A 71,714-nucleotide genomic window follows, 5' to 3' on the forward strand; every position below is an offset into this window, starting at 1 on the left:
CAGCTAGTGTTGTAGTACTCCAGGTCAGTCTTGGTTTCGAAACCCGATCTTGAAACCACTTTTTGAAGGTCTCTGTCTCGTCTCGGAATCGAAAGCATTTTGACTTGGTCCTGTCTTGGTCTCAAACTGGGTAGACTCCGGATTTTAAATCAAGACCGGTCAAGACCAGCACTTTTATCCCACGGTTACGGCCGCAACCTTCCTGGTGATACAGTCTAAATGAGTGATAAGCCCCATGCACACAAGATGGTGATTTTCAGTGACATTTATGGTCATGGTCTTGTCTCGGTCTCCCCCTGCCTTGGCCTTGGTCTTGACTCTGTCTCAATCCCTAAATGTCTTGTCTTGGTCTCAAACTGCCTTGGCCTTGGTTAGTGGTGGGCGATATAACGATCTTAGATCGTGAAGGATTTTAACTTGCTGACGATCTGCCAAAGCAGAGAGATCATAGAACCGGGCTTATGTGTTTATTCTATCATGCTGCAGTTTATGCTCCGACACAGACGCGTCTCACCCCCTCCCCTTCTGCTCCGCAGTGGTGAAAAACGAACCTTAAAAGTAAAGTCCGCAAAAACAACTCCCTCTCGGTTATATGCAACTGTTCTGATATTTTTCCAAACCGACACGGCATGAGCAACAGTTAACTTGTCTGCATAGTGTGCACAGTTAAGATTAGCCTACATCTCAGATAGCGACACAGAGAGACGTTAACAGTCAGACAGACAGAGCAGAGCTCAGACAGTCAGGGGAGATATAACCCCGGTGTTTAAAATGTAGCTGTCGGTGTTTTCTGCTCTCTCTCAGTTTTTAAAAGTTATTATCAAGCTTCTCCACCCGAAGCTCACCTGTTGTGATAACTGAACCTATAGGGATTACACTAAACGACGTTACAAAGCAGCAGGCAGGTGAGAGTGAGTAACCATGGTGACTGTCTGTCTGTCAATCAACAATGTCCCGCCCCCTCTATGAATTAAACTCTTCTGTCAGTAAAACTTACTTTGATCATGTGTCACAGAATGAACACATTCTGTATTATATTTGATTATATATAAACTAAACTAAAGTTAGTCCAATGATGTCATAAAAAACAAAAACAAATGCTGCAGAGCCTGTATGAAGCTCCAGCTGGAGGAACTCTGCAGGGCTAAAATAGAACAGAAACACAAGAACTCAAAGTCTACATGTTTTTAAATGAATGCATCACTGCGTGAAAATGTTCCTGATGAACAAAAAGAGGACACATAACTAAATTATAATTTCGAAGTGGTGAGGAAAACCTTCAAATTGTTCATAAATATTGATCAAATTGAGGGAACGACATTTCTGATGCTAAAGATGTTCTGGGTGAGAGACCTCCAGACCTCCTACAAAGATGTTTTTAAAATAGATTAAACTTGTCAGCGCAGTTTTTGTGCATTTAAAAACATTATACAGGGAAATAAGTTTGGTTGAACTGGTCAGTAACTTACAAATTTGTCTGAAGAACAGTATGAAAAAAATCGTGATAAAAGCGTGATTGTGATTTTGCCAAAAAAAAGTTGAGATATGATATTTTTCCCATATCGCCCACCTCTAGCCTTAGTCTGGTCTCGATCTCTAAACACTCTGGTCTGGAGTATGTCTTGGTCTTGACTCTTTCTCGATCCCTAAATGTCTTGGTCTTGTCTCGGTCTCGTCCTTGGTCTTGGTCTCATCCTTGGTCTCGGTCTCGGTCTCGGTCTCGGTCTCGGTCTTGGTCTTGTCGCGGTCTCGATCCCTAAATGTCTTGGTCTTGTCTCGGTCTTTAAGCACTCTGGTCTCGGTTAGTGTGGTCTTGACTACAACACAAGCTCCAGCCAAAGTAAAATGAACATTTATTCAGGGTGAATTCAAATAATGGAGCAGGAAAGATGAAGGAGAGTTGGATGAAAGTGGTAATTATAACGTGAACCTTCATTTTCTTACCTTTCACATATCCATCCCATTTCTTCCGATACATCAGGTCCATGTAGACATCTGCGCACAGCTCTGGGGAGCAGGTGTTAAGCACACCAAAGACTTTGTACTCATAAAGTCCAGTTTCCTGAAACACAGCACATGAAAGTTTCCCCATTGAAAATGCAGGCCAACAACATACCGCACCCACAGTATGTGACTAATCCCAAACCACACAACTCTGATTAGAAGCGGCCTGTGGTTCATTCTTTCTCCCGCTGACGACCAAGGAAGAGTGTTGGATTTAAATCAAATGAAGAAAAACAGGTCTGAGGACTATTTCCTCACACTGGAATGCCATAAAACCTGACAAAGTGAACACCTACTCGCAGGTTTTGTTGGGAAATTTGCACATGTGCATAAAGACTTAATGTGTCCAATCACAATACTTCATGACATGACAAAGGTTTCTTAAACGACTTTCCTAAAGTAATTTAATGTTTGTAGATTCATCAAATTAAAAACCTTATTTAATAAAGAAGACACTGAGTTGTTGTTAAGAATCCAGATATGTCTCTGACTTAATTCCCCAAAAATATCTTCTATCATAAAAAAATCGTTTTATATTTCAATGACTACTTGTTCAATAACAGGCAAAAGTATGAAGCATGAAACCTTACACTTTCTGTGTAAAAATGAATTAATATCTGTTATCCTGATATGTCAGGGTTATGCCGAGTTGAAGACTGGCTCTGTCTGATTTTAAAAATGTGTTATATCGGTTTTTACAAGTGATTAAAAAGTGTCAAAATATGTGGCAAAGTTAAAATAACACATTTTTAAAAGGAGTTTGGTTGGACGCTTCAGTCAGTTTTCCGAGTGCAACAACTCTCCCTCAATTTCCGGGTATTTCTCATGTTGGCCCCTAGGACATAACTGCTAATGTTTTTGCTTACTATGCAAATCAGTGAATCACAACAAAGATTATTAGATTATTATTGTAAACAGCTGATGAACAGGTTCCGCACGGGACCCCCCCTGACGCCACAGACGCATTCATTCAGCAGCAGCCGTATTCCGTTTGTCAAATCAGCACTTTTGTTGTATTTCGCTACCTTGTCATAAAGCCGGTAGATTTTCACTCCCATGGTCTCCGTGAAAAGCTCCCATCCTCCCTCCAGCTGCGGCTCATCCAGCTCCCTCCACGCGCTCTGAAACTCCACATCTGTAAACTGCAGCGACATGACAGCTCTGCCGCACCAACCACACACACACACACACACACACACACACACACACACACACACACACACACACACACACACACACACACACACACACACACACACAACACTCAGGGTTTCCGGTCGTAACCTTCAGCATAAAAGATTGGACAATAGAGGAAATGTAATTATTATTTTAGTATTAGCTTGAGGATTAAGACAGAAAATAAACTTAAGAGGGTTAAGAGGACAACAAATAAATAAAGCATGTTTACATATATACATTTTTTTTATCTTAATTGTGTCTTAAATTTGTTTTGTTTTTTTAAAGTTGATGAGGCCTTCTTAAGTGCAATTTTTTGAGCACAACTGGGAAATATAAACAATTAGAAACAATAAGAAGAAAATGTAAAATAATAAAATATAATATGCTTATAAAAAAGTGTAATAATGTATATTAAATTACATTTTCTACAAATTAAAGGCAATTCAGAGTAGCAAACTGAAGTGCCATTTGAAATAATGTAATACATAAATAAATAGCTTATACCTTTTTATAATTTTATATAACCTGATATATATAATATAGCCTACCAAATATTTTTAGGCTATAACTATACAATAACATAGAAGGCATACTATATAGTAAAATATGGTATGATATAATACAATAGATTATTCAACTTATTTCTAAGTTATGCAAATAATTTACCACCAGTCGTTAAAAAAAATATATATATTGAAATCAAAATAGCCTTATTGCAGCAAAACTAGCTTTATTTTGAAATGTGCTTCCGGAAAAGGTATTTTGTCTTGTTGTTTCTGGCTTCACCTTGCAGTCATCGATACTTGAAATAGTTGTTCTCAATGGGGATGGCAGTCCGACCCGCAGTCCTGAACCTGAGCACTGAACAGGGGGACGGATGGGAGTCAGGTTCCAGTCCGGCACAGAGACGCAGTTTGTTCGGTCGAGCTGAACTCAGGAGAAGAAAACAACTTTCACTTCTCATCAAATGAATGTTTTGAATGTTTTTTACTCTGACTGAGACAAAGTTTCCCTGCAGCAGAGGAGCGACATGGAGACCTTCAGCTGTGAGGTAAAGAACTTCTTCTGCTTTCTTCTGTGTGGAGCTTCAGTCGAGCATGAACAAATAAGAGGCTCGGTATTAAAGGGACTCATCACTTTGTCCTGCTTTTTTAAATTCAGTTTACATGGAGGAGTGTGTTTACAAATAAAAACTAATTTTACAGTAACAGCAACCATAATTAAGCTACAACCCAAAATGTTCTCTACACACCTGTCCAAACAGTAAAACCCTTAATAAGTGGTCTTAGATTACACTTTCAAATACTTCAACTATCTTTTTATTTTGCTGTTTTACTTTTTTAAAACCCAGATGCCTCTCTTTCAAGACAAAAATTCCACTTATTTCTTCAGTTATTTTTTAATTAATAGCTTGTCAAAAATAACCAATAGAGGCTGAATACCATCATTTTAAACTTTGATATGGTGCCAGTTCAAATCGAACCATATAACTAAAAAAGGCAGATAGGTTACCTGTTTCGATATGACACCAGCAAACATCTGCAGCACCTGATATTGGGCACCAGCAAACATGTTTTTTAATTACTTGATTGCTAAAAATTGCAAGCAAACTCTTTCATTAGTAGCCTAGTTGTCAAATTATTTGAGAAGTTAGGTGGTGCCCTCTTTTTTGCTTGTGGCAAAAATATGACTGAAGAGTCGTTGGCACGTTTTTATCATTAAAACAATCGGCCGATATCATTTAATCCTTTTAAAAGATGTGGTTTCTAAAAAATATCAAAGTATATTGAAAACTGTTTACAACCATGAAGTTCTCACTCTCTCTGCTTTGACTTAACGTCCTTTTCTTTTACTCACAAACAGAAAACAATTTTCATATGCAAAGGTTACCATAGTAACCACAGGTATCTTCCAGATGTAAAGCTGAGGTTACCATAGCAACAACAAGCATCTTTTCCGAATGTAAAACTGAGGTTACCATAGTAACAACAAGCATCTTCCAAATCTAAAGCTGTCCCCTGAAAACACTGGTTCTCAAAGTGGATAGGGTTAGGGTTAAAGTTTTTTCCGGGGGGTCTTCAAGGGGGGTTCCCTGTAGTTTTTCATGATAATTCAACTCAAACAGACTAACCCAAAACATTTATAGTTTTATAAGCCCACCCTTTTGTAATAAAAGCAAAACAAATAAATAAAAAATAAATGTGTATTGATTTTGGAAAGTTTTTGAGAATATTTGTGAATCACTGAAAATGTAAACATAGACGATACGCGGAGTCTCCTCTGATTTTTTACTTTAACATTCTTAAAAAGCAAAAGAAAAGAGTAAACAGAAAGAGCGTAATCTCTGTTTGGATTGAAGGAAGTCTCCCTTGTTTCCCCTTCTTCAGCCACTTGCTGTCTAAATGAGTGGACTACTAACAATCAATGTTTGGTCTTTGTTATTCATTTTCCAAAAATAGTGGAAGTATAATTGTTCACTAACCAAAAAAGTTGGACCTAAAATGCATATTTTATTCAATCTGAATCTTAAAGAGGAAACATTTACAGTTCTTTATGACAAAAAAAAAGTATCAAACTCTCACAGTTGTTGAGCCTGCAGTTAATTGGTGAACTTCATTGTTGGGCAGAAATAAAAGTTGGGAGGGGGCTGATGAATGTTTTGTGATTGGAATCAGCGGATTAAACAACCAATCATGTGTTAGTTTTTAAGGGGGAGAATCTACACTCTGAAGTCTTTCCCAATATGCAGCGAGTACAACATAAGTCCTGGGGGAGGAAAAGTGAATACTTTCCTGTTTTTCAAACCCCTGACAGTGATTGAAAGTAGTTTATTTTTCTCCTCAGACTCCGTATCCCAGCTTTCCCCGCAGCAGACGTGACGGAGGGCGAAGAATGCGTGCTTGTGAAATTGCCGTTGATTTTGAGGCTCCTCGCGTTTCACGGAGCAGTTTGTAATGTCATATCCTGCGCTCTCCAGGGAATGTCTCAGCTCGTGCTGGGCCCGGCGCTCCTGCGTCATTCAGACGGCTCCTCCGATGGGGTCAGGAGGCGGCTGGGGTTGAGCCGAGCAGGGGTTACTTTAAAGCAAAAGCAGCGTGTGTTGCTCCAAGAGTGTTGTTGGAATTGTGAAATGTGGTGTTGATTTCTGACAAAAAGCATCTGCAGAGTCAGGCGTTTTCTCTCCTGGAGCGCTGAGTCAAGCTCCGGACCGCAGCTTTAACCCACAACTGCCTCAATTCTTTTTGTTAAACCTTGGCCGCAGTTGTTTTTCAAAGATGTTTTTTTGGGCTTCTTGCCTTTATTTGACAGGACAGTGGATAGAGAAGGAAATGGGAGAGAGTGAGGGATTGACATGCGGGGAAAGGAGCCACAGCTGGGACTTGAACCGCCATAGTTCAAGTCCCAGCTGAGGCCTGCTTGGAGGACTATAGCTCCCTGAAAAAACGACCTAACCACTAGGCCATCTGAGCACCAAACCTTGACCATACAACATTTTTGGGGGGCATTTTGTGCCTTTATATGAGAGATAGGAGAGTGGATAGAGTTGGAAATCAGGGAGAGAGAGAGTAGGGAATGACATGCGGGAAAGGAGCCACAGGTCGGATTTGAACCCCGGGCTGCCCGCTTGGAGGACTACAGCCTCTATACACGGGGCGCACACTCTAACCACTGCGCCACCAGCGCCCCAAACCTTGACTATACTTGTAAAGATTATTCAGCCTACTGTAAATGACTAATCAGTACAAAATGTCTTGGAGTTGCTCCAGCCGGTTCACAACAGGCTGCACTGGCTGCAACACAATCTTTCTGGGCAAATGAGTCCACTGAAAGTTCTTGTTGATTCCACTGACAGGCTCAGGTTGGTATTGAAACTTTCTGACAACATTACAGTCATGACTGCTACAAAATTAGACATTACTGTTTGAGGGTAAGCTGTTAACATCGCTTTCCTCAAAGCCACCTGACTCCATTGAAAAATAACAGAAATTTCATCTCATTGAAAGAAGTTGTTGCTTGTCTACCTTTGTTTCAATAAGTGAACTTTCTTAAAGGCTTTATATGTGATTTTTCACACTTAAATATAATATAAATCAAGTATATCCTCTGAAAATAACTCTGAGTCATGACTGTCTACAATGGGTGTAACACCCGAGTCCCACTGTCTGTGATGTTTTCAGAGTCCTATCTTCACTTTGTTTACATCGCCCGGACGGCCGGCTGACTCCTCCCCTCACGTATAAAAGTTGTTTAATTGAGGGACTAGAGAAAAGAAGAATAACATACTGTACTCACTGCTTAACTGTGTTTCTAGATCACGCTCATTTCAGGTAAATTTACATGCAGTGTGAAGATACCAGCATAATAAAGATCGCTAGCATTAGCATGCTAACACAACAATGCAGCGCAAGTTGTTTTGGTTTCATGCTGGTGCTCAAGGGCGACATCTGCTGGATCAAAAAAATGACATATAAAGCCTATAAGCTGTTTTCATATGTCTCCTGACCGGGACAGCCTGCCCCTGAAATTTTCCAAGTTGTTCTTCACACCCTAACCCTAACTGTGAGGTGCATGTGTGAACAACCAGATCAGGAGGATTTTAGGGACAGTCCTCTTGGAAGTCTCTAAACATTTTCAGGAGAGCATATATGAAAACTGCTTTAGACTAGAGTGTAAGAATGTCCCTTCAATAAATGCTTTTCTGTCTTCACAGCAGACAGGAACACCTTAGCGAGAACAGGTGAAAACAACAAACGAGGACCCGTCTGCGGTTGGTCGACAGAAGGCTTCTCAACCCTGCGATGCCAGAAGAAGCTAACAAGGACGCCATGAGAACGCCAGCGACCCTAGAGAAGACCAACAACAACGAGTCTCCCGTAGCCCCCCGGAACGTGACCATTGTGAACATCCCCCTGGTCAATGAGGTCGAGCTGACCGCGGCCACAGGCGGGGCGGAGCTTTCCTGCTATCGCTGCACCGTCCCATTCGGCGTGGTGGTGCTCATCGCCGGCATCGTGGTCACCGCCGTGGCGTACAGCTTCAACTCGCACGGGTCCACCATCTCTTACTTCGGGCTGGTGCTCCTGTCGGCCGGACTGGTGCTACTGGCTTCCAGCGTCGTCTGCTGGAAGATCAGAATGGAGCGGAAGAAGGAGCGCCGACGGGAGAGCCAAACCGCTCTGGTGGCAAACCACAGGAGTATTTTCGCTTGAACTTGAACTTGAACACATCAGCAGGTTTTCTGTTTTGGAAAAAAAAAGGCCTGATTTTGTATTTTTTTTTAGATTAATTTGGAGAACCAGCTGTGGACAGATGTTGGATTTTTTTTTTTTTTAAAGCTGCAAAATCCCAAAGCCTGGAACTCGGAGCTTTGAAGACATTTTAAGGGGTTTATTTGTCAAACAGACATCGAGCATCTGGCGGGCCGGGAACGCAGCCAGGAGGAATGTATCACAATTAAGATGAATAACCACTGAAGCGACAGAGAGGAAGTCTCTCATTAATCTGCTGTTGTTTACAGCAGCTTTGATTGTAATGGGAGGGATGGTGGTTTAAGAATCCAGGACAATGATTCATGCCTTTTTCCTTCGCTTCAACTCAGACGTAGCTCTGTTCATAAAGTGTAATCTCACAGGGAATTATTATGACCTGCCTTAACTGGAAATACGGTACTAATGTGGCCTGTGTTCAAAACCTGCCGATGTATTGTGTCAGATTGAGGGGACACAGGATAGTATACTTCATCCTACAGCACTTTGATTCTACATTATCATCCTAATCAGTCGTTAACGACCTATATTCACAAAATTAAATAAGTAATATATCAAGGATTGTACTATTTTTTGCTAGTTTTGGCATATTTTAAACATCTTAACACTAATCTTTTTATCAGGCTATAACATTATGTCCATACTGTAAAAAATATATTGTAAAAAAATGTAGTATTCTTTGTTTTTTTTGTTATTGCTTGCATGTATCAACTGTTACCAGGACGTCATGAGGTTCAATAAACTCATTGATACACATGTAATACTTCTTAGAGCCCAATGATGACCAATTGTTGGAAGGTTTCTGTCAGTGTTTACAGCCTACAGGATGAGGTTAGCCTAGCTTAGCATTAATGATAAAAAGACATAATACACTTGTTGAAGGGTGACTGTAAGAACACACTTAAGGTCATCGTACAAATACAACGATGGTAAAACAGCATGCTATCAAGACCTCATTAAAAGAATATGGCTGCAAACAAGAAACAGCTAGCACAAAGCTCCACTTGAAAATGTAAAAAAATCTGTTCTAAGACAAAGTGTTGGTTTCCCAAGCTATACTCAATGTAACTCCAGATGTGCCATCAGTCAAGTCAGAACTTTATTGAGCTGATGTTTTAATGTCAAGACCTGGAATTACTTGACTTTGCCGGGTTTTTTTTTTTCAGAATTAACTTCAACATAACAATTTAAGTAAGATAAATATATATTTTTTTCAAATCTATATCTTCTGAGTTTTCCATCAGTGAATGAAATTAGTAATAATAACAATAACTATTTGTATAGAACTTTTAAAAACAGACCACGACAACAAATCAACCCACTGATGAGACACCCAACCAACAACAACAGAAAACCCCAACCGTAAAGAAACCCAAATCAAAAACTAACATCCAAACCAGAACCCAAACATCATCAGAATTAAGGCAACGTGATAACTCTTAAGACAGGCAAAACAGAAACCAGTTTTTTTTTTACAATTCCCCCTGATAAAAGTCATGAGAAGTTACTGGATTGAATTCTAAGAAAAGAACATGAAGACATTTTTACGTCTAAAAATTGAACCAATTGCAAATGTTTAACAACGCTTAATGCAAGTCAGAAGATCATGTTTTTTTCCGTCTTGTAGTTTGGCTGAATTGACGCTTTTACCATCTATTTCCAGTTGGTTCATTTTCCTAATCTGTTGTTATTTTTTTACCCTTTTTGGCCGTACCTCATCATGTTTGTATAGTGTTTAGTCTAAACCATTATCAGCTCGTTCCTCTGCCAGGTCATCCGCATAATTCAACATTTTAGGATATAAATTCTCTGTGGTAAAAGGAAGTTGAACTCTCCTGTTTGACCCTGTTGGGTTTTAAAATAGTCTGGACGTGGAAGTGTATTTATAGGCAGCATTTGCGTTGCTATGTGACACCAGACACTACAACTAAATGGTTTTCTTTTGCGTCAGAGGAGAACCTCCAACACACTTTTGGGAGATCACCACCGACACACGGCATCAGCTACAGGCCGAGATCAGATCAGGAGCACTTTTTATGGGATATGTGACACCGCGAGGCGTCTCCTGCCTGCCGTCTCGGGTTAGAGGGAGGCAGACTGAAGCTGGAAAAACGGGTGACTTGATATGAAGTTTGACAGGTGTTCTCCGCCAGCGTCTTTAGCCTCTTTACACACTGCGAGGGCTGCGTGCGTCACTTTGTGCTTCACGTGGTTGTCATTCCACGCTGAGCCACGCTGCCGGGTGAGTTTATCAATAAACAAGAAGGATGCATATCCATAACAGGTACTGAACTAAAGTACAACAACTCGAGTCACATTTAAACTGTTAAGTAGTCTTACAATATCAACAGTCAAAGCTGTGATGGGATTATTGTTGGGTCAGTCCAGTTTGATGGATTTGCAGATCAGATAAGGACCAAGGGGATTGAGACAAGGAATGAAGTAAGGAAAGCTTTGACAGAAGGAGGGAATAAAGAGAAAATAATAAGGGGCCAGAGGAAAGGGAGGAAGAACAATGGTAATATAGTAAGGAGAGTGAAGAAACAAATCCAAACTTTAACAGAGGAGCAAGGGAGAAGAAAGAAGAAACAAAGATGGTGGTTTAAGAAGGACAAAAGAGAAATAATACAGAAAGCAAAAACAAAAAAAGGAGCACGGTAAAGACCAGAAGAAATAAGCAAACAAAGATGGATATCTGGAAATGATTGTTGAAAAAAGAAAGAAAGGAAGCATGGAATCAAATCTATAACGAGGAGACAAAAAGAACATGTGAATGTAAAAATGGTGTCCAGAAGGAAAGAACACCACCTATCAAATCATAGAAAAGAAATAAAAACATGAAAATTGGGAAAACAAAGAGAACATGGATGATGAATGAGGGAAAGCAAAGATGGCCCATCAGAAAAGGACCGCGGGGGGTAAGATAAGGGAGAAGACTAGTGAAGTTATAACAGCTGGTCGTATAGGATGAAGACAGAAATTCAAAGCTCTTTTACACAGCAGGTCACACCAACACATTCACACCCTGATGGTTGAAGTTTCTCTGGAAAGTGACCATCAGAAGTAACTAATCCCATTCACACACATTCATATGCCGACAACGAAGCAGCAGGAACCACATGGGCCTAAGTGTCCTCCTTCCCCAAGGACACATCGGACATGTGGCTGCAGGAGCCGGGGATTGAACCCCCGACGTTCCTGTTGAGAGACGACCGACTCTAACTGAACCACACCCACCCCAAGTACGGTATATCAGAAAGATGCCAAGGCTTTTTAGGTCGAGTAGTGTCACTTATATCTGAACCAGTTCTCTTGCCTGATTCGATTTTGTAACACCTGTTGGTTTGCCGTTTGCAAAACGAGGGGCATCCAAAACGGCCGTATGGGGGTGTCTTAAAACCGCCTCCCTTCTCTGGTCAAAACTAAAACAATCCAACTTAGAACATAGCATGTTTCCGTTGGCTTTAGTTAGTAGATGCCTTAAATTTTGCTCCTTTAAGTACAAAGGGAAAGCTTAACAATGCCGCTGTTCTTTTTCAAATTTAACACAATTAAAGATAACAAGCTCAGCATTACAGGGAACCAGGTCCTGTCAGTTCCGTCTAATGAGACAGCTGTGAGGACGGAGCGTAAACAGGCTGAAACAGAGCTGACCTGACAGCTTCTGACCAGCTGACTGGATTAAAAATGACATTTTCTTCAATGAACTGGAACTATAGTGAGAAACTATTTGTTCCCCCCCCTAAAAGGTTTGTTTTGTTAAACCGGGCTCAGGTTGCCTGATTGTGAACATTATTCTGCCCTGTCGCTGGAGGAGGAACAAATATTGTGTCGACAAGATCCGTTCCAACAAAAGGCCAAAGCGTGAGGTCAGGCGAGGTATTCTCAGAGGGAAGACAAACATTTTGAGGATATCAGGAGATGGAGATGGGAAATGAAAACTAACACTCAGGAGATTTTTGGCAAAGCTTTTCAGCAGACTGTGTTGCCAGTTATTCATATGAAAAATGTATTTAGCTAAAGAATAAAACAAAGAGTTGTGTTTTGTAAGTGTTCTATTTTTAATTCATTTTGTGTTTCACTGCAATTGATATCATAAAAGTATATCCACATTGGCACTTTAAACTATATACATACTGTATGTAAGAAGGCTAACATGCTAATTGCTAAAAAAAAAAATAGCAATAGTCAGAAACACTTTGTGCAGCAGATCTGTTTTATACTCTATATTGGAACTATATGTTAAAATGTTGCAACAGTTGGAGAGCAGATATTTCACCATTTTATTCACCGCTACACCACGTCTGAATCCTCGTTTCTCCAGTTTGAAGTTTGTGGTCAGCGACAGAAGAGGAAAAGGACGTCAGAAAAAATAAGGAAAGTTAACACCCAGCTGTCAGTTCCATCAAACTAGAATGATTACGTCCATATGTGCGTGGAGAAATCAGGACCAGTTGTTTGACTTTTTTTTTTCAGGCAGTTTGTTTGTCCTTTTTCCAGGACTGTGATTGGTCTTGACTCTTCTGACGCACGCCTGTTGCAAAAGTCGAGAAGGTTGCATACATTGTCAATGCGTCAGCCTAGTTTTCGTAATCCTCTCCATTTGTTAGAGCAAGAGGCGCTTAAAGATGGATGAAATGCATCTGATTATATCAGCAAAAGTATTTTTTAACAGGAAAAAAAAATACAAATCAGGATGATATTAAAAAAGGAGAATCTGCTTCGTTTTGTGTTGTTTTATTTGCTCTGTCTTTGATTTTTGTCTTTGTCCCTTGATTGATAACAAAAAAACATCTGGAAAAAGTATGTTACTGTGTCATGCAGCCGCCATATTTGACGATCAGACGGTTGAAAATGGGTCACTTTAAGCTGCAGAGGATAATGACTCAGCAACCTTAAGAGGAGCAACCCGAGTTTTAATCTGACGACTGTGTGACCTCTTGATTAACAAACATCTCAAAACAAGGATGTTTGGAGAAAGGTCAACACTTCTGATCAACAGTCATTCCTGCAAAACAGTTTTGGGTATTAAAGTGGTGAAAAATATTAAAAACCAAGTCTAATTTTATTTTTAAACATTTCACTTCAAAAACATATGGTTATTGGAAACGGTGTTTAGCCAAGAAGAAGGAAAAAAAATGTATTTTTTGTTGTTTATGCTGGTGTAAGTTACAAAAAAACGATCACACACAAATAATCGGTTGTGCCAAGCATTGAATTGGGCCATGCCCCCCACCGGCCATGCCCCCCACCCCCACCCCCCTCCTTTGGGGATCTTTGGGGAGCAAATCGGAAACATGCTATGTTGAATTTCCAGTTTCTCTGTCAACAATGCAGCATCCAGTATGTCCTCCTTTTAACTAGATTCTGGTTTTCAATGGTTTGTTTTTGTTTTGACAAGAGAAGGTAAGGCACCCTCAAACAGTCGTTTTGGACGCCCCTCAGTTTGCCAGACAAACTGCAAACCAACAGGTGTAGCAGTGATGGAAGCGGGCAAGCAAACTTGTTCAGATAGAGCTGGTTCTATACCTGACCTAAAAAGCCTCTGCATGTTTCTAATAAGCTCCACGAGCAGAAACGTGCTCAAACTAGGATCAATATTGGAGATGCTTTTGAAAAATGGAGAGAGGTTAGAACACAGAAAGGTTTACAGACCCATGCAGAGCTGGATAAACACTGAAGCTTCAGTGTCCAAGACTTGGCAACCAGCGTGCACATCGACTGTAATTGAAATTTTACTTCAATAAAAGTATAGTTCTTTTATAGATAATAAAAGAGAGTGAGTTGAAGGATTAGGGTTGATTAGATAATTAATACGTCTGTAGAGCACCTCCAGTTCTGTGATTAAAAAGTGAGATTTGTTGGCTTTCAGTATCCCATTTCATGTTTCAAGGGCAGCTTTTGCAATCATCGACTGTTTTTCTGACGTCTGTAAATTGAGTAAATAATTTGAGAGGCTCGGGGAGGAAATGAGAAGGTGTGTCTGACATACCCGCAGAGGTCATTTAACAAACACAATGATGTCATGGGAAGTGGATTCTTCACAGCACTTGGTTTCCTTTCCATTCGAACAGCTGAGTGGAGCGACTCTGTGAAGCAGTAAAAACCTCGGGCAAACCTTTTGGCGCATTGGTTTTTGTGCCCTGATGTGCAATAAAGCTTTGTGACCTGAAGCATGTATGAGTAAAAGTTGCTGCTCAATAGTGCCAACACCCAAAATCTGATAGAGAACGTCATGCAACCATCACACATCTGTTTCCAACAAAGTTTGAGTTACAGTGAGACGCTTTGCCTTCCTAATTGAAATGAGGTCTCTCCCTGAACATCAAATCAAATCAGTGTTCAATAGTGTTTTATTTAAGGCAGACTTTGTGGCTCTGTTTACACCAACATGCATCCAGGGTGATCTTATCACACAGCACAGGATCCTAGAACAGCGGTTCCCAACCTGTTTTTGCTTGAAGCCCCTCCTTACTTCTATCTAATAAAAGCTGGGCCCCACTTGGACCCAACATAAATAAAAGTGACGCATTGCTTTACAAAAAAACGAACGTACATTTTGAATAGAGGAAAGTATGCCACCGCAACCCGACCTTGAATAAAGGGAAGAAAATGGATAGATGATGGATGCTGGACGGATTTGAATAGTTTTCATCGATAAAATTCTCTTAACCTCAGCCATCGTATCAAACAGTACCAAGATGATCTCACTGGCTAGTGCCGTAAAGTTGTACATACTTCTTGCGCCTGCAGTGGCGGTTCTAAACCATTTTTACTGTGGGGGCCAAACTGGGGCCAGTAGTTTTGTCAGAGGGGAACATTAAACCCAGGTGAAAAATAGACAAAGATGATCGCTTTAAAATATATATATATTATGCCAAATAATAGCGCACATTATAAAATACCATGATTTATATAACAGTACACAACAGTAACAGTATTTAATACTAGATTGTGATACCGGTTGTTGAGTCAAATACTAGGGGGGGTTCTTCCTTTTGGAGGGGTGGCCACAGGGGGGACCAAGCTCAGTGTTACAGGGGCACTGGCTCCTGTTGGCCCCTGCCTACACTGCCGTGAACCGCTGCAAAAGATATATATCGCTACATGCAGGTGACTGGAGCAATCTGTGGATATGAAAGAGATGCTGTTCTCACTTTTGAAAGTTGTTGTTCTATTAGCTCGACATTGAAACCACTACTCTAATGTGGTAGGAAAAGGTATTGTTGCTTTAAGACTTTTATGCATCTGAAGTGCAGATCAGAGCTTCAACATGTGACTTCTTTCTTGTTTTCTTTCACAATTAAGGGAAAACATCTGCCGGATTTATTGAAAACACTCTTTAGGATGTTCATATTTTGCACCTTCTCTGGTCCCCTTTTAAACGTCAGAGCTGTGGCTCAATGCAGCAACAGTTCACCACACTAGAACCTCCATCAACAAGGGAACCAGAGCTCACTCTCTCCCCCCCCCCCCCCCCTTCTCTTTACTCTCCTGAGTCGCAGTGTGTCTGCAGCCATGTGGGGGTTGGGAGTGTAGTGATGGGAGCTGTGGATTTATCAGCTGTGGACATTCCTCTGCACGCTGCCTGGGAAGAAGTGAACAAGCTGCCTGTGATGACGTACACGAGACAATGGCGAGGAGGAGGTTTAACAGCTCCCTGCTGGTATAGATGTTGGGTGTGAATGTGAAACGCTTTTCAGACACTTGGGCTGAAACGCAGCTGGAGGACACACAAAACGTCTGTCGTCAATCACGCCGATTTACGTCCCCGTAGAGAGGACGATCATTTGCGCTGAATTATAATCCTTAGTATGTGTTTACTTTGGAAACTTTGCACATGTTCTTGTTCAGTGTAAAAAAAAATATAAACCCTGGTTCAAAATCTCAAGCTTTGCATGTTTCCCTGATTGTTAAAGCTCTGTCCTGCAATCATTTATTTCTCATTCATTTTCCTGTAAGCCGGGGTTGCAACATCTGTTCATAGACGCATCAGGATGAGTGTATTTCTGTGCTTTTGTGAATGAAAAACTTCCGTCGTTTCCACAAGTGTTACAGAGGTGACGTCAACGGCAGCTGCAGCGTCAGTTATGGTAATGCAAACAACATGTGCATGATGTTTGCTAATCTATCAGTCTGAGAAAGTTATTTATTGGTCGTGATGTGTTACAATCATGATGTCTGCAAAATCCGAAAGGTTACTGATAGTGTTAAAATTGAGAAAGTGCAACACCTTACACAGAAATCCAGCAGAAATCCAGAATATATTATCTGTAAATGTCTCTCTGAGTCATGACTGTCTACGCTGGCTGTGTTGTTGTCAGAGTCATGTTTCCATGGAATAGTTGTAAACTATTGGGCCTTGGGTATAAAGCTGTTTCAGCCATCTATACTGGATCAAAAAGTCGCACATTCATCCTTTAATGACCTTTTAGGGGCATCATTTATGAGTTATGATGCTGTTTCAACATCAAAGTTATAATAAAAAATGATTTTTATTATCTATAAGATGAGATCATGAGAACAAAAAAGAGAAAGGAGTAACTTTGTGTAGAAGAAGAAGAAAACGACAGAAGAAGAACAAAGGGGAGAGGGAATTGAAGAGGAGTTAAAAGACGTAGAGGAACAGAAAAAAGAAGATAAAAAAAGTAAAATAAAAAGATGTGGAGGTAAAAAAAAAAAAAGATGTGTTAGAAGAAGAAAAACGGAGAAGGGCGTGGCCTCAGCTGTCAGACAGCAGCGGGTGATGGACAGGCTCGAGGGTCTCCCAGATCTGATAAAGAGAGCCCTTTCCTTCCTGAATGTCGCGGACTGTTTGTGTTTGAACGTCTCTTCTTCTGGGTGTGGGAACCGGCTCCTCCCAGAGTTCAGTGTTTCCTCTCCACGAGGACCCAAAGCGGCCTGCAGTCTGTCACTCAACCTCCGGCTGAACCACCAAACACAGTACAGGCCCATAAAGACCCAATACAGTACTCATGAGCCTCTGGTTGTTATGTAGGAAAATAGGTTTGCTGCTTGGTTATTCTTCAAATAATACAGATTATCACTTAAGTTTGATATATATTTTGAAGAACGGCATTTTAATGAAAATGAATTGTCAGATTCTTGCATTTCATTCTCTTGCCTGCGGGCTCAGAGTCAAAGCGTCCATCAGCGGAGCAGCAGCAGGAGCTAAGCTGTCTCCTGCTTGTGTAACAAGCACCTCGTCTCTGACCTCAGCGAACATCTCTGAAGACAGCAGAGGACTATAGGAGACGAAGAGGATCCCGTTCTCCTCATCTCCTCCCTCCTCACCAGAGCCCTCTGACCTACAAACCCGTTCAGATTGAACTTAATATTCCCCTCCGGGCCCAGCGAGGGAGACGGGATCTGCTCCAGTCTGAGTCAACAATGAATGAAACCAGAATCATTTTGCGGTGTAACCGTGACTAAGGACTTATTCAGAGTTTTTGGTTAGATTCCATATTTTCACAACTTTATTCCCCACAGATACTATTCTGCTAAAATAAATACTCTCATGGACTCTCTTAGCTTTGTTTCTCTCTCTCTCTCTCTCTTTCTTCACCACCAGACTGATAATTCCCATTTTTTTCCACTTCAGGGACTCTCATTGACCAACTTTGGTTATCACAGGATAAATGGATGCAACACTTAATGGCGCAACACGATGGTGTCAGATGGGGCCCTCTTAGGGGGGGTGTTCTAGTGTCAAGCAAAAATGTGCACATTTTGAGCGATACTGCTGTGGTTTAAAGTTTTGTCAGCCCTCAGGGGGCCCCCCCCTACTGGCCAAGGGGCCCCCGAGCAGTTGCCTGCCTCACCTGTTGACAAGCAGCGCCTCTGCTTCTGACAAAAATGAGTTGCGGGTTGACTTGGGGCAGTGAGGAGGTCAAATGCCTCATTGACATACGAGCAGAGGAGCAGATTTGTCAAATGTTGGACACCGATCACCAAAATACAAAAAGTTTTCAGACGTGTGAGTCAGCACATGAACGAGGGGGCTTTCAATGAGCAGTGTCACACAAAGGCCAAGAAGCTCTGACAGCAATTTGTATATATTTTTTAATTGTGTGTGTCATTGGTAAGCTTTAGGCATACAAAGAGAAAATGTCACTCAACGTTACTCTCTATTGGAAGTTTTTCATTCATCACAATTTTTATTCTACTGTATATAAAAATGTAAGACATGTTTTTTGTCTGTTTAACTGTGTGTGAGCAGAGATGAGGACAGGATGTGTCTCATCTTTGCAGGGAGGGACGTCAAGCCTCACTGTGTGAAAATGAACGAACAACCTGTTGCAGCTTCACGCCTGAAAAACAGATGAAGAATATAAAAACATCCTGACAGACTTCTGGATGATTAAGCAACACTTCCTCCTCCTCCTCCATCGCTCCTCCTGTCTGTCTTCAGGTCCCTGCAAGGCGCTCGGGACTGCCTGGCACCATGAGTCTGGCGCTCGGAGAGATCCATTTCTCAGATAGGAGCAGGAGAAACTCCACCCAAGAGGCCTGGTATACACAAAGACAAACACACACAGACAAACCTATTACATCCTCTGAGCTAATCGTTCCCCGAGTCTGCACAAAACACAAACATCCCCCCCCAGGACAGAAACGCCACTCTTCCTCTGGCTCACTGCAGTTTTTAGAGCTCTAAATCTGACAGTCCAGGTACACACTGTCTGCACCAGAGCCACTTTGAAGTCTCACAAGAGACACACATTATTAATCCTGTCATTCTTGTGCATGTACACAAAGCTACCTAAGAGCTGGTATGTACATGTTTCTGACAATGAAACAACTTTTAAAAACACATTTTTTATCGTAATGCCTTTGCATAATCCCAGTTTCATCCATGATGTTTTATTTGTTTTACTGTTCACTCTCAGATGTTTCTCTTTTCTCTGTTAATTGGATGATTGCTGCACTGTTGTTTTATGTTTCATGCTTTTTTAATAGGATTTTATTGTTGTGTATTTGACTGTTGGGATATTTTTCTTTTTTCTGTAAAGCACTTTGTGACGTTGGTTTTGATAAGTGCTTTATAAATAAACTTTATTATTATATTATTATTATTATTATTACTATAAAGATATGTACGAGAAAGACACAAAAATTAAATAAAGACTCCTCGTCAGCTCTCAGATTCCATTTTCTATTTCTTTGCACAATGTAAAACTCCAAAATGACCTTTAAACCATTAAGGTCCAAAATTGAAATATTATCATGAAACTTTCCTGATTATTTGTTTGTATTGGAAGCTGTTTGGCTCGGACATTTATCACAAATATAGACAACACATTCTGCTAATATGTTTTGAATATTTCAAGCCAAATTCACAAAATTTCTAGATGTTCATTATATCAAAATTCAGATTGCAGAGACACCTCATTTTATGTCCATAATGTTTTTTATTCTGTTTTTGCATGTAGTGAAAGTTAAAAAAAAGGACATACTTTATATTTGCGTTTATACGTGACTCAAACAATACAAATTTATGCAAAAAATAACAATTTTGAGAAACTATTCCAGCTGATTTTAGCGCTCCCCCTCTGACCACAGGGCAACTGACCCAGTTGTCCCCCCTGCTGGCCGGAGAGGGCCAGATGTTCATCTCTGCTCTCTTACTGGCTAACATTGTTTTGTGGTTACTGCGCACATGTTTCTGTGCTCTACAGCATGTTACAGTTTAAGCCTGAATCTGAATCTGGAAATGTCACATATCCTCATTTATGGATCTGAGACAATAACCGACTGATGGCGGATAATCCAGATTTCTGTTCTGTAAATCCGTTTTTTAAGATCCCCGTTTGACACGACAGGCGATCAATCATCACGAGCGATCACTGACATGTGCCGAGGAAACATTCAGAGTGATGCACTCATCCAGATGTTTGAGTCCTGGGATCAGGGGTGGTGCTCACAGGTTGTTGTTGTTATCTGACAGATGATTCATCAGAGGTCAAAGGTCACTGTATGTTGAGCCTGTTGGAGCGGTTCTCATCCTGAGGCTACAGGAGCTGAGTGGGGGGGGGGTCAGGCAGGATCGGGGTCAAGCCTTTTCTCTATAACATCAGTTTCCTGAACACACACACACACACACACACACACACACACACACACACACACACACACACACATACACACAGGGATTACAGTCTTAGCATGGAGAGACGAGTGAGGTCATTCTGTACATCTGCACACGAGGCAGGAAACATCAGGACTGATAAAGCTTGATGAGCAGGAACAGATTTCTGCTGTTATGTTGCACAAACACAAAAACAGTTGCGCATAACGGTAGCTTAGCAGCCAATACATCAGTCAGTGTTGGAGTTTTTTTATGCCAGGGGGGGAAGCAGCTCTTTTTGCAACGTGCATTCTTCCAGGTCAGAGTCCTGTATCGCCGACCTGATGGCTGACCTGAAGAGGGGAGCCCAAACAAGCTGCAAGATAATTAAAAAAAGAAGCTGCAGAAGTACAAAACACGATAAAAATTAAAAATTAAAAAAATGCTGCAAATACAGAAACAACAAACCCAGAAAGCAAGAGAAAAAAACACTGCATTACCAGATATACAACAGAGGTCCTCCAGCCCTACAGGGGGCGCTAAGTGGATCTTGATTTTGGTGATACAGTTAATGGAGACGATAATTAACAGATGAGATTTGGTCCGATGAACGGAGGAGTTTTTCAGCCTGTCTAGAGGAGCATGTTTCAATTGTTTTGTATTTTATTTATTTTTTTATTATTTAACTGGAAGACTAAAAGAGACTCATGGCCCTTGTTGGCCACCATGTTGTACATGTATGAATCACACATATGATTTAATATCTGCACTTTTTTGGGTATGTTGTCGTACTCCTGCATTTCCAAAGTCTTATACTTTAATTGATCTGTTATATAATTTCTGATATTACACTTTTTTATAATTATATATTTTTTTCCATTCATTGGCATTGGAGCCAAACTTCCACTTCCTGTCTTTTACTCTTCTGCCCTCACATCTGGTGTATACGGACTTCATGATTAGATTACTCTGCAAAATTGACTCAGACTCAGAGTGCAGGATGCAATAGGATGCTTTATATGCCTGCTTCAAAAGAAGACAGTTCCTTTTCTATTCCATGTCAGACTGTCCACATGAATTATTGCTCCATTCCTGCTCTGTGTACATCTCCTCCTCCCTCTCTCCTGTGTTTGTCTGGGTCAGAGTTCAACCTCCAGTCCTGCTTCTTCTTATTCCTCTCCCGCTGCAAACATTGCTAAGTGCTGCCCTCTGCTGTCTCAAAAAACTTCACCACAAGAGAAGCTTCTTATGACCTGTTGAAACATCTGAAACTAGATCTTAAATCATCACTTTTTTCCCCCTCACACACATTTTTTATTTTATTTTTTTGCAAACCCAAACTATCATGCTCCTTCATGTGCACATTGACATGCATCGGCGCAGATTACACACCCGAGGAGTTTGCTGCTGATCACTGTGATAATCCTGTCTCTGATTCCCCGGTGACTGAGGTTCACAGAGGAGTGACACACACACAGGAAGATGGCCGCTGTAATCTGCACATATTGCAAAACAAAAATCCCAGAGGAGGTCACAGATTTAAGGGATTTTTTTAACCTGTTTTTGTAGTTTATTAAACCTTGTGCACGCATGTTAACATTTTTTTCTGAGTGGCTTTTTTAGCCGTACTGCCTGGCCTCTATTAGGCCAGATGGCTTCCTTCGTCAATCCCCACTCACAATCAAGATTAAGATTACACCACATACACACATACAAACACACATGCAGAAACACATGCGCTCAAATACATCACATACACAGTAATTAATGTTCACTTGCTTGCAGATGATATAACACAGAATCTGTTCGGTCAGTTGCAACCGAAGCTTAAGTTATTAAAGAGAGCCATTGATCGCAGAAACCCAAGGTTGGAGGAGTGGCATGGATTAAAGTATTTTTATACCACAAAGCCACGTATCCACGGCGCTCATCTGAAAGCGAGAGGTGAGAGGCAGAGAGGGTGTAAGGAGGGGGGGGGAGGATAGAGAGAGAGAGAGAGAGAGAGAGAGGGAGAAAGCTGCTGTCACCAGGCTGGTTCTCACTTCTTAGCAGCCGTCCATATAGCTTCAACTCTTCCATTCCCTCGGAGGTCCTTCTGCTTCTTCTTCTTCGAGGCCTCGGGGCCGCCCAGCATGTAGGAGGCAACCATGGGCTTTCTGGAAAACTACCAGGAGATCGACCCCGTCACCTTGAACCTTTGCATCCTCATCGCCAGCTACGTTATCTTGCTCCTGGTCTTCCTGATATCGTGTATCATGTACGACTGCCGGGGCAAAGATCCCACGAAGGAGTACGCCCCCGACCCGCAGCCGACTCAGTCTCCCATCAGGCTGGTGGTGATGCAGAGCTCGCCGGCTCCGGTGGCACGGTGGGACGGGGCCAACATGATCACGACCTACCATGAGCCAACACTCTCGGACTTCAGAGAGAAGAAAAGCACGATGGTCTAATTAAGACTCATTGACTCACTTTTTGTAAATATCTAAATCTTGTTTTGTACTTTTTGCATTTCTTTATTATTATTTTTTTGTCCTTCTGGAACAATGCTTGGATTTGACCTACACAAAACCAGACTCGCACGGTAAGTCTTGTCTTAAAGGTTAGTTCTGGATATTTTAAACCAGAATACTTAAGGGATTCAATTACTGATAGGTAAAACAAAAATGTCTGAAATTGCTGCAGGAGATTACAGAAACTGTTTGAATGCAATTGCCCCAAAGACTTACAAAGTATGTCCACTGAAAGTTGCTGCTTTTCCCACAAACAGGCTTAAGATGGATTGTTATCTGACAACAGAATAGAAAGGATCCCTACATAGGTTAATCTCTTTTTATAAAGAGTAAAACAACAGAAAAAAGGACATGAGAGTTTTTTCAAAGCCACCAAACTCCAAGGACAAAATCACTGACTTACCTCATTGAACTTGGGAGCTGCCATTCTCCTGCTGCCAGATCAGCTCGTTTTCTAGGTTGTGATGTCATTAACAAACAATGTGTTGGATCAAAGCTCGTCATTCCAATCAACAAATTAGGTCAAGGGACACTGACAAAGTCAACGATCATTGCAGAGGTTAGACTAGAAGCTTCAAGATCAAATTATCGTTTTTGTAAATGGAGATTGGTGGTTTAGAAGGGAATGATGTTTCAGCTGTTTCTTGTTGAAAAAAGGATCTCACCTTGGCATACCTTGATCATATCTTTGTAAGGATTGGCAATAGGCAATTTCATGTTGGAATAAAAATCTCAGCCTACTTAATGTCAAAAACAACAACTTTTTAGTGGACGTACTTTGATCTACCACACCAGGCCATAGTTTGCATCTCTAGCTGAAGACCTACTCATGCAATTCCAAACTTTTTGACCCAGGAAACTAATATAAATGTAGGCCCCATGGTACATGAATTCCCCTTTAAGTGCTGTGCATATGCAGGTGAAATCCGTCTTTATCTCGAGGATCTCAAGCCAAAGCCTGCCAAAGTCAGCCATGGAGGGGAAACGTCAGGACTGATAAAGCACAGGGACTAAAGAGGCCATTTCTGTTGTGTTGTGCTGTGAGACTGAGTGTGGGGAAGGTTTTAGGATTAAGGTTAGGTTCAGGGAAACACACAGAGGAGAGGCAGAAACTTGGTTAAAGTCTTAACATCTGTACTTCTTCCATTTTAGAATGATATCAAGTGTCAAGAAACTCGCTCGCCCTCACGTTAATGTCTCTGGACTTTGTTGCTCTTCTCCAATATAAAGATAACACCATAACCTCTACCTTAACTACTCCACCAAATCAAAGCTTGATAGCTCTCATTTGGCTGCCGTTCAAGGATTAGGTTTCAACATTTGGTTAAGTCTGGTCGGACAGTCACCTCTTACATAACCCGAGGAACCCTGTTGAGCATGGATGTAGTTTTTTTCTGAAGCTGCAGACCGCATGGGTTAAAGCTCCTGACTTGAATGTCTTCCATCTTATTTTGAGACGTACATGTCTTTAATCACTTCACCTACTCCGACAGGGAGAAAGTTAACCCTTCGACTTTTACTTGATTGTCTCCAAGGGGAAATTGGTTTTGCAGCCAGGTGACAACAGGAAACCAAGAATGTATAAAAACGTCCATGAAACCATAATTTAAACCACAATAAAACTCATCAGTCATCAGGGTCATCATTGGGGTTTTGGTCGTCTGATGGACTGAGTTGGACTTTGTTGTTGGGCTTTGCTTTTGGTGATCTGGATCTCCTACCTGAGGACAGAAGCTCAAACTCACCAAGTACAGTAGGGTATGGTGAGGACACTGTAAGATGACACAAGTCTTAGCTGCAGCTCTATTACTGAAGGTGAGCGACAGATCAGCTAATTTAATCCCAATGATCTTAAATTCAACTTTAATGATGTGTCGAATCCTATTGTTGTCTCCTATTGGTAGACAACCAAAGCCAAAAGGTAAGGACAGACTGCACACACCAAACCAGTTTAGCATACGGAAGAAGATGCTTTCTTACAAACTGCTTCTGTGTTCTCACTGAATGTTAGCCTTTAGTACTTCCTTGGTCTCAATTTTGATTGGTGCATTTGACTTTCTTCTAAAAAAAATCTATGCACATGTCCTCGGTTTTACTGACATTTAAGTTGGAAAAGGAGTTATCACATCACTCAATAAAATCATCCACCACTGGTCCAGGTGCTCCCCCTTTAACAGACTATGATCTCTGGGATCTTCAGAGTATGTCTTCCTGGATGGAAACTTCTGCAGTCCATTCTTTCACAGAATATACAAAATAGGTGAGAGGACACATCCCAGTGAGGAACCAGTGGAGGAGAACAAAACGTCTGACACAGAGCTGTTTACTCTCACACATTGAGATCTGTCTACAATCCATCCAACAATGCCAGGACACATGTTAAAATAAGAGATCAGTTTGTGGGCTAAAATGTGGGACTGAATTGTGTTAAAAACAAAAGATGTGGATATCTCCCTGGCCCTTCGAGGTGGTTAAAAAGCATATTAGGAAGGGTTGACTCATCAACCTCTTTTAGCTCCTATAAGCAAACTGTAGAGGATGCCTCCACGGCCCAGAGTAGTTCTCTCTTGTTGAACTCTCCAAAGGTCCTCATTACCAGTGAGGTCAGGGCCACAAGCCCCAAATCCCTGATGCTCTTAGGTGGATTTGCTCCCAGGCACTGGGACAATTGATGACTTCTTCCGCAACGTAGGAACCTCTTACGAGCATTTAAATATGGAGTGGAAAATAGGAGACAATTGATCTGCACAGTGTTTGAGTAGATGTCAGGAAAGCTTTTACCTGATCCGGGACATTGGAAGTCTGTTCAAGCCCCAATGTACCATATCTGAGAGCAAACATATTGTTTGAACACAAGCAGGGCAAATTTAAGTGCAAGCATGGGAATATTTGGACGAGTGGGCAGCGTTTTGAGGGTATAAATTACTAAATCTGATGCCTCATTAAAGCCAGAAGACTTTTTGTTCAAGGTAGATTAACTAATACATAAAGGAAACAAAACTTCTGTCAGAGAAGTCTGTCACTCTGGGATCATACAATTGATTAGCATTTTTCTCATGACTTTTTTCTTTGTTTACGTTTGGATTAATGCTAATCTTGTTTTGTTTTTGTGTCTCTTTGGCTGGATTCATTGGTGATCGTCTTAGCCTACTTGCCTGTTGATCATAACTTCCTTCCAGGAACAAATCTATAAATACAACAATATATGTGAACTACAGGGAAAGGTCATTAGGTCAACTGAAGCGGTTCTTGGCTGTTAACAAAGACCATATACGTCTTAATACCTGATTACCTGAAACCTGTAGCATTCAGTCTCTGCTGCCAAAGCTCAACATAAATAGATCTGGTTCAGTAAACAAGAACTTGGATGAAACTCGTTATAATCCTACAGTTTCTGAGAAATGTGCAGTCAATAAATTAGGCTAGTGGTACCTCAATTGCTCAAATTAGCTCAAATTAGCTCAAATTAGCACAAATGGTGGTGAGTAGATTAATTTATCCAAACTACATCTCCTTTTAAGAGGCTAAAATTGTACCAAAGCACTTTGAGTGTATCTGCATCATGATACTATAGTGCTACCTCTTGTTTTTGTACCCTTTCTGCTTTTTTATTCATTGACAATTCCAGTAACTACTGACAAAATATGTAGTGTAACCTGAACGCTCAGCATCAGTAGCAGCCGTCTTGGTTGTTTATGAATATTCTCCAAAGGTAATGAAACTGGCCCAACAGACCATCTTGGTGTTTTGTACACAGTGATCACCAGTTGGGCTCGGGGCGGAAAACTATATGAAGTGCATTCTAGCGTGAAACAGTAAACCAATTACAGAGCCGTTTAACCCTGTGTCACGTGTGGACACAAAGCTCCTTTTATTCTAAGGACAAGTCCCCCCCCCCCATATGACCTTTACACTCAACCATTACATATTATTCAGACATACTCAATGTGTCTCCAATGTTTGGTGGTATTTACCCAAGGAGGATTGTGAAGTATAGTATTTATTTCAATTCTGTTAAATTTAAGGTCCACAGGTGACTGATCCTCGTGAGAATGAGTTTGAACCAAAGAACAAGAGCATGTCTGACCTCTGACCTCTGACATATCAGACTGAGGGGATACTAGTTTGAAAACGTTGTAATTTAATTGCACAGTGCTGAAATTTCAAGAGAGATAATTCCAAAGCTTCCTTGGAGGTTGGGCCCCAGTAGTCTAGTGGTCAGTTTACACGCCCTATTTATGAAGGTTCAGCTGTGAACCTTGTGTGTGAAAGAATGGCAATAAAGGCAGAATAGGTAGAATAACTTGAAAGACTCAAGTAACTTGCTAAGAACCAACAAAGTGTATGAAACAGTCCAGTTTATGCAATTTTCTTGGACGTGCGCACACTAGTCTTTTTTCTCCTCTTATACCAAGCACCTTGTGAACTCTCAAACTCGAGCCCTTCACATGTGAGATAAAGTTAGTGAGCGTAAAGTGTTTAGGCTTTACATTAAATGTCAGACACTCCTTCACAGACACGACATGAAAACATGTTGATCATACGGAGGTGAAAGATCAACATCAGAGCTTCAAATGTTACAAAGAGTTTAAAGTGATGTCATCATTTCGATCCTTTAACTCGTTCAATAAGAAAAAAAAATTTCAAGTCGGGAGTCGATAATTCCAAGTTGTTGTTTCCGACTTCCGATCTGGGTTAAAAATGGACAAACAGGTCATTCTGCTTACCTGTCACTGTGTGCACAACCATATTGCTGTGACGTCAATTCTACCCACTTGGTCTTGGATCTTGCCTTAGTTTGCGATTTGTAATTCCTACCTGAATGGCCGTTCCATTTCACTTTTCTGAGTCAGTGGTCGTTTTTTCCTGAGTTCTGTGTGGAATGGAATGCAGCATTATACCGGTTTAAAGGTTTGGGGCACCAAGGCAGTGAAATAACTTGATCTTATCAAAGAACATGCTGATAAAAGCTTTGCAGGCTTGAAATTGTACCAAATAAGAAATGCATTGCCCTCGTCATCATCGAAAAGTCTGAAACAGTCTGTAATTTCTGTGCCACTTGAGAGTTTTAGTTGCAGCTTGAAGACAAATAATTTCTCTCAATTGTTGAAAATGGTTTCTTAAAGAGACGGCGTTGGGGTGTAAAGTGATGCTTCTGCTTGCATGAGGTGAAAGTGAAGTTTAAAGACCAGAGAAACTCCATCCGCCCCCCCCCCCCCCCCCCCCCCCCCCCCCCCCCCCCCCAAACAGACAGACACAGACACAGACAAAGACACAGATAGTTTACAGCCAGGACAGAAAGATATCCTGAGCTGCTCTGACACAAGGCTGCCAACCTGCAGCTCTGTATCGCATTAAAAGTTTAAGCTATAGGCATCATGGGAGAACAGACACTCTAATCAGATACTGACTCTGGCATTCTCCTATTGTCTATATTGTCTGTTTTTAAATGCAACACATAGACAATGACTTTCACTCATTTTCTGGATTGATCCCATTCTCTGCTTGCACTCGTACAGACCTACACACCTTTATTAAATGTGCTTTACACTACTTTCTATACATTTCTAATACAAACAATAACTTTATTTGTAAGCAAGGTTCTGTATGTTAAGAGAAAGTGCCTGTGAAACATTTCAAAAAGGGTTCAGTGGGTTTCTTGTCGCCGTGGTTGTGTGCAGCACTAACGGGCAACTGCGTGAACTTCATTAAGCCCCATGATTGCACTTTGCTCTTACATAAGGGCTCTGTTATATCTGAGAGTCCCTGATCAAGTTACAGTGCCATTATGTAACTGAGTCGCTACGACACTGTGCAGTTCACCTTTTTGTCTTTGACACTTTGTCTCCTGCGACATCAATCTATTACCCTTTTACCAGATTTCTTTTTCCATGACACCTGCTGCAAGACATCTTGGTGTCTGCCTGCCTGTACTGCATAATATCTGAACTGTAAAACATGATGAAACCTGTTAAGTTGAGTCATAGTAAAGCTGTTGACACACTTACTGTGGTCTATATTGCATCCTCCATCGGGGACGCACTGCTTATATAACATGGGGCTTTAGCTGAACAATCTCTATGAACTATACATTTAGTCTGTGATCCTTATTCTGCATGTACATTATGTGTGACTGTTGTAGCTAAATGTTTTAAAATTGGCTTCAAAACATTAAAAATCTCTCTATCAGGTAACCATTTAAATATGAATCAGTTGTAAGCGATGGCTTTATTAGTAAGGAAAAAGTGTTTTTCCATATAAATTACGTAAAATTATAATTGAAAAAACAAGAAAAACAACCAAATGAAATATTTTTGTGATAATAATAATAATAATAATAATAATAACTTAGATTTATACAGCGCCTTTCACGAAACCCAAGGAAGCTGTACAAAAGTTGTTGTGTTTTTAAATCCAGATAACATAGGTAAACAGACCTAAATTAAATAATCAATACTCATAAATGTTCATAAAAATGTATTATTAATTCTTTTTTGTTCTTTCTGCTTTTAATTTTTGAGTTATGAAATTTGTCCCACCATAGGTAGGCAAGTAAAACATGCAAATCTTGCCCGATATTGACACTTTATGTGCACTGTGTGCATGTCTGTGTTACATGGAATATTACGGACTACATTTTTGTCAAAAGTGCAGCTCAGCTGATCTATTTTTTATTTTTTTAAATCTATTTTTTAGTACATTCTTAATTTTTCTTTTTTATTTAAATTGTACTGTGTTCACTTTTTGTTTGCAATCTTTGCTCTTTGCTGCTGTAACAATGTAAATTTCCCCGTTGTGGGATAAATAAAGGATTATCTTATCTTATCTTATTGCGTTCACAAAAAAAATAAAAACAGACATAAACAACTTTCCAAACACACACAAGCGTAAGATATTAATATATACTACATTATAGTAGAAAATAAATCAATTTCCAGGTATTTCTGTGTAACTTACTTCCATGTTTGTTTGTTCATTTGCGGCAACACCCTCAATCTTTGCACTTCCAGAACGTGAAGTAACGTCCCTCCACAAGATACCGCCCCCCTCAAACCTCATTGGTCAATGTATCACCTATCCTGCTCCTTATTGGCCGAGACTGCCGTCGCTCATTATCTTACCACTGTTTGGGCGGTGGGGCACAAACAGAAAAAAAAAATCACATTATTCGGTTCGACGTCTCAGCGGGGGAGCTCGCTCGTCACTAGCCGGCGGAGCTTGCTTGCTTGCGGGGGTCTTTTTTTGGGGGGGCGGGTGGGGTGGGGGTGTTGTTCTGCCTCTCGCTGTTGCTCATGGATCTTTTTTAATTTCCCGACGAGGCAGAAAGCCGGTGTTTGATACAGGATGGTACGAAGAAAGCGGCTAAAACAGTGCCTTTGTAGTGGGAGCGTTACTGCTGTCGGTGCCTTGTAGCTGCAGTATAAGTTAGCTAAAGGCTAGCTCATGCTAGGCCTTTTCTTTTTCTGACAGTTTATCGTTTTCTCTTTTGTAAAACGGGTTATTAGCATCTTTTGTGCTGATTTTTTTTTTTTTTACTTTGCTTCCTGCTGTGAAAATGGTTGAAATGAAGAGAGTCAACAGCTTCCAGAGGTGGGTGAAATCTGTCAAATATGGACAAATATTAACACTAATATCACTAATATAACTCTAAATTACATTAAAAAAAACCGACAGGCCAGCCAGGTGTGGGTCCTGCTTACATCACTCTTCATGTCTGTTTGTCTGTTAACAGAAACCTGTTTTCCTCTCAAGGTGTGGAGTCACTTTCTGTCCTGCTTTACCAAATCAACAAAGAAATGTACATTTTGTTTTGGCTGTGATTGTTTTATAACCTAAAAAATAATGTGAAGAAGACTCAGATGAATGTTTAACCAGTCTATAACACAAATTAAACTTTAATTCTTAGTTTGAATAACTTTAAATTGACTGTTTTTAGTGTCCCAATGCTTGCATGGCTCTTACATTTAATTGACTATTTTATGGTATCATAATATCAATTAGCTTTTAAGGCTTTGGCTGTCAGTTATAATTATGTATTTTAATGTATTTCAGGTGTATAGTGGTAAAAGTAATCTCTCCACACTGTGAAAGTAATGTAATAATAATAATAATAAACTTTATTTATGCGGCACTTTTCCTAACATGGTAACAAAGTGCCTCACGACAAATACAGAGAAATGAAAGAAGCAGATTAAAGACATTATGATAAAGGATTTAAAAGCTGAAGATAACATTTATTATTCAGGTCCCCCACTACAAGTCAAAGTCCTCCATTCAAAGTAAGCCTCATCAGACTAGATATCAGTTTGATCTGAATATATATTTGTGAGTGAGGTACAGTTAAACTCTTCTTCACACACGTAGATCATATACAAGAGGTTTGATGTAGCAAAGCCTGTCCACATGGAGTTGGTCATTTAGTTTTTAAATTATTATTTCATACTATTTTTACACCTTCAAGGAACAACCTGTTGATGCCTGAGCGTCTGTGTTCTGAATGAAGGGATGGAAACGAAACATTTCTGTATTTATCTGACCATTAATTTTTGTAATAATTGTTTCAGCGACCGATTATTTCTCCACAGATTAATCGATTATTACTAAAATGTCCCTAATTTTATCTCAGGTGTTTGGCTTATGCCTTTCACTTATAATATTAGGTAGGCAACACTCAGTGTGACTTTGACCCTTGGTGTTCTTTCTCATGTGTAAAAGTGATTCAATTGATCCGACAGAATTGTTGAAGGACAGGTTTATTTTCAGCTCTGAGTTTATTGCAAACTCATATTTGTATTTTAACTTTTATTTAACTGAAAGGTTTCTCACAGACAGAACATAAGGGTACAAAAATAGTTCTGGTATAGAGACGTACTTCACAACAAAACCTACCAAAAATGAAAAATGAAGACAGTAAATGAAGGATATTATGAAGACTATTTGAAAAAGAAGACAAGCCTGCACATTTACTTAGAGCCTGATGAAGTCATTTATATTGTATTAATTTACATTTCCACCATCTGGTCTTCATCAGGTCACAGCACGCCTGACAAAGAGACCAGAAAGGAGATGTTGTGATTTGATAAACTTCATACTGACTGAGTAAATGTGCTTATCTTCTTTTCCCTGCTGAGGTTTAATGATTGCCCTGCACCTACGTGATGTACGCTTAACCAACGTCCCCGTCCCCCCCTTTTTAAAAAGGTATTTCTTCATGTGTTGAGAGATGGTGAAGAATCCAGGTCAGTCGTGCCTTCTGGGTCATTCCAATGAAGCACAGGAAGTACGAGAACCTGTTCACCAGAGTCAGGGTTTAGTGTGAAAACAGACATGAAACAAATAACCACAACTTTTCAACTAAATTAAAAATCAGCAAATAATCTGTCAGGAAGTCAGTCGTTCTCAACATCTGCAAAAAGTCATAGATAGTAAGAGTTGCTCAGTTTCTATTGAAGGTAATGATGAGAGTGTGTTGGGATTTATTAAATCTGCCTCATGTCGGTTCATGATGTGACTTTATGCTACTAATCCCTCTTTTCATCTTCGTTCATACACACCGTCTTTCTTCCTTTCTGAACTTAGTGTTCATTTGTTTTGTCTTCAAGTTGTTGCATGTTTCAACACTTCTGTTTGATACCTTTTGGGTTACTTACCTGGCCTTTTGTATTTGTCACTCTTATCTTGAAGTTCTTGTTCCGACTGTCATGCATCAGGTTTGAGGCGTATTCCTCGTGCAGGGCACAGAGTTTTGCTCCTGTCACGCCACGGGCTCAATGTTGCAAAATATGCACGTTGTTAGTTTAAAAAATGTCATCCTGGATACTCTGCAAAAACAAAAACCTTGTCTGATTTGGATGCAATTACTTGAGCTGGTTTATTTTGTCTTTCATTCTGAGTATTTTTTCTGAGCGTTCATTTTAAAAAGGAGTCAACAGATATGATAGTTGTGTTTGTGAGAATCCGTTCTGATCTTAAATCAGACTGAATAGTTATTAAATTTCTCTCTCTGTGTGTTTGTGTGTTTCAGGTTCATGAACAGACGGGCGTCTGCTAACTGCCGCTACCAGCCCACCTGCTACGAGCACGCTGCAAACTGCTACACTCATGCGGTGAGTGGTTTGAATTCAGTTTTAATGCACATGACATGATCGCATTTATTTTGAATGGCTCTGTGGGTTCTTGTCCCTTGCAGCTCCTCATCGTGCCGGCCTTCGTGGGCATGGCGCTGCTGCATCGTCTGTCGGATAACGGCTGGGAGAAAATCACCGCCTGGGTGTACGGCATGGGCCTGTGTGCGCTCTTCCTCGTCTCCACTGTGTTTCATATCATCACCTGGAAGAAGAGCCACCTGAGGTGAGCACGACCAACCCTGGCTTTCTATCATTAAACTGAACTAGGCCAGGCCCGTTGGGGTCAGAGAAGTCTTTTTCAAGGGAGACCTGGTCGAGAATAGCAACAACATATACTCTTAAGAAAACATGTACAGCCGGTTGAGGAGACTTTAACTCCTACTAAATCAAGTACCCTAAAATCTGCTGTATTAGACGCACTTTTAATATTTATTTCTTCATCTTAAAAGTGCACTGCGCCTTATACACTGTAGTGACAAATATACCAGTATGAAATGCTGACAGACACGCTGTCATTACCACGAGAACCATTTATTGTGTATTGCAATCTGATCGCGAGCTGTGCTGGGATACGTAGTGACACAAACCGGACTGGCTGTGCTACTTTTTAACATCTTCAACATCTAGAGTTTTTTTTATGTTGCACGGAGCCGTAAGGTCCTCGTGCGTGGCTGCACTCTCTCGTGCACGCAGCAATTATGTGAATAAATAAAAACATTAAATAAAAACATGTCTGATATGTACTTGAGCGGCCGGCCCAGGTATCGTCTGTGTGTGGGGAAACGCTGCACAAACTGTGCAGCAACAATGAACACTGCAGCCGTCTGTAGCTTCTTGTTTAAAAGCAGAACATGAAAAACAACAACAGCGCAGAGATCTCTCTCTCCGCTGACGGGGAATGTTTTTGTCTCTTTCTGCATTCTTTCACTTCCCTCTGTGGTCTGTGTGACGTTCTGTTATTCTCTGTTTCTCACATTGCACTTCAGATAACCGGATACTTTACATGATTTCTCTCTGAATAAAGTAAATAAGTAGAAACTCTGAACATATATATATATTCAGTTAACAGTGTATGAGTTCCAATATTTAAAAAAACATTTTAATAGAATAAATATAATGCAGAGAATAAAACTTTAACGGTCATCATCATGAAGTGTGTTTATCGAAGTGCTATCTGCAGAAGAGAAAGTACATACAAATGTTTTTCCCCGTGACAAAATGCAGTTCATGCTTTGTAAACGTGTGACCCTGAGTAAGAACACATGACCTTGAATAACCTGCTCTCTGTTTGTTTCAGGTCTATGGAGCAGTGTTTCCACATGTGTGACAGAGTGGTCATCTACTTCTTCATCGCTGCCTCCTACACGCCTTGGTGAGTGTCACACAGCGGGGCGGAGTTTTCCTCCGAGCGGCTGCAGGAATGAATGAAGGGGTTAACGTTTTTTTCCCCGGCGTCGTCCTCAGGTTGAACCTGCGAGAGCTGGGCCCGCTGGCGGCACACATGCGCTGGTTTGTGTGGCTCATGGCCGCTGCTGGAACCGCCTACGTCTTCAACTATCATGAGAAGTGAGTTCAGACCACAGCCGGGTCAAACAGAGGTCATAATGTAACTGTGATACTGACGTCCTGCCAATATAACGACCAATCAATCAAACTTTATTTATACAACACCTTTCAGACAAACTCAGTTACATCTGAAATAGCTTTACATTTTGTTGATCACTTTTCTGCACTAAAATCTTTTAAACAAACATATTGACTTCCTGCTTTTCTAACACTGTCCCTCCACACACTGCCCTTTCCCTCGAGCAGCCCCGCCTGTCCTCAGGTCAGAGGTCAACTGACTTCAGAGACTCTATTTAAACCTCTCTGTGCTCGACAAGATGAATGAAAGTTTAAAAAATAATCCAGAGCTAGTTTGTGAAGGAGGAAGGACAGATTGGATTCATCTATATCAAAATGAATCGATAGTTTAGTACCAATAACGAGGTCCTTTGTTATTCTCCTTATCTTAAATGATCTCATGATTTGTGTCTCTAGTTTTTCTCTGGGGTCAGACATCAGTCTCCAGTGTTCTCACATGAGACCTCACCACTCTCCATGTTGTGTTTCTTTGTCTCCTCAGGTATAAACTAGTTGAGCTGGCCTTCTATTTGACCATGGGATTCTTCCCCGCTTCAGTCATGGCATCAATGGTAGTATTAATATTTACTCTGAATGTATTTACCCACGCGCTTCACTTTCATTTCCTCAATCATCACAGGTCAGAGGTCGCTTCCTCTCTTATGTGTCTCTTACTTTCTTTTTCTTGTAAACTGATTCAGGGAGTTTTTAGAGAAACCTTGAGTAGATCAAGTTTTAAGCCCAGCCCAAAATAACAAAAAAGAGAAAAAAGGCGACGACACAATGCAACATCATCAATCTCCTGTCATGAGGGAATTGGTAGCCTCCCATTCCTTAGTGTACGATTTCAGAGAGTCATGCGTACATTTTGCACACGGCACATTGTAGGAGTAAGTGAAATGCAAGGTTTTCTTAGTGCTGCATAAGTGCAAATATGTGTGTGAGATTTTGCAGGAATTGTCTCGCTTTATAAAACTAATTTAAGAAACAAAGCTTCAACACAGTGTCCTCACAGCGAGGAGGTTGCTGGTTTGAATCCCCGTCTGACAGGAGCCTCTCTGTGTGGAGTCTGCATGTTCTCCTGGTGCTCCGACTTCCTCCCACAGACATGCTCGTTAGGTCATTTGGGTGTGAATGTGAGTGTAGCTGCTTGTCTGTCTCTAAATGTCAGCCCTGTGATTGGCTGGTGAACAGTTCAGGGTGTATCCCGCCTCTCGCCCAAAAACAGCTGGGATCAGCCACTGCGACCCCGAATGGGAAAAGCTGTATAGATGATGGATGGATGGAAGCGTCAACATTTCAAATCTGTGTCTAATGTGTGCTGCCCTCTTGTGGTTTAAACTGATATTGCAGCCTGGCTCTCTTACTGTGTAAACAACAATACAGTCTTTTCTAAAATGTAAAATGTTTTTACTTGATATTTGACTCGACATCTCATCAGTAAAAAAACTGTTTTAAAAATAGAACACTTAAAAATATATATTTTTTTATTTTATACTTTTATTCCTCATTTAATCAGAGATCATTGTGTTTTGTGAGTTAGTGTCTTTTATTTTCTTTGCCAAACAGCACATTCACAAACTTCTTTCTTTTTCTGTGAGTGTGTTGAAATGTCTAAATGAGACTTCTGTTGTTTTAAAATGTCTAAACGAGACGCGCTCATCCGACTGAGTCACCGCTTCGATCAGCTGATTTGAGACATGAGGAGACTTGTTCACTCAACACTTCTCATCTTTTTTTTTTCTGCCTCTCAGAGCAACACTGACGGGCTCCAGGAGCTGGCCTGCGGTGGACTCATCTACTGCCTTGGCGTTTTCTTCTTCAAGAGCGACGGCGTCATCCCCTTCGCCCACGCCATCTGGCACGTGTTCGTGGCGCTGGCTGCCGCCGTGCACTACTACGCCATCTGGAAATACCTCTACAAGGCCCCCAGCGCCGACACCCTCCTCCAGTCGTGACGCACACCTGCACACAGACTCCCTCTCCGCCCGCTGACGCTGCAGCGCCAGCCGTAAAGTTTACCAAAACGACGACCAGGAAATGTTTACTGTTTTGTAACGGAGAGCAGATTAGTCTAACTTCTTTAAAAGCTCTTTTCTACGTCACAGCGAGGGAGGGAGGTTAGACTTTTTACACTGAGCCCTCTGGTGTATCAGGAGTATCTGAGAAATTTGATAACAGTCTTTTGTATCGCTTGAAGTACAACACATTCCATGTCGGGGTCGTTTGTGTGTGAAAACGTGGAGGTTGGTTCTTTTCAGGCGCTGATTCACTGGGGATTGAGGTGTTGGAACAGGAGCAGAGGTGGATATCAATGAAACACGTTTGTACAATTTTGGATACTTTGCTTTCAAAAAAATTAAACTTTGTCCCTTTAAAAAAAACTTTTTTTTAATTTCTAGTGAAAATAATAAACCAAAGATCCCACGAGCAGCTTCACGAGAAAGGCGTAAAAAAATGTGCTTCAAATGAGTTTTGATCTTCTCAAATTAGAAGTGAATTCTGAATCTTCTTCTTGTTTGGTGTCAAATTTAGTATTAAAAAAGTATTTCAGATTGATCCCCGGCCCTCTTTTATCGGTGTGATGCACTCAAAGCGTGTCAGAGAGGAAATGATGAAGAGGAATTCTCATGTTGAAAAGTCTTTGTTTCTTATTTGTTTCTCTTATTTTTATTTTTTACTGTGATTACATCTCAAACTCATCTCATTCACAACAACGCTGGTTTCTTTCTGTCTCTAATGCATGCTGGTTTTTCTGAATGCGGTCGAGTACAGAAGACGATCAGGGCCAGGCATGAGAAAAAAAAATGAAGGAGAGTAAGGCAGTTATTGAATGTAAATGTCAATGATACAAAGTCAAAGTTTAAATAAAAGTGCTGGACATGAGAGAAACTAAATTGGAGGACTTTTTTTTTTTGCAATTTGTAAATAAGGAAAACATTTTCAAAATGCAAAAAAAAAAGCTAATTTTGTATTAACAAAAAACGTAAAAAAAAAAAAAAGGAAGACATGTTTCAATATTAGTGTTGGACAAAGAAAAAGTAATTTCACTAATATATATTTTTTAATGTTTTGCGGAAGAAAAATCTACAAAAAAGATATCTCATTTTTTTCTCATGCATGGCACTTTCACTTCAAGCTTTTCCCGGATTTTATTTCCTTAATTCTTGACCCTGATACTCATCCAGAGTCCACAGTTTCAGCTTCCTTTGTAAGGATGTAGCACCCTCTGCTGGAGGGTTGCTGTAAATATTCACATTTCCAGATGTGTAAAGCTGATTTTTTTTTTTAACGAGCCGAAAGATTAGAGAAAGTCAGCTCAGGCGGATTAATGAACTTTTCCACTTTGTTAATACTGTGAACAGTGCAGACGATTGTGTGTGTGTGTGTGCATGACTTTTGATCTCTAGTCTACTCTCAAATTTCCATTCACACCACTATGACGAGCAATGTTTCCTGACGGCTCCTGACTCTCTCTCTTTGTGTCTGTCTTCTTAGCGGAGCTGAGTGGACGCTTATTTTCCTGAACCACTCTGTTTTGTAATGATTGTAAATATTCTGTTTGGTCGTTCTGTTGTTGTTTATGATCCTGGCCTTTGCAGGGGGAGAAAAGAAACTGCTTCTCGTTTGTCCCATTGGTTGTTAATGGTGCTGCATAACATGAATGCTCCTCCACTGTCATTCTGAATAACACCTTTCTAATGTGAAAATAAAAAGTGATAATTCCCCAAAACGGAGATCCTCTCTCAAGAGCATGTGTCGTTTTTTCATTGTTGTGTTTACTCTTATTAGGCAGCTCAATTTTCCTGACAGGACAAAAACAAAGAACCGTGCTTTGACTCGACCCCTGACCTTTACAAATGAGTTAAAAGAAAACCCTTTTTTGACAATACAACACCAAATTTCCACAAAAGATAGATTTATTTTACTTGTATTGTGTTTACACTATGGGGCCAAGGGGCTCTAAATCAATACAATAACAAAAGATGACGTCGAGGCTAGCGGGGAATCATGGGAGTTCTCTCTGCTGCTCGATCCCACTACAGCTGCTTTTCATGAATCCAGGCTTTGATTTAAATATAAAATCTCTGCTTTTGAAAACCTCTTTGCTTGATTTATCTACATTATTGTTTTCACATTCCTGATTTTATTCATCAAAAAGTGACGACCTCATCAGAAATATATTTAAATCTGTGCCTATATTTGAATATTACCCAGTATTTTACATATACCTTTTCAATGTAGACTTATTTTTGTTGATGACCAAAGCAGGTGGAGAAATCTTTATATTGTATAAATTCTTATTTGAAAAAAATAAGTAAATAAAACAATAAAAAAACCCTTCTTCATGGATGGGCAGAGAAAAACGACACGGCAGATAAGAATTGGGATTTTATTAGACACTACAAATTACAGAGAGACGGAGAGGCTGAGGGCTGAACAGCACAAATAATGTAATGTAATCCATTCCGTGACAAACAGGAAATACACCTTTCTGTTGTGTTTTCTTTTTTCTTTTTTTTTTTTTTTTTTACACTCTGAAACAGTCCGTTGGTGTTGCCATGAATACAATGGTTACAAGTCTGTTGCAATGTCCAAAATAAGAAATGAAAGGAGTCGTCCTTGTGTGTGTGTGTGTGTGTGTGTGTGTGTGTGTGTGTGTGTGTGTGTGTGTGTGTGTGTGTGTTGATTTTTGATGCACTAAGAAGCCCTTCAGTGCAGATCTGAAGCGAACTGATTGGAGATGAGAGGCTTACATTGCTGAGAGACTGGGGAACAGTCAGTGTATTCAAGGCACTGGAATAGACTCCGAATTATGGTTTACGTTTCCGGGTGAGGTAGTGAAATCACTCGACAGTGAGGTAATTTTGGGATACGCGTGGATTGATTATTGGCTTTTTCCTATAAACGTACAAGTTTCATAAAAACGATGCTCCGTACGGGCATCTCTCCAGTTTTCACTCTCTCCTCTACAAACCCTGTTCACACTCGAGCACATCTGTGCAGAAAGGATGCAGAGAGGAAACACCCTCTAAAGCGCAAAAAAACACAAATAAAAGATTAGGAAAGAACGGTTTTTAACATCACACATACAACTTTGGATCACGTAAATCAACGAGACCTGGACTGGGATCTGACTAACTCGTCTGTTTTGGCTGTTTTAATGGGCTGATCGTGGGTTTTTCCCTGATTTTTAGGTTTTTTTTCTTTTTTCTTTTTGTAGTTTTCTACCCAGTTTTAACCTCTATAGCTCCCTGAAAAGAAAAAAACACTAATGCCTTCAATTTAGAAGATCTCGACACAGATGTATGGAAGTCAAGAGCTGCCCATTTCAAGTAAACGATGTGTCAATGTTGAAAAAAGGTTGTAAAGTTAGCTTAAAATCGCAGCGTCACTGCAACAATGTCAAATGATATTTACTAAATTGCCTTTTTATTCTTGAGAAATAAACATTAACAATTATTTTTTCCGCTTTAGCTTAGCAAGTATGATGCTATTTTTTTTTTTATTTAGTTAGCTAATTTTTAAAAAGAAGTTAGCTCTTTTATAACCAATTGAAATATACCTCAATGAACCGACAAATTCACTGAGAGGAATGAGCTCCCATTGGTGGTTTTTATCTGTAAAACAGTGGGAGAAAAAAACTGCCTCGTGATTCAAAGGATCGGTATTGGACCATTTTTGCAAAGCGTTAGATGAAATAGATCAACACCATTGGTTTGGAATGTGTCCCATAACTAGAAAACAAACCCAAGGTTGAGAATTAAAAGTTTAGAGAGTTTTCTTGACGACAGTTATAAGAGAAAATAAACACCACTCAAGAACTGTTTTCTCAATGTGAAGCTACATGAAGCAGCAGGTTAGCCAAGTTATGCTAAGCTAAGCTAAACTGCTACAAGTAACTTCATTTTTAAAGAAAAAAAAACAAGACTGGTTTGAATTTTCTTACATCTGTCCGCAAAAACCAACATCCAAAACAGTCAAAATATTTTAAAACTTAACGATTTGATTTTTATTTTGGCAGCTCTTGACTTCCGTACATTATCGGAAACGTCAATATCAGCCCACAAAAACATGCATCTGTCACATCCGAGTCTTATCCTCTTTGACAAAAAGCTTTGCAGCATTCAGCTCTATACGACAACACCGCTAACATTCAGGGGGGGGGGGGTCGGTCGTAAGGTGTGTGTAGGGGGGGGGGGACTCCACAGTAAGCTTAAATTTTCAGAAAGATAAAAACAAAGCTTCCCAGTGTCCATCACTCAGGCTCAGGGAGACGCTACAACTGCATTTAAGGAACCGAATCACACACAGGGCGGCAGCAGCAGCAAGAGTAACCAGCTATAGATTTCCCTTCCTTCATCGTAACTTCATCCCAGAAAGAAACAAGACTTGAACAAGCTGCGCGGCTACAAAAAAAAAGCCTTCAAAATGTTTTGAATTTTAGACGCTCAAAGAAAAGAAAATTAACGAGATGAAAGTTTGATTTTCTAGTCTGTTTTTTTGGGGGGGGGGGGGAAAGGGGGGCGATAACGTTACATTCTCTCTATTGGACTTCTGCATTTTCAGCATCTGCTTCCTTTTAGAGTTCAATGGGGGTTTTCATGACATGGCAGAAGAATGATGAGAGCAGTGATCATGGTTATAATAGTAAGAATAATAATGCCCAGGAGGTTTGGGTGCTGCTGAATAGCCACAAATCTCTGTAAAACGACCACATGTTCCTAGCTAATATAGAATATCAAAATACCACTATATGCATTTGTCTTTGAGTTATATACTTGTATTCTTTAATAATATTCTGGATCTGTTGTGCCTTTAAAATACATAGTTCAGTAATGTATAGGAAAAATACTGTACAAAAACAACAACTTATAGAGTTGGTTTATATAAACATATCTCTTGTAACCAATATATCATCTCTGCGGTGAATCGTTTTGGTCTGCAGTAAACAAATTGATTGGGTTAACCACAGTATTGGACAACACCATCCAACTTTAGTTTTTTTTTTGTTGTGTCAACATCTTTTACATTCATACAGCCATCTTTCAAAGAAGAGGGCGGACATAGAGCTACGATGAGAGACTACAGACATCTGTATTGATTACTCCAAAATAAAAACACTCATTAAAATCATGCTAAAGTGAAACGGAAGCGAGAAAAAGAATTATCAACAACTTTTTGCAAAATAAAAAGAAGATTTAGCGAATAAAAGCGTTTTCGTTCTGTGAAAGAAAAAAATCATGCGTAAATCTGAAAACAAGGAGGAGCCTAAACGACAATGTCAAGAGTAGTATTAATGCTAACAATTATATCAACAGAATACACATATATATATATAAAAAAAACAAAAAACAATCTTCCATCTGAGAAATAAAAGGTAGATAAATATGAGGAAATTTTGAGTGAGGATCAGCGGATCAGATTGTGAGACACGCATTAGTGCAGAGGTTAACTAAGGGTTAACTTAGTCAACGAAGGTGAGATATAAAATGAGAGGGGGAGGCGGGGGACGGGGATCAGGAGGGGGTGAGAAACATGTAAGGTAGTCATGTTAGTTTACATCTGGACAAGGATTATTATTGCTCAGTGTCCGGGTGATGAAGGAAAAACAAACAAACAAAAAAAAAACAGCTAACAGTTCACCACGACTGCACACGATTAAAAAAAAAAAAGAGAAAAAAGAGACATCAGGATTTAACAGCTCAGTCTGGAGATGTGAAAGGAGGATTCATGTGGTGTGTTCAGAGCAAAATGAGCAAATGACACGGGTTGTAAGATCAGCATTGTAGATTCTGCTGACTTCCCGAGAACGATCGAACCAAACTTCATTTTAAAAAACGAGCGTTTAAAGTTATTTGACATAAACATGCAAACTAATCTGAGAGAGCATGATGTTCAGCTCGTTTCTAAATCTTCAACATGATGTGGGTATTTCGGCTTCCTTTGGACCGTTGTCAATAAATCCTGAAAACTGAGATTTCACACAGCTGCAGAACGCCACATTACAGCAGACCCTGCGGGATACACAGAAACTGCCGCTCACATCAGAGGTGGGCGGGGCCGTTCTGCAGCTGGACAGACAACGAGTATGCTCTGCGTCACTTTTTGGTCTGAACACTCCGTTAGAAACACTTTAAAAGGTGAGACAACTTAAAGTAAGACGTGGACATCAAGATAAGTGTTCAGAAAGAGTCAAACTAAAGAAGATGATTGGAGCAAAACAAAACTTCTGACAGGGATTTAAAAAAAAAAACAACAAGATTTGGGAGGTCAGAATCAGGCTCTCGGACACGTCACACAATAAAACACAGAAGAAGAAGAAGAAGAAGTAGAGAGACAGGAAACAAGTTTTCAGTCCTGATCTCACGTATAAAATCGGTATGAAAGTGAACAACAAACAGCATGGCATCGTTTCTCAAAAGTGGAAGGTAGAGCGGGCGGGCGGTGGGGGGGGGGACTCAGCTGGTGGGTTGGCTCATCTCCTCACAGTACATTAAAGTGGGAAGTATGCATGTGTAAATACATATATTTATCTATGTATATATATATTTATATTAAGTCGAACAATGTGTACAGAAAATGAAAGGAGGAACAGACAAATCGAAGCTTATGAGAGAAGTCAAAATGACAGTTATAATACCAGAATCATACAGATGTGTGGAGGCTGAAGGGGGGGAGGGGGGGGGGGGGGGGGGGGGGGGGGGGGAGGACGGGAGCAGTGCCACAAAAAGAGACACATTGTCCTTAAAACTCAAGGGATGACAGGTCGCAGGGGACAGAGTAGGTTGTGGGCTGGTGCATGGGTTTTTTTTTTTTTTTGTTGGGGGGGGGGGGAGAAAATGGGGAGCGGAGAGGGTGGGGGTGGGGGGCCTCACAGGGGCCCATGCCGGGCCTCGTATTTAGCCACAATGTTCTTGCAGCGGCCCAGCTCCTTCCTCATGTCCGCTACCTCCATGCGGAGTGCGGCGTTCTCCTTCTCCAGGAAGCCGGCGCGGATGGCGATCTGGTTCTCCTTCAGCCGCCGGGCGTCCCGTGACCTCTTGGCCGCCACATTGTTCTTTCTGCGCCGGGCCCAGTACCTGTCGTCCTGAAGGAGCAGAAAAATGGACAAGTTAACACAAAATACGATTTCTTTGTTTGACTTCTGTGAATCTGAAAAGCCTCATGATGGCGGGATCGAACTAGTCGAGGAAATGTAGAAACACGCAGACTCTTTATATCTGCATATTGTATCTTGTTACTTAAGACCCCGTGTCCACCTAGCCTGTTTTTTTCTGAGCACCTGCGTCTTTTTTCAATTGTTTTCAATGAGAAGAGTTTGCAGAGAACTTTTCAGAAAGGTGCTGTTGATATCACCGGCTCTCTTTTCCAAATATAAGATATTCCCCATATCTTTGCAGTCTTGTACTCCGACCTCTTTGCTCCGTGTCTGATCAGGAAATAAACCAACTCGGATAAAAAAGTAGAGGAGCAGTGTTGGTCATACAGCGACCGTTATCACCAAGGTTATTGAAAATGTTTAATTAAGACACAACAGCTGCGTCCTTGGTTTTAAATACAATATTTAATAACGTTTTCTTTCCCTCCAGATACTTCTCTTTATTTCTTTCTCCATTTCTCTGGACTATTTTTTACTTTTTAATAAGCTCGTCGTGTTTGACCATGCAGCTTTCAGTCCTCGGTCTTCCTCCCCTCGGGGTCTCAGACCTGCCTACATAACGACCGACCCCAAATATTTAAACCAAAACAGCAGATCTAATCTCATATCACCGGCTGAGGCACAGAGAGCGAGAGCGAGAGCGAGAGCGAGAGAGAGAGAGAGAGAGAGAGAGAGCGAGAGAGAGGTGGTCACCTTCAGGTCCTCGGGGATGAACACCTTGCGGGCCTTCTTGATCATCGGCTGCGGCTTCAGCTCCTCGGCGGAGAATTTGCGTTTCCTGGGGTCGAACATCTCCTGGCCGGGCACGCTGGACAGAGCCAGGTCTGCGGGGTCTGGGTCGTAGGTGATGGGAACCTGGATGGACTCTGGGTCGATGGGGCTGGGGGTGTCCCGAGATGCTATGAGAAGAAAGAAAAACACATTAGTTTCAAGCAGGAACAGAAAGATATGGTGTAAAGATGTGATGATTTATGAGAGAGGGGAGGCTCAGGAGGACGGGGAACCTAAAGCCCCTCCTCCTAGTTTGACTCTTATGAAAGTGGAGATCCATTATTGATTACGTAATGTCAGGATCTTTTCAGTAAAGCTCTTGCAGCCTGATAGGAGGGCACAGAAGGAGCCATCTGAGGAGAGGCTCTGAGTAGGAGGCTTCTCGGGCGCTGACTGCTCACATGTTTGTGTTCTGTCGCTGATCCATTAAGAAATGTCAAGCTGTGACATGAGACTGAGCGTGGGTGTGTAGATTTGAAGCAAGGTGACAAGTCTTCTGGAAGAAGAACTTCCGACCAGTAGGGGGTGCTGTTACACAAGTTTAAAAAAAAAAAAAATACAGCGGAACATGCCGAGGAGTCTTTTCATAACCTTCTTTATCATGTAAGGGCATTCAGGGATACTTAGAAAAAAAAGATGTTTTAGGGACCAACAGTTAGCCAGGTTATCTTTTTAGGCCAATCAAAGTCGGTCCATGCAAAGTGTTTTTTTTTGTGTCACTGACAGGCTCAGAAAGTCTCCTCCAGAGATGGACAATTTTTGCTCTAAAGTAAGATGCCTTTTCAAAGCAGAAACAGCCGTTACATAACTCTTTTCAAAGCTGCCAAACTCCATTGACCAAAAAAAAAAAAAAAGCTATTTTACCTCGCAGAACCGAGGAGCTGCTGGTTAACCTATGACTCAGCATGTCAGTTTGTGTGTGTTACTGTGTGACTTGGGTGTTTTAAAAGTCAAATCAGATCCAAACGAGTTACAGTGTAGCAGCAAAAAAAAAAAAAAACACACAAAGAGCCGAGGCGATGAGTGCTGCAAGCTTCAGTCGCTGTTTTTGTCAATGCAGTCTGGAGGCGTTGTGGAGAGCGGTGAAGCGGCTCTTCCTGGATTAAAAAAAACAACTTAGTCTTTACCAATAGAGGTCTATCTCTGTAGGAATCCAATCCTGTCATGTTGTCAGACACTAAAAACATGAATCTGAGTGTATCAGGGGCAAAAACAAGAACTTTTACTACATGTATATTGACCGTTCAGAATTATTTTGGAACTATCAAGGTTCCAAAATATGTTAAAAAGGATCTTTGTTGAAAAACACAATAATCAGCCCGTCCAGAAAAATAAACATCTTTTTAGTATGACCTCTTCCAGCCAGCAGGTGGAGCTATCAGCCAAGCTTTGCAACAGGCGGGGGACTTCATTTCACATTCAGCCTCATCTGAGACTCTGCAGCTATCAGCAGCTCCTGTCTGCTGATCTCAAACCACATTTTGTCTCGAGATGACCTGCATGCTTGCATGTCTGTACGCCTGTTGTGCACCCATTGAACTGAAGCTGCAGGAGCCGAGCACTGTAGGGTGAATCAGTTCATTAGTCGCTCCTAACAGATTTACTTCTACGTGATCTATTGCATTCACTTGTTTCCTCACACTAACCACACCTGCATTCCCCGATGCTCGACACTCGAAAGCTGAACCAGCAACGACTTGGCACACAACAGAGAGCTGAGAGTGCGGCGGGCTTTTTCATTAGCCGCTGATGTTCTGGCAGCTCGTACATCATGACCTACATTTCTGTACTCGCGAGTCTGACGTGACAGGCAGTCGATGCCGGCGACCTTCAGTTGCATCGTGAGCGTGCTCAGACTGATTTTCTGGAGGTTTGAGATCGTGACCAAAATCTGTGTACAAAACCAAAAAACAAAACAGGAAATGTGCATCAGCAGAAAGTGTAACACCCAGAGGAAGCAACGGGCTGCTTCACGACAACAAACATGAGAAACACAGCCGAGGCTGCTTCACAACAAGGGTAAAAACAGACTCCTCGTTTCAATCAAAAAAAAAAGTATGCAGAACTGTTAAGAAGGGCTCGTTAACGCCTCGTAAAGCGGAGCTGAACGTATAAAATCACCCTCAGACAGATGTTTCAGATACAGAACAAGCCTCCAGCAGATGTTGATGTTGCCGTTTGCTTCACAAAAACTGGGCGGGGAGAGGTGTGAAACGTTTTGACCCGATACCAAACACCCATTTTATTTTAAGAAACGTCGACATGTGTTCCGACAAAACAGACTTCCACTGAACGTGTTTCATTAAAGAACTTTTCCTTTTTGTTTAAATTAGAAGCCGAGAAGTGTCAGAGAGTTAGAGGGAGTTCATCTTTTATAATGTTGTTCTCTGCATAAGCTGTTTTTTTCTATCCCTGCATACCTGAAAAAAATACTTCACAGGCCGATATTGGCTCTTTAATGCTACATTTTTCAGATAAATGCCGAGCTGTAATTGATTTTTCCATAAACAGGTTTAAGCCAAAAACACGTCAAAAAGTGAGAAAAACTTTTAAAAGTTTCATTTTCTGACCTTAACAAGACTAAAAAACATGTGTTCTCTCGTCAAAGCTAACTGTTGCATTAATGCAAACAATCATTATTGCCTAGTTATCGCAAAATCTGTGCAGATTTTTTTTAATTGTTGCTACTTTGACCAGGTCACCAGTGAAAAACAAAGCTTTTATTTTGAAAGGGTCTTTTCTGGGGAAAATGAAGAAAAATAAACGTGACTGTGACACTCCCTGTTTTGGCTCTGGCAGATCTTATTTTATAATGTTTTGTGTTATTCTGATGATTGTTGGAAAAAGGGAATAAATAAAAAAATCCTTAATTTTTTTATGATCCATGAATCCCATTGTTTGTTTCCCCCACTACTAACGATATTTGTAGTCGTTTTTTTTCCTCTAAAATGTCATTAAATATCGGAAACTAATAGAAAGAGGGCGATGACCGGTTGCTCAATGAGCTCAAAGAAGATGAAAAAACAGGGGAACATGTGATAGTCACAAAAGTGGGGGGGGGGGGGGGGGGAGGAAGCCGGGCACTCCCAGCATGCCAAATGTAAAAATGAGGAAGGAAATACTTCAAAGGCCTTCATCATAATGAATCATTTAAAAAGGCAATATGTTTGGAGCATAGAGCCAATTTAGAGAGTGTAGAGGACGCCTAAGACTGTATTACTGTCATCAGTATCATATCCCTGTTTTAATGTCTGGTATTGTGACGACCCGAGTTCCATCTTTTTATAGAATTCAGCCTGCAATAATTTGTCATTTTTAACTTCAACAACTGAAAATGACAAAGAACAGCAGCACATCCTCACACCCAGAAAGCTGAAACCTGCAAAACAAATCACAGCCACCAATAAAAGCCCATCAAAATATTGGATTTTCTGTTTTCCAATGGATCCCTGATAATGCAGCGAGATTCTTTCCCAGCCCTGCACACAAGCTCTCTTCAAACAAAAGCTCTCAGATCTCATGATTCCACACGCCTGCACGCACGCACGCACGCCGTGACTGTAAAGCTAATCCATCCCTGCATAAGCTAAGATGCACACATTTACCTTAACCTCGCACCATTCAAAAGAGAGCACGGCCAGACAGAAAGCTCCTTACTGACTAAAACTAAACGCTGTCATAGACAATCCCTCAGGCCTGGACTCAAACCTGCAAATAGCCCGCCTTGCCCTAATCACCTCTACGGGCCGTTCTGTTCTCTGAATTAGCGTCGTGGTCACGGGCTAAAAGCAGACGCACACGCCCCGTTCATTGATCTGTAACGTCCACAAATAACAACTTTATTTATTTGAGTCCTTATTGTGAGGAAATAGTCGTTTAAGAGGAAATCTTAAAATGAACAAAGCAGGAAAAGTCAGACCCGAGATGTTGGAACAAACGCGATCAAACACCTGTTGCACCTGTTTTTAAATTTGAAGGGTTTATCTGGTGACTCACACACCTGGCTGCAGGTCACTGTCACGCTATCTGATCATATCAGAGTGTGTGAGTGTTATCGTGTAGCCGAGCAGCTGAACTCTGACCTGGGTGTAACAACAACAACAACAACAACGACGACGAGCTCTTCTTCATGTGAAAGGCCGAGCTCTCAGGCTGAAGGACAAACTGATTTATTTTTTTGTCGAATTATATTCAAAATGATTTCTCTGTTCTTACAAGACCGACTGCAACTAGTTCATATGACAACACGGTGACAAAAACACCAGAAGAAGACATCACGAGCACAAGATTCAACAGTGTGTGTATCAATCCGCAGCTGAAAATAGTCCCCGAACAAATTCATCTTTTCCCCCTTTTTTGATTCTTGTTTGTTAAAAACTATAAAAGCCCAAACGTTTGTGGAAATAACTGAGCACATTTTTTTTACCGTATCTTATTTTGAAAATCCTGTGCAAATGTACCTAAAATAAAGACCATTAACAGCCCGAGCACTCTTTCTTTTTGCAACAGAGGAATGATGTGTTTCTTCATCATCATCATCATCATCCTCATGTTTAAAAAATATGAAAAAAAAAAAAAAAAAACTAAAGTAACTAAAGTTACTCAGCACAACAATTGATTTATTGATGAAACCCCCCGCAGAACTGACTGCTGCTTCAGTGATTAACAAGTCAGGAGGACTTACTTCCTCCAGATCATGCAGGACATGCTGATCCTGTCCCCAAGGCGTCCCACATGACGAGACATGAGAGGACAGCTGAGCGCCAAAACTAGAGTGGCGGCTACTACAACAAAAAGGGAAAATTCAAATATTGAGTGTGTGTGATCGAGGAGGATTTCTACCTCTGATACTTTGAATGATTCCTAACATGTTAAAGCCATATTTAACTCCTTGAATGTGCTGATTAGCTTCCCACCGGGGGGGGGGGGGGGGGGGGGCCTCTTTTCCTTTACATACACGCTGGAATGCACCACAACAACACACCCTCTGACCCCCCCCCACCACCACCACCACATCTGACTTCCCCTTTGGACTCACACAAGGGTCCTTCTCCTGAACTACGCGGGGCCCTTAACGTCTGCAGGTGGAGAGAACGCAGACGCGTCCTGCTCGTTTGTTAGACTTGGTTGCCATAACAGCGTTATCGCTGCTGTGATGGTCGTTAGCAGCGGGGAGCACGCACAAAGGGGACTGCGGGTTGTTTTGGGTTTTTGTTGTTGGTGGAGCGGCTGGTTAGACGAGAGCGAGACTCGCCAAGCTGGAACAACACTGCCCCGCACGTGACAAAAGCACACCAGAGCACATGTGATCTCTACAGGGTACAGCCTGTGCCTTGGCTCCGAGTCCGGGGCTGTGTCGGAGCCAGGCTCGGACGGGGAGGGAGGGAGGGAGGGAGGGAGGGAGGAAGACCGGACGGAGGAGAAGAGAGTGCAGAGAGCGAGGAGGGAGGGGGTGAAAAAGGGAGAGTGAGGGGAGAGAGGAGTGTTCATGCCGTGACAAGCTCCTGTTTGCAGCTCAGCGCTGCACACGGCGCCTGCATGTGTCTGTCACATGGCCCCGGCACACTGCAGGAAACCCCAGCCGCGTTCACGTGAGAAGTAATGTGAAAGGCACAGACAAGAGAGACGGACCCAAACACAGAACACACACCCACACACACACGCACATACACGCACATACACACGCACACACACACACACACACACACCCAGGGCTGGAATAAAGTGTACCGTACAGACGCATCTGTTTATCTCTGACTGCGATGTTCTCTCATCGCAGCTTAAAGCCTCTCAGCCTCGTCTGCACATCCCTGACTTAGGCTGCAGGACGTTTCAAAGCGGACACAGGAGACCTTTTGTAAAAGATCGCGTTACATTCAGGGACATGTGGGATTTATTTACAGGCGAACACATGAAATAACGAGCAATTAAAACGTGATGCACTCATTTTCCTTTCCTTTCCTTTTTATAAAAAGTGCTTCCTGAGAATCTGCTCCAACATCAAAATGATTCAAAGTGAAGTTTAACAAACTCTCCGAGACGAGTTCTCTCCGTCTGTGTGGCTGATTGCTGTGTTTCTGACGAGGTGTTTATGGGTATATCGTTCTCTATTGTTTCACCATTTACAGACTAAACAGTTTCTAATTGAATCCAAAACAACGGCGGACGTTTTTGGCTCTCGGTAGAACTTTTCATTCCTGCAGGATGGAAAAAGGAAAAAAGAGACTAAAACAACGGTGTCAGCTCAGTGTGACTCTGCATACCTTTCTACTTCCTTAAACCGTTAATACGGCAGTGAGAAAATATTAACACACACACACACACACACACACACACACACACACACACACACACACACACACACACACACACACACACACACACACACACACACACACACACACACACACACACACACACACACACACACACACACACACACACACACACACACACACACACACACACACACACACACACACACACACACACACACACACACACACACGATGTAAGACCTGAATTTTAAATCACTACAATAAAGGAAATACTTTGAAACAGAAAGAAGTGCCCTGAAGTTTAGAGATAAAAACTAAAGCAGATCCCACTTTAATGATTGCATTTAAAAGTAAACATGTTATATCATATGTGTTTATGAAAGCACTGTGTCTTCTTCTGAAGTTTCAATATACTGCATTGCATAAAATATCACAATATATTTCACTTTGCTGTAAAGAAACCTCTGACTCCAGACTCCTGCACAAACACAGCCGGCTTTATTTGACGAGATTACCGAGGTGTGCGGCTCTTCTTTTGCTCCTCTTAACCTGTTCATGTTTTTTTTTTAATTCAGCCCCCACTGAGGGATGTGTGTGCGTCTTTTTTGGGGATTTTTCACAAGTGATTACTGTAAAAATCCAGAATATATATGAAGTCACACCAGTGTTTTATTTTGGGTTTTACAAATAGGTATAGGTAAGATTTAAAGTCACTTACTGATCGGTCTGAAAGTCTTGAGCTGAGAATGTTTTGAAGTGCACCAATGAGCTTTTCTTGATAGGTAACGTTTCTATTCATGAGGTTCATTACTGCTCTGATGTCGTTTCATGCTCATGTTTTTCACTCTGCCTGATTTGACCCGTTTGATTTTATGCTTTTACTCCCAAATTGCAGCTCTTTGAGATTTGACTCAAATTACAGATGGGGGGGAAAAAACTGATTTATGGAAAAGAATCGAGATTGTTATCTTCTGAGATTTTAAATAGATTCATAACTTCCAAAACTTGATATTTTTGTGCCAATGCTAGCTCTCTATTAACTCAGTAGAATACCAAATGGAGCAGCAAGAAATTCAGCCAGTCCCACAGATGACTGGAGTAGATCCTGAAGTTTGGACTTTGAATCATGAATCCAGAATCGCTTTGAATCGTGACCCCAAGAGTGGAAATCGAATCGACTGGTGAGACACACAGCCCTACTTCAAATGTAAAGTGTGTGATAAATAAAATGTCTTATTATAATTATTACAACCGGCAGTTACAGGAAAGAAGTTTAAACTTCTCTATATTGTATTTTGGAGGATAGAAACTCTTTGGAATTAAATCATTTGAAACTGAAAAAATGAATCCATTGAAAGTGAACAAATCATTTTCAGACTGACTCTTTGCAAGTTAATATTTTCTGTGTTTCTTTTTGTCCTTTTGAATGTGAAACGTGGAAGCCTTTGAAGGGCTGGTTTGACACAAGAAGCACTTGAATGATGATCGTTGATAATGTGATGAACTTTTCTCACTGTTGATTATACCTGGATTAAAAACAACCCGCAGTGGTTGGAAATAATTGTTTCTAGCAGCCTTGAAACTCTAGATTTTTAAATGTCTAGACCAAAAATCATCACCTGATATTCAAACATTTCAAATGATTCATTAAATTATTGATCTGATTTCTAAACCTCTCTTTATGTCTCTTTTTCAAATGTTAAATGACTTCATTTATTTAGGTTTTCTGACCCGGGCTGTCGGCTGGTTACCGATCACTGATATAATGAAGCTCTATAGTAAACAACAACAACAACAACAACAACAACAACACTGGCTGTCACGCGATGCCTTCACCACATCGCAGTGAGGTTTGTTTTTCAAACCTCATCAAGGTTTTTTTTTCTTCCTCACCTTCAAAACTGAAGAGACACAACACGCTGACAGGAAGTGTTATTGCGGTGGCGGCTCACCAGCTGCGGAGGTCAAACGCGTTACGCCGACATCTTGGCACAAACAGTTCCAACATTGCTCTTGACTTTTTGGTTTGACTTTTTTGGTACTTTCTGAGACGCCCTGGATGGTTTCAGCTTTAAACATTTTTAAAAAAAAAGAGCGCACAGGGCTGGACGAGTTTCATGACAAACAACCGAAATGAGGAGGGAAAATGTTGTTGATCCGTGTTTGTCTGTTTTAATGAAAGGGTGTCAGAGGCAGGAAACCTATCAGACCTTTGTATTCTGAATTTAGTCATTTGAGTATTTGGTCCATTAACACACTCTGTTAGAACTTCTCAGTGGAACAACATGTGCTGCTTTTTTATCAGGACCCACGTCTACAGCGTTTACAGGTAACACACACACATCCACACGCAATCAGTTTGGGATTCAAACACTTAGCGCGGGGTCGTGCCGGCTCTGTTTATGTTTACAGTGAAGGTCGGCACTTTTTTAAATGTTTCAAATAGCTCTGCCGTCTGCTGAATTGAAAACCCAAACAGAGTCTGGCAGCAGCTTAGCAAACTCCGTCACACAGTTTAACACTCCAGTCTAAATACCAACAGCCTACTTAATGTCCGCTTGTTATCATAACATGATTTTCAGCCTCTGATAAATCCACACACACGACTGCAGAAGTACTGAAATCACAGATTCAAAGAAAAGGACGGTGTGTGTGTGTGTGTGTGTGTGTGTGTCCTTTTCAGATTCATATCTCAGCTTTTTAATATTTCACTGAATCCATGTAGATACTTCTCGGTCTTAAGAGCCAAAAACATCTCAGGCAATGCGCTGAAATTCATCAAAAATTAATCTTATTAAGTCTACACTGCAGGACAAAGAGTAAACCAAGTTCAAGCTGGATATACTAATTTATGAATCACAAACGGAATTACACAAGCTGTTTTTATTTTATTTTATCACTAATCTGCCAAAAAGCTGCATGGGGGAACTTAAGGGAATGAAATTGAAAGCAACACTTGAGACTCTTACAGGAGAAAAATCAAAACTCTAATCCACCTTTGTAAGCACAGCACAAAGAAAGGGGGGGGGTTGAGTAAACATGAGTCATGGCTTTATAAATTAGACTGTTCTGCTTCTGTGGCCTGTTTGAGCTGTACTCTGGGAGTCTAAAGTCCGCTTCAGGGCTGTAAATCAGGGATCAAGTACGTCAGCGTGGCTCTTACCTGTCCTCAAAAGCTAAAGCAGCAGGATACTAAATGAGAAACACAGCAGCTTGTTCTCTATTATTAGTCAGACAAAGGGGAAGTGTGTGTGTGTGTGTTTGTGTGCGACAGGTGAGCTAAAGGCCGCAGAGCCCTCTTGAGCCTCCCCTGACATCAATGAGGTGTAAACAAGTGTGAATCCACGTGCGCAGGTGTGCACATCAGGCTCCGCTGCATGTGATTCCTACCTGCTGTGGTGGGGCTGTGAAGGCAGGGCTGAGGTGCCATGCCTGTGTGAACTGAGGTGGTGGCGCGACTGCTCAAGTCCACCACCGTGGGTGTGGTGGGGGTAGGCGGGGCGGGCGGTGGGGCCTGCGCCGCCGCCTGAGGCGCCTGTGGGGTTTGGTCTCTCTGGGCTGTGTTTGCAGGGATGCCGTTTTCCGACAGGAACTCCTCCAGGTCCATGTACTCCAGCTGGAAATTGTCCCCGTCGTAGGACAGGGTCTTGTCCCACAGGGTGGGCCCAAGGAAGGCCGACTGTGGGTGGTTGGCTGCCGTGCCCTCATCGTCCAGCTTCTTCTCTTTCTCCTTGTCCTTCCCTAATCCTGAAAATGTTTGCACACAGTTATTTCATTGTCTTACAGCAGAGGAAAAATCACGGGTCGCTGCATGGGGTATAAATAGACAGTTGCCCGGGGTTTATCTTAATGAGTCAGTTAATCAATTTCATCTAAGGAAAAAAAGTAAATGTAAGGCCAAAGGTACATTCAGAAGTTTGTTTCAGGGTTCCCTTTGAGGAGGATTCATGCTGACGAAAAAAAATCACTCAAAAGCAATCTCTTACAAATGATTAAAAAGCCTTTGAGGTCACAGCATGGTCATATCTGACCCTTAAAACAACCACTGGCATGTTTTAGCTTAATCATTTGAAGATAAAGGCATTTTGATGTATTTTTTTTTTAAATCTTCTTTTCAGTTTTTGCAGGAAAAGTTTTTAACACACAAGGTTCTGTTTTTTTCTCTGGAAACGAGCTCATAGTTTGAAAGGTTGACACAGGGACATGCCTTGACAAAGTCCATTAGTACAATGGTGGATAACTATTTTAAACCCTGGACAAAAACAACACAAAATATTTGTCAAACTTAAATGTGATTTTTTATTTTATTTTATTATCATTCGGGTGAGATGACCCCTAACAAAGAAGAACATCTTCATTTTTTCTATGATAGTTTAATTACCAACCAATACATTCAACTAAACAAACAGGGAGTAATGCAAACATACACAGTAGCTACAAAGCAGTAAATACGCCCTCTATCGACAGGTTGTGGTACCACTATTATAATCCCACTGAAGCCTTGAGGGTTTAAAGGTTATAAACTCACCTCCAAGCTAAAACAACGCAAGCATAACAATAAACAGTTCAGAATTGGGCAATACGTGAGACAATTATTACCCTGTAAGGCTAATTGGCATGTCAGCTGGAGCAGAAGTTCGAGTCAACCTGTCAGTCTACTAAAATAAGACCAAGACAACCATCGTTACATTTGAAGTATCTCAATAGAACGCTCAAATAATACGACTTCGTTATTATTAACGACAAAGATCGTAAAACATTAAGATGCGTGACTACGGAGGAACTGTGTCCTTCACTGTGTTTCATCTGTCAAAACCATGGATGTTTACTGGATGATAAAAAAGCCAGCGGAGAAATTCTTTACACAGGGGAGGCAAAAGCCGAGTCAGTGTACGTGCAAATTAAGATTTAACTTGTTTTTTTTTCTTTTAAACGTACCTTCATCGTGGTGGAAAGGCAGCTTCAGTGGATTTTCCAGCAGGGATTTCAGCACGCCATGGGTCGGCGGCAGGAAAGTTGGGTTTAGTGGAAGAGGTCTGGCCATTTTCTCCATACGTCTTGAAGGGCAACTGGAGAATAAAAACTCGCACAGACGAGACTCAATTTTCCCCCCCGGAAAAGGACGCGACCAAACTCGTTGACCGGCCCGCAGAGATCCTCGCACACGGTGTAAAAAAAGGACGCCGGGGCTCGGAGGGAGAAGACGGGAGACCGGGCAGCAGCAGGACAGTGAGCGGCTGGCTGTCTGTCGTCGAGGCTGACTGGCAAATAGCTCCCGGAGAAAGAGGAGGAGGGAGGGGGGAGCCGAGCTCTGACACTACACTTCTCCATCCATGTGCGGAGACCGGCGGAGACGGACGTCGGTGACGTCAAAGCCCCGAGAGGGCGGGAACACTTCTAACGTGGCGTTCACATACCGTTGGAAAATACACTTCTATAGCTTTGTACGAACGGCGATTTGAAGCATGCTGCCTTCAGGGGTAGTTGGACATTTTTGTTCTTCAAGTACTCAAGGCATCCAAATTAATATTTGAAAATGTGCTCCCTTTAGGATGTTTTACACAAAGTTTATCCTTAGATTTTTTTATTTTTTTTGCCGAAAAAACTCCTTAAATCGATCCTTTTCAGATCTTAGTTTCTCTTCATATTATGGCATCATTTTTACATCATTATATGTTAGCTTGTTTTAAATTAAATGAACCACAACAAACCAAGGGATGGGGGTCTGGGGAGGGTATAGTCCCAAGGGGCCCACAGTTCACGACGGCCCTTTGCCCTCTTAGCAGGTCAATACGCCAATGTTGTAAAGTAACTATAGGGCTGAATGTTTTTTGACTTACAGTAGCATTCATTCATTCATTCATTCAACAGACCTTACCCAGAAAAAGCAATTCTATAGTTGCTTTTTCAAATATGCATGGATAATTTATACAAACAAATCCCAGCCGAAATGTTTCAGAATATGTGAGAAGTACTTTTCACTGTAGATTTTGTGGTTTAACATCATGTTACAAATGACACACTGACTGAGCTTGCTCAGGGTGCATCAACAACTCCTACTAACTGTCAGCTCATGTTGTAGAGCCTTTCATGTTGAAGTTTTTCAGAGCCGTAACGCCAACAAACGCTGTGATGGACAGGCCTTGTAATGGCGATTTTCTCTGGAAAACGCTCTTAAATCACTTGTAATTGGACTTACCATGAGTGAATGGGAACTTTTTCAAGCCTTAATGTTTCCACACTTGGTTAACATCTTAGTTTCCAGCTTATAAAGATTTATGTACGGGGTGTCGGTGGGCAAGTGGGCAAATGGTTTGTGCCTGAGTCCCATGTACAGAGGCTTGAGTCCTCCAATGGGGCGGCGCCCAGGTTCGAATCTGACCTGTGGCTCCTTTCCTGCATGTAATTCCCCCACTCTCTCTCTCTCTCTCCTCAATTTCTGAATATATCCACTGTCATGTATGTCAAAAAATAAAGGCATAAAAAGCCCAAATATCACATTTTTAAAAGATGAATACATGGGTCAAGTTTTAATCCTCATGTCTGGTCAGAAATATTGCAACTTCAGCTGGAAATGAAAGGAACAAAACCAAAACCTCATTACATACTTAAAAAAAAAAAGTTATTTCAGAAGTTTTCACTGTGCATTTTGTAACAGGTTTGCTTCCATTGAAGCTAATTTGAATGAAAGATGTGTTTTCAAAGTCAAATCAGTGGCTTTCTCTTCATGAAAAGCAGTGTCATGCTGAGCCAGTGACACAGTTTAGATCCCTTACTGGTGCAGTTTTTTCTCTCTCTCAGATCACATATTGATAACCGAGCAAAAACGTCCACTTATCTCCAAAACTGCACACTTCACACATTGTTTAGGTCTTTATAACTGGCTTAAGAAAACAGCTTCTCTGGGCAGCTGCATTCAACTGTAAGTCTGGGCAATGAGGACGCAATCACTGTACAGTAGACTGACATGAATCTAAACTTGACCTACTTTCAGCCAATGGGTGTTGTCAGAGTGCAATTCAATCCGTGTAGGTCGTGGCAGAAAGGAAACTCATGCTTTCCAGTGTAGTAACAGCTGAGTCATATAGTTTCAAACCCTCGCTGCACTGCGCCTGTGTGTTTGTTTTTCATGATTAGCCAGACTGTGTCAACATACTGCTTATTTTCCACACACACACACACACACACACACACACACAAAAAAAATTCCCTCCCAAAACAGAGCTGGCAGGCTGGAAAAAAAAGTAATTGTAAGAGGAGATATATGACAAAGATCTCATGAAAGGAGGTGATTGTGCAGACGGGAACAGAGTGCGACCAATCCTTTTAACTGAGACCGTCTGCATGCCTATGAAATGTCATGCCAAATCTGAACTCAGATCTTATTTTTCATGCCATCAAAGTGAGTCTTCTTCTTCTTCTTTTTGCATCGGACGAGGCTTCAGTTCAAAGCCCTGCTGATTGAAAAACGTCTTCTTGTGGTTCTGAATCTCGGACAGGTCACACTCGGTTGCTGGTCTCTGAATTTAAATCTTTTAGCTTAATGAGACTCTGCAGGGGCTCCGCTTGGCGACCTGACGGATCATTCAGACCGTTTCCTAATAGGTTAAAGATGTTCTTTTACTCTGTGGTTACATTTCTTTGGTTAGTAAGATTTTACATGAAGCAAAAAACACACTTTTAAATAAACAAATTGCATGGAGCGTCCAGCCTGTGCTTATGTCCTGACCAGGATTTCATGCTTTTTTTTTGCCTTTATTGGACAGAACAGCCGAAGGGAGTCAGGGAGAAAGTGTGTGTGTGTGTGGGGGGATGACATGCAGCAAAGGGCAGAGGTCAGATTCGAACCCTTAGCCACTGCTATGAGGACTATAGTCTCTGTACACGGGGTGTGTGACATACCCACTAGGCTATCGGCTTTGCAAACATACACCCAATAGGCACTTCTCTACTTACACTTTCACAGTCAAACACCTATACTAGTGGGAGTGTCACCCACCTGGGGGAGGGGCATACTGCCCTTTGTGATGTCACAAAGGGAAAATCTCAAAATGTGTGCCTGTTTGAGCACACATTTTCTGAAAAGTGGAGCAGGAAAAAGATGGAGAGGATGGACTTTTCTTATAATTGGGGGGTTTGTAGACGGACTAGCGGCACATATTAGTGTTCTAAAAACACCATAAAGTGGATTTTGCATAATATGTGAGCAGGAGGCAGGAGAGGAAAGCTGCAAGAAGAGTTTTTATGTTGATCACTTAAATATTGTTCTCATCAATTTTGAAAACCTTGTCTCATGTTCATATCTTATGCGTCTTAATATTGTAAGATCACCAATTAAAAAACAACAAAGGGCAACAATTAAGTACTGTGCCCATGGATGAAGAAATTAACCCTCCCCCATTGAACTGCGCCAAAAAAAAACCTCCAGGTGTTTTCAGAAAACAAGTGTTCAAGTGTCCCTTACCCCTCAGGCTTTGTCTTTGCCTCATAGTTTTCATTTTAAACAACTCTGGCCTAGATCTTTTGGTCACTCTTAAACACTTTCTGGCCCTCATTCATACAAAGACAGATTACAGATCATTAGTTTAGCTTAAAGAGTAGGTCTTAAAAATAGGTCTCCATTAAAAATCTGTTTCACCTGAGCTGCCCCTGATCAGTTTTCCCGGAGCTAACCCCAAAACGATACGATGACGCAACCTTTCCAACCTTTGTTTGTCCTCAACTTTGGAGTCAAGTCACGTCCTTAAAACACGTAACCAAAACACACTTAACATTTGTAAATTTTTAAACAATCCACCTGAGACAAAAAAAAGAGATACTTTTATTCTGAGGCAACAGAAAGTGAAATGCTTTAGTGAGTGCTGAGCTCTGTAGTGACCTGTTTGGATGGGTCACCCAATCAGCTGCACCTAAATAATTACAACTCAAGGCGTTTTCTCCGCCTCTGTGAATTAAGTTTTTCCATGTAGTACGTGCAGGAATTGTAAGCTTTTTTAAACTGTGAGAAACTTTGTGCGATGAAAATTTGTGACGTATGAGCCGAACAAGATGTGTGTTGTATGAAAGCGGTCAGCTGAACAGGGCAGCATGCCTCCGAATCAATGCAGGCAAGTTAATCAAGGACACATAAAAAGACGATTCAAAAAGAGCCTCGTCCCTGTGAAAATGTGATTTCAGGCTGCGACAGAGAGCTACAAAGACGTGTGTGTGGAAGCAGAGGACATTACACAGTTTATAGGCCTGCTGCTCAGTGTCAGGGTCAGTCTTTTTATATTTGTTGTGCTGTAAAAGATGGAGAAGTATTTTTTCTATGTGGATAAACCCTTCACAAGTGAAATAAGCGGTTATAAAAGAGGCTGTCCTTACATGATAAATTACCCTCTGGTCTCTTGTTAATTTTTTTTATTTTTTTACTTCAGTGTCTGAGGAGGAAGGTTATGCAGAAAAGAATCTGATGCATTTTGACTTTTCCTGTTGGTTATGCATGATTTTTCTAAAAAAAGCATTAGCATGAGGACTTGATGGGAACACTATGAGGAGAATGAGGTGGCTGGTTTTTAAACTGGCAGAAAGGAGCAGGAAGATTTCTTTAGAGAAACAAAAAACACACATAGATGATGGATGATGCAACCCAAACATTGTTCCCATGATGAGTAAAAAACTAAACTAAATATAAAGGAGGGTGCTAACGATCAGATGAGACACACATTTACATATAGGAACATGGCAATCTAATATTGTAATGAAAAATGTTTACAACTGTGGCTTTAAGTTTACCCTATATGGATGGTGTCCATTTTTTTTTTTTTTAAACTAAGTACGATCCTGATAAATACAGAAAATAATCTTTAGTTGCTCATCCGTACAGCTCAAAAGTTTGTTTCCAAAAGAGAAAAATTCCAAATCCCATCCCAAGAAAACACGGTTATTTCACTTGGTTTACACACAGCAGGCAGAAACACTAACAATCCTGTATCAGGAAACAGTTTAGGACAAGAACTGACCAAGCATCAGATTACTGGGCTGAGAAATTTAGCCAAAGCTGAACTGCCAAAAACTGTTGTTCCTCGAGGGGCCACTAGGGGCTGGCTCCAAAAGAGAGCCAATCCCCATAGAGCTCCATATTAAAACGTACAATTTTACAGAAGAAATAAAAATGCCTGGCAAAAAAATGAAAAATAATAATAATATAAATTTTTAGTATTATACGAACACCTTTGTCTTCGAGTCTCGACTTATTTATTTGGTTATCACGGGATAACAATGCTGACTTCCCTGTGAAAACGACTTAATTGTAGCAGTTGTCTTGAGATCTCAAGACATGTACTTGTTAACATGAGAAAATGAAGTAAAATAAAAGTGTATGTCCACTTAGGGCGTCCATATGCCAATGGTGGGGCGAAATGACTTTTATTTTTCTGAACTCCCGTAACCCTGATAAGCGTAACCACAATATAAAGCTTACCCAAGGGAGACTAAACTGACCCCTGATGGGAGGCAAATGAAACATTGGGTTTTGTCCCCCTACCTCCGCCGTCCTCAATCAAACACAGCAGCAGGAGCAGGTGAGTCCTCAGCTGTTTGGAAACCTTTAGAAACCTCTGTGCCAACAAGTCTCCACGTGAACAACAAAGCTAACATCACATGACGCCACACTGTTTGCAGACGACAAAGAATCAGTGAGGCCTGAGTCATTTCCATGAGACTGCCTTGTTAGCGTAGGAGGTGAGTTGCTGTATGGCAAAGCCTTAAACAATTAATCGGTTGCTGACTAACAGAGCTGTCATTTTAGATGTGGAAAACCCATTAGGGTGTATTTATCATAGGTTTAAATATCTGTTTTTAATACAACAACAGCGACAAAAATACAAAGCGACCAATATTGGGTTATTTCTTGTTTTTATGTAATTATGAAAACTTGTAAACACCTGTACACTCTAGCCAACATTTTAAGTGCTACTAATCTTTCACTCATGGCAGCTTTTGTTCGATCCTAAGTTTTTGACCCTTCTGATACTCGTCAGTCTATCAATCATTAAAATAATGGAGATTGTAGTGTTTAAAGTGCATGGAATCCAAAAGTATCAGAGAATAAAACATTTTGACAACCGTTGATGTATCAATTGAAAGCAAAACACAAAATATAAATTATGATGCCATTTGATGATGATCAAAATAATTTGTCCTACAATTTTAAAATGTGAAATTTGAAGTGGAACTAGATGTTGTGTCCTTATGGATGAAAAAAAAAGAGAAAGTCATTAGTTGGCATTGCACATTTTTCTTGCACACAGGGGCGCTATCAAGTTGAAGCATGTAGGTACACCATTGTCTCAAATATTAGTGTGTGCTGTAGCAATAACTTTTCCCTTAAGTGGAACTCCAAACCAGAAAAAAACCCAGAACCAGACCAAAATTGTGTCTGCAAACCTGAAAGATATTCTCATGTGATGACCTCGGCCCACTGCTAAAGTTACATACTGCCGTAAACAGATGATCGGGCTGCGCTGTGGACATGGGAGAGACGCCATTATCCCTGTTGGAAGTTATTGTACTATTAAATCAATGTTTCAGACTATTATTTTGAGGTGTAAAAGTGACATATTGTTGCTTTAAATTGCTTTACAGAAAGATAATTCCAGCAAACCAAAAATTGGATAAACATGATAACTGGGTGAGATATACAGTATGTTAACCACAGCAGAAACCCTGACCTGATGCCATACGTAGGTCAACGATGTCATATGTGCTCTCTTTATTAGAAATATGATGACAGAAGGAGGAGGGGAAAACAAATAAGCTTGATGAAATGTAAAAGGAATAATCCAGCCGCGCTGCGGCTTTAAAGCCGCTGCTTCTGCTGAAATGATCCTGATTCTGCAACAAAACTATTCCCCGTTATGTAACACTTCGAGAAGCAATTACATGGACTCAGGCTGTTATCCCTCGCTTTTCTAACAGCATAACAACTGAGTCTGAGAGCACACAACCATCCGAGCAGATGCCGTACACTCAGTCACACCTCTTTGAAGCCTTAATCAGATGTTGTTTTGCAGGAGAAAACATGATGTTCTTGGATCTTTAGCCGCACGTTATGCGTGTTTAAGGTTTGTGTTTTTGAAGCCAAAGCTGTTGGATTATTGTAGTTTCTTTGACGACATCTACGTTCAGACTGGAAAAGAGATGAGATAGTTTAAAAATGACAGCGTTAAATCAAAGTTAATCGTCAAAAATAAAGATGTTAAACCATCAAAAAGGTGTAAAAATGGTGACAAAGAATAACAGGAAACATTCAGTGTATTTTGCTTTAACTTCCTAAATCACGTCCTCAAACGACCCTGGTGATAACCTGGTAGGTAGACTGACAGATTGCCAACTTCAGTGGCCGACCTCACTAATGCTCTTTGAGACTGAATGGGAATACATCCCAGCAGCCAAGTTCCAGATTCTCCTGGAAAAACCTGAAACAATAAGAGATGTTCTTTCCAACCAGGCACACACACAAAAAGTTAATTGCTGCTGTTTTATATCGGCCAAAATAGAGATTCTTAGTAGTTAGCCTGATGCTTCACAGCGAGAAGGTTCCTGGTCCGAATCCCCTTTGGACCAATACCTTTAGTAGGTATAAATACAAACAGAAAATAAAAACATCCCTGATAATGTAATCAAACCACACTATCCTGTTTTTGAATGCAAAGAGGACAAACTTTGTGTTTTCCCAGCTCTGCTTTCTGCGAAAAAAAAACCCCAGAAAATCAGCAGGTACAGATCTGACTCTCCACCTCCACCGCTCATCATCTCAGCTCGCCAGCAGGTGAAAGATATTGAGGTGTGGGGTTGTTCATCTCCACATCCCACGCACGGCATTAAACACTCGCATCCCTCTGCTTGCCCGGCATATACTCAGGTTCCCACACACATCGAGAGGGCTGCAGGTGAAACAAGTGGCTGACGGATTCTGTGTATTTCTGGCTGTAATGTGCTCTGGGTCTACTTTTAGAGACAGGAGGAAAAAGTGATGCACAGATTGGTGCCAAGCTGGGTTTCTTTGATGTTTTCATTTGTTTCAGAGAAGCGAATAAGTCAAAAGAAAGGCCTCAAGTGAGGAAATATGTTAAGAATGATGAATGGATATTTGTTGTTTAGAGCAAATCTCTTAAAATGTAATGATTTCAAAAGTACATTGCTCCAAAAAAAAAACAGAAGCTCAGATTGCCTGGAACAAAATGTTAGAGTCAATTTTTGTCTCCATTAAAGTGATTATTCTCTCAGTGACATTCTGTCATTTTTGTTCGATACGAGTGACACTTGAATGAGCGATCTGGCAGCAGACTCTGGTGGGAGCCAGTCACGCTCGCTGTGTTTTTTAAAAATTCAGTACTGCACAAATGGGACTTTGGCTAATTTGCACTTTTGGACATTAATGCTTTGAGAAAAAAAAGGAATTTTAACTTGAACCACTGCTGTGCAATGTTTCAAAGTGAATGTGGTCAGAGTTAGACTTGTTTCCAATGTGAAGCAACAGTAACTGATGGAAGAGAATAAAATATTGGATTGCATGCATCCATTATTCAATTCGTTCAATCAAATTGGTTTTTATTTATATAGCACCAAATAAGATCTAAAGTAATCTCATTAAAACGAACAGGCCAAGACCATACTGTTTGTCAGAGTGTTCACATGGGACCCAACATTAACCCTTCATTTCTAAGCACTTGGCAACAGCAAAGAGAAACTTCCTTTGAACAGGCAGAAACCTCGAAAAGAACCAGACTCATTGGTGGAACCGGAACATACTGACAGATCCACAAGAGAGAATCTATTCACAATATGCTTCAAGGTAATGCCCTGTTTACATGTAAACAATTCCAGCCGAAAACAGTAACCTTCATGGCTGTTTGTTTTGGGTGTGGGTCTCTGTCATCGTTTAAACTGGTAACATGCCGTTCCTCTGAAAATGGAGACATTTCCCACATTTGCATGAAGCTTCCAGTCAATAGTGCTGTGCGAGTAGATCGAACTACAACAACAATAGTGGACTCCAGAGCTCTGATTGTGTAAATATCCACTGTTATGGCTCTCAGTAGACATTTTTTGTGAAATGTACTCGCTTTGTGGTTTAGGGTTACTTGCATGGAGTAACAACCCAACCTCATTGTCCATCCACACATATCTTCATGCATTAGCCATTTTTGTTTGTTTACACTGCACCACTCTAGAAGAAAGAGTGTGTGCTCCCAGAAAACTGCAGGTCTGCTGAAACTCTCAGCTCTTTTAAATCGAGGTTGAAGACACACCTGTTTACAGCTGCCTTTCATTAAACAATTTTTGATTTAAAATTTTAACTCTGCACTGTAACTTTTAAATCTTTTTTTTTTTTAATGTTCTATTTTAATGTTTCTTTTCTTTCCTCTGTCATGATGCTTTTGATGTCTTGTGTGAAGCACTTTGAATTGCCTTGTTGTTGAAATGTGCTATATAAATAAACTTGTCTTGCCTTGCCTTGCAAGCATGTGTTGTTTCATTACAAAATCACACCGCCAACTACTGGCCTTGCATTTATACGACAGTGTTTTTGGGTGTTTTGGGCGGCTCTGTTTGCATGGTGGGTCACCACGTTGTCTCCTGATCAGGAACTTTTTGAAAACACAAACAAAAAGTGATTTCGGTTTCAGTGGATAATTTTCATGTAAATGTGGCCTTGGTGTTGAATTTTGAAAGGGTACCCTGAAGCAGTTTAATGGTAATTTTAAATGTCTGTTGGTTTTCTTAAGTGTCCTTGGTGAAATTGTTGTATTTGACTCCATACCTCCTAACAGCTGACCAAACCAACATTATCTTTCCCTGCATTCATGCGTCTCTCAGATGCTCAGAGTTTCCATATTTGGAAGTGTTTCCTTGGACTTCTGTGTTTTCATGGGCTGTTATATTTTACTGCTCGGAGCTAATCTAGTTCATACTGGGTGTGTAGCAATAAATACCAAATCTAGTTCCATATAAAGATGACATAATATCAAGTAGAAATGCAAGACATGAGTTCGTGAAGAACTACTTTGGCTAAGTTTGATCTGGGATGTGTGACATGTAATCTGCAGAAAAGTGAACCACTTCTCTCAAACACCTTAAGATATTCCATTACATCAAATGAGACTGATTTATTTAAAGAGGCGGGTGATCAATTAAGGAAAAGCTGGATAAATGAGAAGGGAGACTTAATGAATTTAAAAGCTTCCATTAGAGAGATGACAGCTTATTAAATGGTTTGATGAAGTAATAAGAAACATGTTAACGCTGGGTCTCCACCCATTTGAATACCGATGGGAAATTTGGTCAGCACTTACCATCATCTTTGAAACAGGAAATGAGGAACAATTTTGAAAAAGTGTTGTCTAAAACTACAACAAGAACCTTTGAAGAAGGGGAAACATGTCACTAAGGGACTCTATATTGTTTTTTATCCGTGTTAGCATCAATTATTTTGTCTGCTAATTTGATCCAAATTGAAATATCGACCTATGTATTGATTGCCAAAAAACTTGGTTCATAAATCCATGATTCAGTAAAGCTACATCATACTTTTTTCTATGCAAACATTAGACCATAAGACTTGACAACCACGCTAAAAAGCATGGTTGCTGCATTCAAGTCAAAGTTGAAGGTTGGAAATTTCCTGGTTGAAATGTCCAACATAACTCATGACTTGTTGGGAAACTGTTTTTTTTCTTTGGAAAGTGTTCAAATAGCTGCAACTTTCAACAATGCAGCCTTCTTGCAAAGACAAGATAAACAAGAAAAACGTCACATGAAAAGATTATCTGTTGTAAATGGCAGAGTGGCGACACATAGAAGTCAAGAAATGGCTTAGGTTTTATACATTTAAATATTAGAAGTCTTTGTGCTCAGTTTAAATTAGGTCATCTGAAAACTCTTGTATCACAAACTGACCCAGATATCCTTGTGCTGACAGAAACTTGGCTTAAAAAGAGTATCCATGATTCGAAAGTTGCAATAAATAATTACAACTTGTACAGAAAAGACAGAGAGGGACGAGGAGGTGGCGTGGCTATATATGTAAAGGACTTTATATCTGCTACTGTTTTAAATACCGTCTCTATACCTCACTCGTTTGAATGTATTGCTCTACAAATTCAAATCTCTTGTAACAGATCATTGACTGTACTAGGTGTATATAGACCACCATCAGCTTATCCAAGTGCTATTAATCAATTAACAGAAATGTTTTCTCAGTTCAGTACTTCAGAAATCCTGGTTTTGGGTGATTTTAATTTAAATTGGTTGTCAAATGATTCATTGAGATTAAAGGAGATGTGTGACAATCTAAATCTATCACAGATCATAACTGAACCAACTAGACCTAATTTAAAAGATCCCTCAAAATCAACATTGATTGATCTAATTTTTACCAATAGAAGGGGCAGAATTACAGCTTCTGGGGTCTTCTCCCTAGACATCAGTGACCATTGTCCTCTGGCATGAATAAGGAGTGCTAGACTAGCAAAATCTAAGCCCAGGATTGTACTCAAGAGAAAATTCAGAAACTTTAATGAACAGGTGTTTTTTAATGACATTGTGAACAGTAATATATGTCAAACATCTGAAATACCTGATGTGGATCATGCACTTGAATATTTTACAAAGACATTTCTTGAAATTATTGACAAGCATGCACCTTTTAAAAAGTTAAGGGTTAAAGATAGATCAAGCCCATGGTTCTCCACTGAATAATCATTACTCTTAAAGGAAAGGGACAAAGCCTGGGCATTAGCAAGAAAGACAGGCACAGCAGCCCATTGGCTTTTATTCAGACAACTCAGAAATAAATGCACATATTCACTGAGAAAAGCTAAAACCTCTTATCACCAGGAGTTGATTTCTAGTTGCTCTTCAAACCCATCAAAACTTTGGAAAGCAGTGAATATAAACAAAAATAAATCCTCCCCATCTCTCCCTTCTTATGTTATTTTAAATGAAGGCCAAACAAATAAAACTTCAGATACTTGCCGTGCCTTTAACCTGCATTTTACTGCTTCTGGGAGTCAGTTTGAAACATTGTACTCTGGAAACACTGTTAATATCCGACCGCTGGCTCGTAGTCCTACTTCCCACAACCATTCCCCTAAATTTACTTTACAGGCCGTCACTTCCTCTGCTGTACTGGAGGCTCTGCACTCTATAGATATTAGGAAAGCAAGGGGAGAAGATAATCTAGAGCCGTACTTTTTAAAACTCTTTGCCCCTCTAATCAAGGAACAAATTTCCTATATTTTTAATCTTTCAATCACCACTGGAGTTGTCCCTCAGGTTTGAAAGTCAGCACACATCGTCCCTCTGCATAAGGGCGGCGACAAAAACAAACTCAACAACTACCGACCGATCTCCAAACTGTTCAGCCTCTCTAAAATCCTGGAGACATTAGTCAACAATCAACTAAAATCATTCCTTTCAAGAAATTCTGTATTAAGTCCTCACCAGTCTGGCTTCAGAAAAAAACACAGCACCACATCAGCAATTACCTTTGTCATAAATAATATTGTATCTGCTGTTGATCAAGGGAAATACTGTGCTGCCCTCTTTGTTGATTTAACTAAAGCATTTGACACTGTTGATCACACCATACTCCTGCAGAGGCTACATGATGTTGGTTTTGACAACTCCTCATTTAAATGGTTCCAAAATTATCTGTCTAATAGATTGCAATGTGTGACTGTACAATCTGATCGCTCTGAATACTTACCACTATCAAAAGGGGTTCCACAAGGTTCTGTATTGGGTCCTGTGCTGTTCACGATCTATATTAATAATATCGCTTCTGTATTTACAAATTGTAAGGCCCATCTCTACGCTGACAACACAGTTTTGTATTGTTTTGCTGAGACTGCACATTTAGCAATGGAAACTTTACAAGAAGCACTTCACAAATTACAAAATGCACTCCTTGATTTAAAATTATTACTGAATGCAGGAAAACTAAATACATGTTCTTTACACGAGCCAGAAATACCACAGACAATGACTTGCATATAACAACTCTGGAAGGTCACAATATTGAAAGAGTACCTCATTATAAATATCTTGGCATCTGGTTGGATCAATCTCTTTCATTTAAATTTCACATTGATACATTATTTACTAAACTACGACAGAAAATTGGATACTTGTACAGAAACAAAGTGAACTTCCCCTTAGTGAGTAGAAAGCGAATAATTGAAGCCATCTTCCTTTCTGTTCTGGACTACGGGGATGTAATTTATAGACATGCTTCTGCCTCCACCCTAAAATCATTAGAGACAGTTTATCACTCCGCCCTCAGATTTATCACTGGTGACAAATATTCCACTCATCATTGCATCCTGTACGATAAAGTTGGTTGGCCTTCACTAACAGTTAGACGTGAACGGCATTGGCTGCTATTTATTTATAAATCACTTGCGGGTAATCTACCAGCATACATCACTTCTTTATTAATCTGGGCTGATAATCAGAATCAGACTCGATCAAGTGACTGGCTAATGTTAACGGTTCCACATGTAAAAACAAACATTGGGAAAACATCCTTTACCTATTGTGCTGCACACACCTGGAACACAATACAAAACACATTCAAACTCAATACAATGGTTGCCATGTGTCAATTTAAAAACTTGATCACAGCTCACTGTACTCTTAAGTTTAAATGTTATTAACTGTAGTTACCTGCTTACTGCTTATTCTTCTGGTCTTATAATCTATGTATTTTGTCTTCGTTGTTTTTTGTCTTTTTTGTCTCTTATTCGTTTTAATTGTACTCTCGACGTCATTGTAAATGAGGGCTTGCCCTCAATGATTTCTTGAGAATGAATAAAGGTAAAATGAAAATGAAAGTATTTTGGGATCAGATAACGCAGAACAGGTTCTACCTTCATAAAAGCAGATATCATTTAGAGTATGTTTCCTTTTAGTTGATAGTTTGTGATTGCGACAATGGGCAGTTCTACGGGTGCTGTCCATTGTTGTGTGACATCGGACAACTTAAAGAAGCTTGGGTATAGGTTAATTTGCCCAAATTTAAAAATGGACCTTGACAAATCGTTAAAATTAATTGAAAAAAGTTTTACTTTTTCTGGAATGTAGAACTAGACAGTGGTGTTTTGTACCACATGCCAATGATATATCACAATAGGTGTGCTTACATGGACTTGAGTATCCAGGTTATGAGCCTTATGTTTTTGGAATATGGATTTTCCATGAACACAGAGAAAACAGGTTGTTCATATGCCTGTATACCTAATAGATACTAATATCCTGGTTTCTGATTACTGCATCTTATTGGTTCAGCTGTCTGTGATTTGTGATTTTGTTTGCTCCAAAAGTTATATCAGGGCATTAGGGGAGGCTGTGGTTCAGTCGGTAGAGTCGATCTCCTCTTCATCAAAAGGTCAGGGGTTCGATCCCCAGCTCCTGCATGCAACATGTCCGATGTGTCCTTGGGCAAGACACCAAGTTGCTCCTTCTGCTTCGCCGTCGGTGTATGAATATTAATGAATGGGATTAGTTACTTCTGTAGTCACCTTAAATAGCAGCCTCTGCCATCAGTGTGTAAATGGGTTGGTGTAGAAAGCGCTACACAAGCTCAAGTCCATTTATCATTTTACCATTTAGGGGTTGCCATGGCAATAAAGGGAGCTAAACTGCTACAACAATGCAACAACTGAAAAGTGAAGCTGGCCTAGCTAACATACCAAGTTAAATTGTTTTATCTAACATGGTGATGTATTCATTTCCAAATGTATTTATATCAATATACATTGTTACCAAAATTGAGTTTGGAAGATTTGGGTAATATGAAAAATGTGAAGAATATTGTCTTAACGCACAGAAGTGAATATCTTTGGTAACCCAAGAGAGACAAAGGTTACATAAAACACAATAATTAATCAATATCATGGTTGTTAGTATTTTCTGTTTCTCGTTTGAGATGATTGCTGTTTTCAGTATTTATTTACAGATTGTGCCCTTCCCCCTTCCCTTTCTTTTCACACTGAGTAATTATTTGTTGTGCATCATCCCCCTTTTGTTGAAGCATCCTTTCTTAGCCACCTGGTCAACCCGTCATCCTCTCACGTTGCATTCAATATTTCTCCCTGAATGAAGTGGCGGTGAGTGGGGGGGGTGTTTCTTGGAATAGACATCACACAGGGAAGCCAATCCTCCCCTGTTGGAAAGAGCCTGCCAAAACAACGCTGCCTGTGAGGATTAAACAGACGGGGCTGGGGCTGATCCTCTCTTCTGATATGATGCAAATGAGGCCTTCGTGCGGCTTTCGTTACATTCTCGATGTAAACTGCTCTCGGTCTGACGTGCCGGTGACCAACTTTTTATGCACAAAGTTGTTTGTGTGTTTCTGAGAGAGAAAAAAGAAACGTAGTATTCCGGTCTGCTCGTACATGCAGAAAGAAGGACTGGGAAACACACACACACACATTCATGTGCTCTGCCGCTCAAAGATTTTTATGGAGTCACATGTTGTCAGCATGGACAAACACGTTTCCGATCACATGCCCTCTGTCTCTCACTATCTCCTTCTCTCATTCAGCACCGCCTCCTCTTCCTTTTCTGACTCCCTTTCCCCCCACAGCTCTTCATTCTCCCTTCCTGTCTCATGATTGTGCTGTTGTGTTTACTTACCTGTGTGTCAACCATATTTCCATACCGATACCGCCTTGTC

General features: G+C 40.7%; 5 protein-coding genes across 7 annotated transcripts in view; 3 read left to right on the forward strand and 2 right to left on the reverse strand.

Moving 5' to 3' along the window:
• The window catches only part of pctp (phosphatidylcholine transfer protein), a 6,629-nt gene extending 3,425 nt beyond the window's left edge, over positions 1 to 3,204 (reverse strand). The window contains exons 1-2 of the mRNA XM_020641003.3: positions 3,030 to 3,204; positions 1,945 to 2,062 (exon numbers count right to left, since the gene is read on the reverse strand). Of these exons, the coding sequence (XP_020496659.2) occupies positions 1,945 to 2,062; positions 3,030 to 3,158 (247 nt within the window). The 5' untranslated portion in view covers positions 3,159 to 3,204. The remainder of the gene's footprint in view (positions 1 to 1,944; positions 2,063 to 3,029) is intronic.
• Positions 3,205 to 3,993: 789 nt separating this feature from the next.
• tmem100a (transmembrane protein 100a) lies at positions 3,994 to 9,211 on the forward strand. 2 transcript variants are annotated; one of them, XM_020641025.3, is made up of 2 exons: positions 3,994 to 4,234; positions 7,898 to 9,211. In XM_020641025.3, exon 2 carries the CDS (start codon positions 7,983 to 7,985, stop codon positions 8,391 to 8,393), a length of 411 nt encoding a protein of 136 aa, XP_020496681.1. In that variant the 5' UTR covers positions 3,994 to 4,234; positions 7,898 to 7,982; the 3' UTR covers positions 8,394 to 9,211. The 2 variants fall into 2 exon arrangements, with proteins under 2 accessions (XP_020496681.1, XP_020496680.1); XM_020641024.3 differs by having other exon boundaries at positions 3,995 to 4,234; positions 7,895 to 9,211.
• A 12,799-nt stretch (positions 9,212 to 22,010) lies between these two features.
• Positions 22,011 to 22,967, forward strand: LOC114920589 (small integral membrane protein 36-like). The gene has a single exon (XM_029278713.2). The coding sequence runs from the start codon at positions 22,665 to 22,667 to the stop codon at positions 22,965 to 22,967; it is 303 nt and encodes a 100-aa protein (XP_029134546.1). The 5' UTR covers positions 22,011 to 22,664.
• Positions 22,935 to 38,514, forward strand: mmd (monocyte to macrophage differentiation-associated). 2 transcript variants are annotated; one of them, XM_065964907.1, is made up of 7 exons: positions 22,935 to 23,098; positions 33,052 to 33,133; positions 33,217 to 33,377; positions 34,452 to 34,526; positions 34,619 to 34,720; positions 35,280 to 35,349; positions 36,532 to 38,514. In XM_065964907.1, the coding sequence occupies exons 1-7, from the start codon at positions 23,061 to 23,063 to the stop codon at positions 36,733 to 36,735; spliced, it is 732 nt and encodes a 243-aa protein (XP_065820979.1). In that variant the 5' UTR covers positions 22,935 to 23,060; the 3' UTR covers positions 36,736 to 38,514. The 2 variants fall into 2 exon arrangements, with proteins under 2 accessions (XP_065820979.1, XP_020496690.1); XM_020641034.3 differs by lacking the exon at positions 22,935 to 23,098 and adding an exon at positions 30,278 to 30,617.
• A 642-nt stretch (positions 38,515 to 39,156) lies between these two features.
• Positions 39,157 to 56,308, reverse strand: hlfa (HLF transcription factor, PAR bZIP family member a). The gene is made up of 4 exons (XM_020641017.3): positions 55,928 to 56,308; positions 54,380 to 54,736; positions 44,634 to 44,839; positions 39,157 to 43,868 (listed from the first exon to the last, which is right to left on the reverse strand). Exons 1-4 carry the CDS (start codon positions 56,040 to 56,042, stop codon positions 43,653 to 43,655), a joined length of 894 nt encoding a protein of 297 aa, XP_020496673.2. The 5' UTR covers positions 56,043 to 56,308; the 3' UTR covers positions 39,157 to 43,652.
• Positions 56,309 to 71,714: the final 15,406 nt, after the last annotated feature.

Source organism: Labrus bergylta, chromosome 16, assembly GCF_963930695.1.
Source record: "Labrus bergylta chromosome 16, fLabBer1.1, whole genome shotgun sequence".
NCBI classification, from domain to species: domain Eukaryota; kingdom Metazoa; phylum Chordata; class Actinopteri; order Labriformes; family Labridae; genus Labrus; species Labrus bergylta.

Coding starts and splice junctions, on each gene's coding strand:
- tmem100a (XM_020641025.3), top strand. CDS start 7,983: ATGCCAGAAGAAGCTAACAAGGACGCCATGAGAACGCCAGCGACCCTA.
- LOC114920589 (XM_029278713.2), top strand. CDS start 22,665: ATGGGCTTTCTGGAAAACTACCAGGAGATCGACCCCGTCACCTTGAAC.
- mmd (XM_065964907.1), top strand. CDS start 23,061: ATGCTTGGATTTGACCTACACAAAACCAGACTCGCACG. Junction 33,134..33,216: donor CAAACTGCTACACTCATGCG/GTGAGTGGTTTG, acceptor TGTCCCTTGCAG/CTCCTCATCGTGCCGGCCTT. Junction 34,527..34,618: donor GCTGCCTCCTACACGCCTTG/GTGAGTGTCACA, acceptor CGTCGTCCTCAG/GTTGAACCTGCGAGAGCTGG.
- hlfa (XM_020641017.3), bottom strand. CDS start 56,042: ATGGAGAAAATGGCCAGACCTCTTCCACTAAACCCAACTTTCCTGCCG. Junction 54,737..55,927: donor GCCTTTCCACCACGATGAAG/GTACGTTTAAAA, acceptor AAACATTTTCAG/GATTAGGGAAGGACAAGGAG. Junction 43,869..44,633: donor TCATCCCCGAGGACCTGAAG/GTGACCACCTCT, acceptor CTGCTCCTTCAG/GACGACAGGTACTGGGCCCG.